The sequence below is a fragment of the Lithobates pipiens genome, unplaced genomic scaffold, assembly GCF_037356315.1.
Source record: "Lithobates pipiens isolate NorthernLeopardFrog02 unplaced genomic scaffold, aLitPip1_a1.2 Scaffold_28, whole genome shotgun sequence".
Classification (NCBI taxonomy): Eukaryota; Metazoa; Chordata; class Amphibia; order Anura; family Ranidae; genus Lithobates; species Lithobates pipiens.
This window is the reverse complement of record NW_027507789.1, coordinates 216,334,721-216,406,809: the sequence shown is the minus strand read 5'-3', so window position 1 is coordinate 216,406,809 and position 72,089 is coordinate 216,334,721. Positions and strand designations below refer to the sequence as shown.

Genomic DNA, 72,089 nt, shown 5'->3' with positions numbered 1-72,089 from the left:
CAGCACTGACTGGCATCACTGATGGCCACTGATTGCTGGTACTTGTGGGCACAGATTGGTGGCAGTGGTGGGCAATCATTGCTGCCAATGGTGGGCACTTAAATTGTAATCAGGGCACCGATGATCAGTGCCCTGATTGCATCCCTAGATTTCCCCTGTGAGGGTATGCCGCTGATCGGCTCTCCTCTCCTCACACACTCTGCCAGTGTGAGGCGAGGGGCGCTGATTACCGTCATCTCCAAATTTACACATGACCGGCTGTGATTGGACACAGCCGATCACATGGGGCGCGGCTCTTTACACAGATTGGGGTCGCGCCGTATCCTAGCAACACAGCGCAGCCTCCGCGCTGTGTACCCCCCGGAAGTGCGCGAGAGCGGTCGTTCTGGGAAGCCGTCATATGACGTCCATCCAGAACGAGAGCCACACCGCCAAGACGTCATTTGACGTTGGGGCGGATGGCAAGTGGTTAAGGCTATCAATGCAGGAATGAAATGAAAGAGGTCACACAGTCTTATTTTATTGTCTTGTTTTGTTTTTAATATGAGGACATTGTTCATACTTTTATAATACGGGGACACTTTTTTATATATATATATATATATATGTATGTATATGTGTGTATATATATATATATATATATATATATATATATATATATATAGATAGATAGATAGATAGATAGATATCATAAATGAGGACATTGTTCATACATTTATAATACGGAGACACTTTTATATATATATATATATATATATATATATATATATATATATATATATATATATATATATATATAAAATACCCAAGAGACCTCTAGTGGTGATGCAGCATATTGCATTATATCAGAACATGCATACATGCATTAGGCAGCACAGGTCTGTACAAGGTTGCTCATGTGTGGTCAGAATCGGGTGGAACAGATCCAGTCCACTAAAGAAAAAATATTATGATTGTGTCTTACGTCTCTCTTCAAAAGATTTCCAATTACTTACTGAGAAGGGGCACGACCCCCTAACCTCTCCCCACTCTACTTAAACCTAAAAGGTGTAACATACCTGGTGGTGGAGCCTGACATGCAGAGGTAGGCTTCTCTTACAGTGCCTTGAGTATTGAGTAAAATATTCATACCCCTTGAAATGTTCCACATTGTGTCAGGTTGCAACCAAAAAACCTAAATGTATTTTATTGGGATTTTATGTGATAGACCAACACAAAGGGGCACATAATTGTGAAGTGGAAGGAAAATGATAAATGGTTTTCAATTTTTTTTACAAGTATGTGAAAAGTGTGTGTGTGTTGGGGGGGGATATTTGTATTCAGCCCCCTTTACTCCGATACCACTAACTAAAATCTAACAGAACAAATTGCTTTCAGAAGTCACCTAATTAGTAAATAGAGTCCACCTGTGTGTAATTTAATCTCAGTATAAATACAGCTGTTCTGTGAAGGCCTCAGAGGTTTGTTAGAGAACCTTCATGAGCAAACAGCATCATGGAGGCCAAGGAACACACCAGACAGGTCAGGGATAAAGTTGTGGAGAAGTATAAAGCAGGGTTAGGTTATAAAAAAAAATCTCCCAAGCTTTGAACATCTCACGGAGCTCTGTTCAATCCATCATCGGAAAATGGAAAGAGTATGGGCACAACTACAAACCTACCAAGACATGCCCGTCCACATAAACTGACCGGCCGGGCAAGGAGAGCATTCATCAGAGAAGAGCCAAGAGGCCCATGGGAACTCTCAAGGAGCTGCAGAGATCCACAGCTCAGGTGGGAGAATCTGTCCACAGGGGCGGACTGACAACTCATGGGGCCCCCGGGCAATAGGAGATTATGGGGCCACACAGTAGACACAAACACACACACAGTATGCAATCATATATTATACACAGACATGTTTCTATTGGCTGAGAAGATACTGGAGAGGTGGGGCAGCTATAATCTGAGGATTTTTAGACCAAAAGGATGTTGGACATTTCAGAGACAGATGTAAAAAAAGCAAAAAAAAAAAAAAACTCTATTTTTTACATACTGTCCCTGGTTTTACTGAGGCTGGCAACCCCGATGGGGCCCCCGAGTGGCCCAATGGTCAGTCCGCCCCTGTCTGTCCACAGTGCAACTATTAGTCGTGGTCTCCACAAATCTGCCCTTTATGGAAGAGTGACAAGAAGAAAGACATTGGTGAAAGAAAGTCATAAGAAGTCCTGTTTTCAGTTTGTGAGAAGCAATGTGGGGGAGGGGGCAGCAAACATGTGGAAGAAGGTGATCTGGTCAGATGAGACCAAAATTCTACTTTTTGGCCTAAAAGTAAATCGCTATGTGTGGTAGAAAACTAACACTGCACATCACCCTGAACACACCATCCCCACCGTGAAACATGGTGGTGGCAGCCTCATGTGGTGGGGATGCTTTTCTTCAGCGGGGACAGGGAAGCTGGTCAGAGTTGATGGGAAGATGGATGGAGCCAAATACAGGGCAATTTTAGAAGAAAACCTTGAGACTGGGGCGGAGGTTCACCTTCCAACAGGACAACAACCCGAAACATACAGCCAGAGCTACAATGGAATGGTTTACATCAAAGCACATTCATGTGTTAGAATGGCCCAGTCACAGTCCAGAACTAAATCACATTGAGAATCTGCAACAAGACTTGAAAATTGCTGTGCACAGGTGCTCTCCATCCAATCTGACAGAGTTTGAGATATTTTGCCAACTCCTAATCCTAACCCTAATCTAACATTAACTCTAACCCCTTACCCTAACAAAAATAAATAAATAAATAAATAAATAAATAATAAATTAATAATAATAATAATATAAAAAAAAAAGAAATAAAATCTAATGGAAAAGATAGGAAAGCTGAAATACCTAGCCAGAAATGATTCAACAGATTATAGTTGACTCTATTGGCTAATAAAAAAATGCCAAAGCTCAAAAACACATGCAAGTCACGCATTAAAACGTGCCAAAAGTGTGCAAACGCTGGCAAACAACCACCCCCTCCGATTGTTCAGCCACCGGCAGTCCCCCCCCGCCCATTCCAGGTTGGTCAGTCAGCACTTACCACATAGGTTGCAGGCGGACAACGCTCTTCTGTCCTCTTCTCCTCTCCATTACGGCGGCATCTGCCATGCGTCTCCTCCCTCCTCTTAGGCATCCAATAGGATTGGATCTCAAGGCCTGATTCCTGATTGGCCCGGAAGGAGGATCAGTGTGGGGATAGTGATTATTCATTCGCTATTGTCACACAACTGGTTGGGCTCAGAGCGCAAGTGCTCTGCGCCCCCAAACCCACCCTTTTTTGAAGCCTATTAGAGCCTCCGGCTCTAATCACGTGCGTCAAAAAAACACCCCCCCCATGTATGGGGGGGGGGATAGCCAATTGGTCAAGTAGCCTCTTTCAGTTCCCACCATGGAATGGGGATTGTGAGCCGCAGTCCCTGTTACTGAAACACGCCGTCTTAGCTTTGCCGATTCAGATCCCGCATCTTTGTGAACTGTAGATGCCGGTCTCCATCGCCTGCTTTTGTCACGTACCGGTTGGAGACCGACGTGCTGAGAGAGTTCCCCTTGTGACTAAGTGTAACACACCCCTGGAGATGGTACAGGGAGTGTAGAGCCCAAAGAAGCACAGTTTGACAGGTGTTGCTGTAGTCCAAAGAGCTGATCATCAAGAGATGGCTGTAGCAGGCTGGAGAACTAGAAGATCAAGTATTCTGAGGTGCTTGGTTGAGAGGGAACTGAGAGCCAGGCCAAAGGGTTGTACACAGTAGATCAGTCAGGCAGCAGAACTTGAACAAGCTGGGATCAAACACAAGAGGCACGAAAGCAGAGTCAGTGAGCCAAGCCGGGGTCACACACAGGAAGTAGAAGAGCGGAGTCGGTGAGCCAAGCTGGGCTCAAACACAGGATGCAGGAGAGCGGAGTCAGTGAGCCAAGCCGGGGTTAAACACAGGAGGCTGGAGAGCGGAGTCGGTGAGCCAAGTCGGGGTCACACACAGGAAGCAGGAGAGTGGAGTTGGTGAGCCAAGACGGGGTCAAACACAGGAGGCAGGAGACCGGAGTCAGTGAGCCAAGCTGGGGTCAAACACAGGAGGCAGAAGAGAGGAGTCGGTGAGCCAAGCCGGGGTCAAACACAGGAGGCAGGAGAGCGGAGTCGGTGAGCCAAGACGGGGTCAAACACAGGAGGCAGGAGACTGGAGTCAGTGAGCCAAGATGGGGTCAAATACAGGAGGCAGAAGAGCGGAGTCGGTGAGCCAAGCCGGGGTCAAACACAGGAGGCAGGAGAGCGGAGTCGGTGAGCCAAGCTGGGGTCAAACACAGGAGGCAGGAGAGCGGAGTCGGTGAGCCAAGCTGGGGTCAAACACAGGAGGCAGGAGAGCGGAGTCGGTGAGCTAAGCCGGGGTCAAACACAGGAGGCAAGAGAACGGAGTCAGTGAGCCAAGCCGGGGTCAAACACAGGAGGCAGGAGAGCGGAGTCGGTGAGCCAAGTTGGGATCAAACACAGGAGGCAGGAGAGCGGAGTCAGTGAGCCAAGCTGGGGTCAAACACAGGAGGCAGGAGAGCGAAGTCAGTGAGCCAAGCCGGGGTCAAACACAGGAGGCAGGAGAGCGGAGTCGGTGAGCCAAGACGGGGTCAAACACAGGAGGCAGGAGAGCGGAGTCAGTGAGCCAAGCTGGGGTCAAACACAGGAGGCAGAAGAGCGGAGTCGGTGAGCCAAGCCGGGGTCAAACACAGGAGGCAGGAGAGCGGAGTCGGTGAGCCAGCTGGGGTCAAACACAGGAGGCAGGAGAGCGGAGTCGGTGAGCCAAGCTGGGGTCAAACACAGGAGGCAGGAGAGCGGAGTCGGTGAGCCAAGCTGGGGTCAAACACAGGAGGCAAGAGAACGGAGTCAGTGAGCCAAGCCGGGGTCAAACACAGGAGGCAGGAGAGCGGAGTCGGTGAGCCAAGTTGGGATCAAACACAGGAGGCAGGAGAGTGGAGTCAGTGAGCCAAGCCGGGGTCAAACACAGGAGGCAGGAGAGCGAAGTCAGTGAGCCAAGCCGGGGTCAAACACAGGAGGCAGGAGAGCGGAATCGGTGAGCCAAGCCGGGGTCAAACAAAGGAGGCAGGAGAGCTGAGTCGGTGAGCCCAGCCGGGGTCAAACACAGGAGGCAGGAGAGCGGAGTTGGTGAGCCCAGCCGGGGTCAAACACAGGAGGCAGGAGAGCAGAGTCGGTGAGCCAAGCTGGGGTCAAACACTGGGAGATAAGCAGGAACCAAGTCAGGAGCACAAGCCAGAGGTCAATAACAGCATATCAGGAAGCAGGGTCAAGGCAAGCTGGGTCAGTAACAGAAAGTCTAGGAATCAGTAGTACAGAGGCGCAGGGAACACAGGGGAGCTGACGATAATCCAGCAACATCATGCTCACAGCAGCAGGTTTAAATAGGCCAGTGGGCGCCAGTATCTGTCGCACCATTGTGCTTACGCCTTTTCACGCCGTCGCGCATCTGCATAGGTCGGTTTGCGATGCGTGCACCAGTGTGCCCGGAAGTTCTCCATATGCAGCCATGCTGGATATGGGCAACATTGCCAGGTGTTCTAAACCCATTTCCCTGACAGCGGAGAGTGACAATGGATTTGGGCCCATAGCGGGGAGGTAAAACGAACCCTGCGGTGAACAGCAGCTTTTATTTTTCAATGGTGACATTTTTTTGCAGCAACTGGAAAAAAAGAAAAAAAAAAGAAAAAAATGAAAAGATTGCGAAGTCCTGGCTCTGTTTCAGCTCCTAAAGACTTCTTGTGTTTGCAGAAGTCCCCCGAGCCTCATAAACGCTGCCGTGTTCCTCGTTCCCATTGTAGCTGCTCGCTTATGACAGTTTATCAAACTAACGAGTCATTGAGTGATGCTTTCTGAGTTAACATCCACAAGGAGGAGAATTGGGAGAATGAAGCGGAGGTTTAGTGACAGCAATTTCCCTCTCTCAGCCTTGCGATCCATAATTTATTATTGCCAGCACGCTATAATGCTCAGGCTGTGGCTTTTCGGCTTCCGACTTCAGAACATAAATATGTTACATGATCCAGACACCCAGACACTTAACGCCGCCGCTTGATGGCTTGGGTTCTGAATTTAGGGAAAGCAAACAAGAGCACTTAAAAAAAAAAGGGGGGCGGGGGGATGGGTGAGAAAAAAAATGATGACCTCAAAGTTCAAGGTGAGGCCCAACTTCTGGGCTCGTAGCCAAAATAATAGCCTGCCACCGATAAGGTCGCCTACTGTGCCCATACCCAATCCGTTGACCCAATCCGATATATCATCTGACATGTGGTGTCCTTTATCTGGAATGGGATTCTGGTGAAAAACCCATGCCATGTACCCAGTAAAGTGACTGGCCTCAGGTGATACACATGAAACAAATACCTGTTTATATGCGGTCTTCTCTCCTCTACAGCCTTCTATAACACACTGATCAAAGGCTTTTTCTCAGCTCCAGCAGGCGAGGGGCCAGGATCTGAAGTAACACACATCACAGCATAGAGCACTGAGCTGAGTGTAATCTGAGACCTGAGTGGAGGGAATGGACACATCCACTCCTCTATACTGTCTCATAGGGTAACATGCACAGCTTAGGCTGTTAATCATCTGCTGTGTGCTAGAGGCAGGGCAGGGACAAGGAGTGGGCAGGAGGGACGGCTGCCCCTGGCATATTAGTTAATTGCAGGGGTAGGGGCACCCTGACCCTAACCCTAAGGGTAAGGGGGGCGCAATTTGGCGTCTTTGCCCTGGGCACTGGATGACCTTGTCCCAGCACTGGCTGGAGGAAGGGGCAAACTGATTGTCTGGTGTCCTCATAGACCAGGGTTTTTCAACCCTTTCAACACAGAGGAACCCTTGAAATAACTTTCTATTTTTTCAGAAAACCCCTGCTAAAAATAACTATATCTATAACTCATGATACCTTAGTGTGATGGTCATTGGGGAGAATGCTTCTCATACTTGTGGTCATTGGAAAGTATTGCCCCCTTAGAGATAGCGATAAAGATCAATGGTGTCAGTGATAAGTTATCTGAGAGACAGAAATTGCTCATTGCTCAAAGAACCCCGAGCAACCTCTGGAGGAACCCTGGTTGAGAAGCCCTGCCATAGACTGTCGGACATGAATCATAAAGGTAGCAGAGGAAGGAACGAAAAGTTGGAAATCACACTAGGCGCTTTGGATAGAGACAAGTACACACTATAGAGGGATATGCTTTGTTCATATTTTATTTCTGAGGTTCACAACCATTGTATATTTGATTTCTCTTGCGGGTCAGTTCACTGAATGATAACACAACATTTACCACTGTGTGTCCTGATGGTAATTTGTTCTTCTTTTCATTATGCCATGTGGGAAGAGACCCAGAACTTAGTGCAGGGATGGTGGGATGGGAACCCCTCATAATGGGCACAGCAGGTGTACAGACCTGGGAACTCAGCACAGGGATGGTGGGAACCCCTCATAATGGGCACAGCAGGTGTACAGACCCAGGAACTCTGCACAGGGATGGTGGGAACCCCTCATAATGGGCACACCAGGTGTACAGACCTGGGAACTCAGCACAGGGATGGTGGGAACCCCTCATAATGGGCACAGCAGGTGTACAGACCTGGGAACTCAGCACAGGGATGGTGGGGACCACTCATAATTAGGGATGAGCTTCGTGTTCGAGTCGAACGTACGTTCGACTCGAACATTGGCTGTTCGTGCGTTCGGCGAATTCCGAACGTTTTGGCCGTTCGCGTCAAAATTCGAGTGACGCGCGCGCGGACCACAATGCACTGCGTTGGCGCAGTGCATTGCTGTCCGATGATTGGCCAAGCATGCACTGTGACCCCGCATGCTTGGCCAATCGCAGCGCCGGCAGCGAGGAGAGCCATGATTGGCCACAGGCATCCTGCCTGTGGCCAATCATAGCTCAGACTGTGTAGTGCACGCCCCACACTATAAAAGGCCGCCTTTAAGGCGGCCTCCTGTAGTGTGTTACTTTGCATCTGAAGCAGTGGGTGTTCTGTGTACCTTCAACACAGTACACACCAATCGTTTTTGGCTGATTTCCTATCTTGCTGCTGTGTAGTGGTTGTTGTCTGTGCCCTGACTGCAGTATACACCACTATATTCACCTCACCTATATAGCTAGTGATCTAGCTTTAACCACTTAACAACTGCCCATTGCCGATTAACGGCTTCAGGGCGGTTGTTTAACTCAGAGAGGCCGTTAATCAACGGCCTCCCAGAATTCTGCTCTCGCGTGCCCCGAGGTGTGCGCACTCGAGAGCATCCGTGACCGCCGGGTCCATAGGACCCGGCGCATCACGGTAAACGGCCGCTCATAGCGGCCGTTTACCACGTGATTGCTCCGTCAAATGACGGAGTGATCACTTGGAAACAAACCGGCGTCATGTTATGACGCCTGTTCCTCCCTCCCCTTTCTGTACCGATCGGTACAGCGGAGGGGAAAGAGATCGGTGTCAGCAGCGATGTGGGCTGCATCTGCAGTGCCCACATCGCTGCTCACCGAATTTAACCCCTCAATTCCCTGCCAATACTCTGCAATACCAGTGCATACTCTGCAGTACCCTGCCATTACTCTGCAGTACCCCGCCATTACTCTGCAGTACCCCGCCATTACTCTGCAGTGCAGTACCCTGCCATTACTCTGCAGTGCAGTACCCCGCCATTACTCTGCAGTGCAGTACCCCGCCATTACTCTGCAGTGCAGTACCCCGCCATTACTCTGCAGTGCAGTACCCTGCCATTACTCTGCAGTGCAGTACCCTGCCATTACTCTGCAGTGCAGTACCCTGCCATTACTCTGCAGTACCCTGCCATTACTCTTCAGTACCCCCCATTACTCTGCAGTAACCCCCATTACTCTGCAGTACCCCCCAATACTCTGCAGTACCCTGCCATTACTCTGCAGTACCCCGCCATTACTCTGCAGTACCCCCCATTACTCTGCAGTAACCCCCATTACTCTGCAGTACCCCCCACTACTCTGCAGTACCCGTCATTACTCTGCAGTACCCCCAATACTCTGCAGTACCCTGCTATTACTCTGTAGTACCCCGCCAATACCCCGCCAATACTCTGTAATACCCTGCCATAAATTGCCATACCCAGCCATACTCAGAGATACCCAGCCATACTCGGTGATACCCTGAAGTACCCAGCCATAGACGCCCCCCACCCCTCACCGCCCTCTGGTGCTTCTACCAACTCGCCAGTACGATCAAAGCCAGAATCTTTTTTTTAATTTTTTATTTCAGGCTTCCCAGCCTAGAGGTGAGATGTGGGGTCATATTGACCCCCCAGATTTCACTGTAAAGAGGACCTGTCATCCCATATTCCTATTACAAGGGATGTTTACATTTCTTGTAATAGGAATAAAAGTGATCAAAAATATATTTTTGGGAAAAAAAATGTCAAACTAAAATAAAGTAAAATGAACAATAAAAAAATAAAATAAAAATTAAAGCGCCCATGTCCCCATGTGCTCGCATGTGCCACACATGTGAGGTATCGCCGAGAATGTTAGAGCGAGAGCAATAATTCTAGTCCTAGACCTCCTCTGCAACTCAAAACATGTAACCAGTAAAAAAATATTTAAAGCGTCGCCTATGGGGATTTTTTAAGTAGCGACGTTTGGCGCCATTCCACGGGCATGTGCAATTTTGAAGAGTGACATGTTTGATATCTATTTACTCAGCATAACTTCATCTTTCACTTTATGCAAACATTGGGCTAACAAGTGGTTAATAATAGAGCTTGCAGCCAGTAGTGTTAGGCGTGCTGTCTGCGTGCTCTGTACCCAGTACATACCGCTATAATATAGGGCAGGCCCCTACTTTCAAACATCCAACTTACAAACATCTCCTACTTGCAAACGCAAGGAGACAGCAGCAAGTGAGATGAAAAAAGATGGACGACAAAACAAATTATACAGGGGTGATAACCCTTCACTATGTTTTCCAAAAAGCTTAAAGATAGTTTTTTTGACTGGAGCTACACTTTAAAAATGTACCGGTTGAAAATGACAAACAGATTCAACTTAACACAACAAACCTACACAGTCCCTGTCTTGTTTGCACCGCCTGTATACTGCTGTTCTGAGTATATAGGGCCTGGGGGCCACACGCATTTCCTTTTTTTAATATGGGTACGGGGTTCCCCTTAATATGCGTACAAGACCCAAATAGGCTGGTAATGGGCAGGGAGGGCTACCCATGCCATGTTTCTCAATGATTTTCAACCATATTGCAGGAACCAGATATAACATTAAAACCGCAAGCAGTTTTAAATGGTGTTATTTCCGTTTAATGTCATTTTGTGCAGGGACTGTTCTAAACACGGGAAACACGTGGCACTTCACAGGCATACTACAGACACCCCGCAGGCACCATATTTAAAGGAATATTTCACTTTTTTTTTTTCACTTTAATCGTCATTAAAATCAGTGCTCCCGCCAAAACGGTAGTTTTTAAAACTTTTTTTTGCAGTGACCCATGTCCCCTGAGGCAGGAGGCAGGTCGCCAAACCCTTTTTAGGACACTATCTTGCATATTAGCCGTTAAAATTAGCACTTTCCAATTCGAACGTTCGAGTCCCATAGACTTCAATGGGGTTCTAACGTTCGTACCGAACGCGGGGGTCGTTCGCAAGTTCTGGTGCGAACCGAACCGGGGGGTGTTCGGCTCATCCCTACTCATAATGGGCACAGCAGGTGTACAGACCTGGGAACTCAGCACATGGATGATGGGAACCCCTCATAATGGGCACAGCAGGTGTACAGACCTGGGAACTCAGCACATGGATGATGGGAACCCCTCATAATGGGCACAGCAGGTGTACAGACCTGGGAACTCAGCACAGGGATGATGGGAACCCCTCATAATGGGCACAGCAGGTGTACAGACCTGGGAACTCAGCACAGGGATGGTGGGGACCCCTCATAATGGGCACAGCATCTGTACAGACCTAGGAACTCGCACAGGGATGGTGGGAACCCCTCATATTGGGCACAGCAGGTGTACAGACCTGGTTAACTCAGCACAGGGATGGTGGGGATCCCTCATATTGGGCACAGCAGGTGTACAGACCTGGGAACTCAGCACAGGGATGATGAGAAATTGTCATTCTGCTCCTTGACAGTGAGGTGTGAGGTTGCTGGTTCCTTAGCTCCTGTGCTTCCAGAGACCAGGGACTAGAGTTGCATTTCTGCCTCAGGAGGAATGCTGGATCCTGGGAAGGACCCTGGCGGGGGCCCCTGGTTATGCCTGGGACTAGGCCTCAGCTTATGGAAGATACTGGGCCTGGCCAAAGGAGAGATGAGTCCCTGTCTGCCTTTAGACAGAGGATTGTCAGTAAGCTGAAACAAATTGAGAATTGAGAAAGAAGAGGAGAAATTAGTAGTTTTGATGGCTTAATTTGTGCCAAAGTATACAGTAAAAAAAGACCGGCTTTGAGGCCTGAGTTGAAGGACTTGGAGCAAGCTGTGAGGAAGCAGAAGGAACTGGGGAGCTCTCTGAAGGAGACTATTTAAAGAAAAATATAGAAATGAGGAACGATTCAGCCGAATGAGGAGAGGAGTCACTTCCTGTATGGAAAGTGACCCAATCAATGAGGAGATGCAGGTAACAATAGAGTCAGCAGAGAGTGAGAAAGTGGGCCCGGAGAATGAGCCCAGCTCTTCAACACCTCAGGCATCTGCTGAGCCCTCTATGGCGGAAGTCTCTGCCCCCCTCCCTCAGCCATGACATTGCAAAGGTAATAGCACAGCAAGCAGGTAAAGTGTGCGTGCAGGATGGTGATGTGGACTTTATTAGCGACAATGGGCTTGTTGAGGGTTGTATCCCTATGGGCAGTCAGCCCAGACCCATAGACAATGTACAACATGCAATGCCGTCTGAATTACCTGCTGAAAACAAAGCTTCAGATGAAATTTGTGAAACTGTCTCCAGTCTCCAGAGAGGAGCGCCATGGACAATACAGTGACTTTGCCTGAACCAGACACAGTGGCTGTTCCTGAGAATGGTGGAAGAGATGCTGGTAGCAGTAGTGCTACAACTCTCCAGGAGTCTGCAGTAGCCTAGACTCAGAGCAAGAGAAGAGGGCGGGTCTCGCCTCTGTTGATCCAAAGACTGCTATCCCAGCTGAATCAGACTCTCTGCCAGCAGGTTTTATTGTGTCTGAGGACAAGACTGCAATTGGTGTGTCTGTAAGAAAAACATATGCTGGTGTTGTTGCCACAGGATCTGGGAAGGGGGAGCAAGCAGGGAAGGAGCATGGAAATGTTTTATCTTCCTCCCTGTTTAAAAGGAGGAATGTTGTGCAGCTCCGATGGGAAGGTGGAGAACTTCCTCCGGATAGGAGGGCAGTGGTGGATACGATTTTGCAGATGGGTTTTAGGCCCACAGATATCTTCGCCCTGATCAGTCCAGCCGGTTCCTATGACTACGATTTATCCTTTATCCGTTCGGAGTCTTTGGACATATTTTGGGAGAAATATGAGCATGTGTGTAGGGGCCTGCCGGTTTGGTGAGGGCTCAGCCCCAAGCTTCTATCACCCGCCTACTAAAATGGTGACAGTTCTTGTCTGCAATGAGTCAATACCACAAGGGGATTTATCTGTATGGTTAAGAAGGTATGGTGACGTCCTGAGCCCCCTTAAAGAAGATTTTGGATGATCGGGAAATATGGATGGGGGGGTGGTCTCTGCCAAAAAACATATGAAAAACATATGCTGGTGTTGTTGCTACAGGATCTGGGAAGGGGGAGCAAGCAGGGAATGAGCATGGAAATGTTTTATCTTCCTCCCTGTTTAAAAGGAGGAATGTTGTGCAGCTCCGATGGGAAGGTGGAGAGCTTCCTCCGGATGGGAGGGCAGTGGTGGATAAGATTTTGCAGATGGGGTTTAGGCCTACAGATATCTTCGCCCTGATCAGTCCAGCCGGTTCCTATGAGTACGATTTATCCTTTATCTTTCCGGAGTCTTTGGACATATCTTGGGAGAAATATGAACATGTGTGTTGGGGCCTGCCGGATTGATGAGGGCTCAGCCCCAAGCTTGTATCACCCCACCCACTAAAATGGGGACAGTTCTTGTCTGCAATGAGTCAATACCACAAGGGGATTTATCTGTATGGTTGAGAAGGTATGGTGACACCCTAAGCCCCCTAAAGAAGATTTTGGATGATTATGAATATGGATGGGGGGGGGGTGGTCTGTGCAATTAAAAGTAATTGATAATGTTGTCCAGCATCTGCCATCCTCAGCTTTCCTGGGTAGGGACAGGCAAACCATCTTCTACCCGGGCCAGTCAAAGCTATGCAATAAGTGTGGGGATAAAGGGTATCTTGCATCCTCCTGCTGGGTGATAAAGTGCTCTCTGTGTCAGGGTGTAGGACATTTGGCAAAGAATTGTAACATTATAAGGTGCAATCTGTGCAATGCGGTGGGATGTCCTTACAGTCAGTGTACTGAGGCAATGCACAACAAGCCTGAGCTCATGAGAGAGTTCTTACGCCTGGACATGGAGGATGCTCAGAACTCAGCAGCTGGAGTGCCTGTGATTCCATCTGAGTCTCTGCAAATATCCAATATGTCCATGTCTTCCCAGTCTGTGGTTCCCCAGTCTGTGTGTTTGCCTAGTGTGCTTGTGTCTTCCCAATCTGCGGTTCCCCAGTCTGTGCACTTGCCTAGTGTGCCCGTGTCTTCCCAGTCTGTATGTAAGGTATCAGTTACCGAGAATGTGTCCAATCCTTCTGTGTCTGTGTCTTCCAAAATTGCAGAGGCAGCAAGAGGTGCTGAGGCAGGTGCATCAAGTGCAGTGCCAGTCCCCCTCCCTCAACACTGCAAGGTTTCTATTGAGGATCGTGGGGTGCAGAGGAGTGGGGAGGATGGTGAATAGGCTGGCCTGGTGGTAGATAAGGGAAGGGAGAGTGGGGAGGAGGGGGTGAAGGGGAGGATAGATGTGTGGAGGCTGTTAATTCCAGCTTGTCCAAGGATGATATGGAGTGGTTGGAGGATAAAAGGAGGAGGGGCAAAAGAAAGAAAAAAAACAGGTACAGTTACCTAAGGTTTTGCCTTTGGCAAATAAGTTTGAGGTCCTGTCAGATGATGACGATGAATGGGACTCGTTGAGTACGGCATCCTCTATGGATGATGAGTCCCAGGGTCAAATAAAGCATGCTGGTTCCCCATGTAGAGGGACTAGTCAGGCTAAGAAACGGCTGCCTCAATTACCCTAATGACAGTTCCCACTCTGTTAAAAGTGCCAACCATTAATGTTGCCAGCTTCAGATCAGTAAGTGCTCGTCATATGGCCTTATTTTTGCACATCGAGTTTGATGCTGATATTTTGTTTTTGCCAGGGATCCATCTGAGTAGTCTACCCGATATACATCTGGCAAAGAAGGAGTGGAGACGTGGTCCCTCATTTTGGTCTCTTGCGGCCGGGCCTTACAGCGGGGTTGCGGTCCTTTTTTCTGGTACGGTAACGTGCTGGCGGGTAATTGAGGTAGAGATTGGGAGATGCATGGTCTTGGACGTCTCTGTGAGGGGGCAGGACCTGCGTCTGATTAGCATCTATGGTCCCCAGACGAAATGGGACAGGAAATGCCTTTTCTTTTTACGGTTATCTTTTGGATGTGATTTCAACACCATTACTAGGTCTAAAGACAGGAGAGGTTTCAGAGATAAGCTGGGCTATGACAGCCTTTTTCTCAATGCGATAGTTAGGAAAGCAGGTCTGGTAGATGCGCACATTAAGCGATGCCCGGACAGCACGGGGTTCCAGGAACTCATCGCATGTATTGGCGGGAACCCCCATATGATGGGCACAGCAGGAGTTCTAAAATGTGTTGGCTGCATTTGTTTTCTTTTTTTCCTGCTGTTTTTTCTCTGAGCATCTGATGATCCTGTCAGTGACACTTTGTCCTAATGTGACAACACTCGTTTACAGTACTGTATTGAGGAGGAGTGTTGTCACCCAAGGACGGGAAGTGTGTTAGGACTACAAAACACCTCCCCATCCCAAATAGGAAAAATAGGAAAAACTAAGAACTGCTGCACTGCACCTCACTAGATTTCTGGCAGGATCAATATGTATTGTTTTTGTACTTATTGAGGAATAATAGGTAGCAAATAAAATAAGTTGTTGGAGTTTAATCTCTTCATGAATGAGGCCCTCCCAAATCTTTGTAGTTGCACAGTTATCAATGCAAACATAAGAAGAATAAAGAGTAGGAAAGGGTTCAAATTTCTGACAATGTTCCATTGCTGTCAGTGCCTGTCATCTTGACAAACACACACAACCCCTCGCCTCACCTTTATGGACACCGACAGCAGGACTGCAAAGGCAGTACAGCCAGCCCTACTGTACTGGGCCCGGGCCCCATCAGTTCAAAAGGGGGGTCCGGGTACCTGCCGAGCGGGAGGTCCAGCTGTACTTTCTTATTGCAAACACTGGTCCTCTTCTGCTTCCCCCTGCAGCGCTGCCAGCTTCTCCTCTTCTTTCCCCCCTCCTGCTGCACTGCAGGGTGATTGGTTCTAGCACATGCGACCCTTCCATCTGCTGTCCAGATCCCCCTGTGTGCCCCTTTCCCCCGCAGCGCTGCAAGCTTCCCTCTTCTCCTCTTCTACCGGCAGCTGCTGCGGGCACACGGGGGATGTTTCAAGATGGAGGGGCAGGGGAAGAGGTAGGTAAATATGTAATTTACTGGCCCCTTCCTTTCCCGAATGAACACAGTGAGTGATCAATACCAATCACTCCTGTGTCCATTCATCGTGGAGTATAGTAAACAGTGTTTATTATGCTATAGTCTGTGAATGAGCAGGAAGCCTTGGAGCACTTCCTGTTCATTCAATTGTGCACCTGAGGCTACAGAGAAAGGGACTGATAAATCTATGTCCTCCATGTCACTTTAGGATGGGGAAAGGGGACCCTCTCAGGTAAGCTGTATGGGGTCCCGTGATTTCTAACAGCAACCCTGACCAACAGGGAGAGGAAGTGAGGGATATCCCCTGTACAGGGTCACAAGCAGAAAAGAAATCCAACAGAATGTTACATTCTTCCACATGCAGTCCAGAAAAGGCTTGTTTTGGCTACAGCAGTGTGCTCCAAACTGCGGCCCAGGGGCCAAATGTGACCCTTTGCTTGCCTTTATCTGGCCCTTGGGGCACCATTCCCTCCCAACCAACCACCAACCGTCTTTGGGCAGACTATCTCCCCAAAGACCAAAGCGAAGAGTCTCGGGGTTATTTTAGACGCACAAATGTCAATGGATGCGCAAATAGGAGCAGTAGTCAGTCGATCTCACCATCTGCTGCGAATGCTTCGCAGACTCATCCCTTTTATCCCAAAGAATGACAAAGCAGTGGTAGTTGGAACAATCATTAATTCACAACTGGACTACGCAAACTCGCTTTACATAGGATTACCACAATATCAACTTGCGCGATTACAACTGATCCAAAACACGGCGGCAAGGCTGATAACAGGAAAAAAACCCTGGGAATCCATCTCTCCTTCGCTGAGGAGCTTACATTGGCTAACCGTAAAAAATCGGATCACGTTCAAGACCCTTTGCCTCACCCACAAATGCGTGCATAGAGAAGCTCCGCAATACCTAATGGAGAAAATAAATCCTTACACACCAAACCGCAGTCTTCGATCAGCCAACAAAAACCTCCTCCTCGTGCCCAAAGCCCGGTATAAATCCAAGGGGGATCGGAGATTCGCTGTCCAAGGGCCTCGGCTATGGAATGCTCTACCAATCAACATCCGCCTGGAAGAAAATCACCTGGCTTTTAGGAAAAAACTCAAGACCTTCCTCTTTTAGCAGATGATCAAAGCTGGCCACAGCGCCTAGAGGCGATTCAGTTCGCATTGTGCACTATATAAGTATTTCATTCATTCATTCCCACTGACATCATTGATGGGGCACCATTCTTCCCCACCTGACATCATTGATGGGGCACCTTTCCTCCCCACTGACATCATTGATGGGGCACCATTCCTACCTCCTAACATTAATGTTGGGGCACCATTCCTCCACGCTGACATCATTTATGGGACACCATTCCTCCCCCCCGACATCACTGATGGGGCACCGTTCCTCTCCACTGACATCATTGATGGGGCACCATTCCTACCTCCTAACATTAATGTTGGGGCACCATTCCTCCACGCTGACATCATTTATGGGACACCATTCCTCCCCCCCGACATCACTGATGGGGCACCGTTCCTCTCCACTGACATCATTGATGGGGCACCATTCCTCCATGCTGACACCATCGACGGAGCACCATTTGATGGGACACCTTTCCTCCCTCCTGACACCATTGATGGGGCATCTTTCCTCCCCACTGACACCATTGATGGGGCGCCATTCCTCCCCCCAACATCATTGATGGGGCACTTTTCCTCCCCACTGACATCATTGATGGGGCATCTTTCCTCCCCACTGACACCATTGAGGAGGCACCATTCCTCCCCCTCAACATCATTGATGGGGCACCATTCCTCCCCACCGACATCACTGATGGGGCACTTTTCCTCCCCACTGACATCATTGATGGGGCATCTTTCCTCCCCACTGACACCATTGAGGAGGCACCATTCCTCCCCCTCAACATCATTGATGGGGCACCATTCCTCCCCACCGACATCACTGATGGGACACCATTCCTCCACGCTGACACCATCGATGGAGCACCATTCCCCCCACTGACATCATTGATGGGTCACCTTTCCTCCCTCCTGACACCATTGATGGACACCATTCCTCCCCACTGACACCATCGATGGGGCACCATTCCCCCCAATGACATCATTGATAGGGTGCCATTCCTCCCCCTGACACCATCGATGGGGCACTATAATTGATGCCAAGCATGTGGCGCTGTTTAATCCCACTGACACACAGGGGCATTTTCCTACTCCCACTGCCCACAGTCTGGGCCAAAGGACACTGGCCCTTAGTTTAGAATGTTTGCAGACCTCGGGGCGAGAGCAAAGCATTGCCACCCTATGCCGAGGTCGATGTTGCGCCTTCAGTACCGCGTTATCACAGTGTGGGCACGCTTATTACAAGAACGCCATCGCCCTGTCACTAATCACAACCTCCGGAGGGTGGGTGACCCGATGTCCTGGTTTACAAAAATCTCCCCCCAGAGCTGGAGATGATGAAGAAACTCCGACACCAGCAAAGGCAATAATGGAGGATATAAATACAATGTATATACTATAAATACAATGTATATACTATAAATACAATGTATATACTATGAATACAATTTATATACTATGAATACAATGTATTTACTATACGTACAATGTATATATTATGAATACAATGTATATACTATACGTACAATGTATATATTATGAATACAATGTATATACTATACGTACAATGTATATATTATGAATACAATGTATATACTATAAGTAGAATGTATATACTATGAATACAATGTATATAGTATAAGTACAATGTATATACTATGAGTACAATGTATATAATATAAATACAATGTATATACTATGAATACAATTCATATACTATAAGTACAATGTATATACTATGAATACAATGTATATAATATAAATACAATGTATATACTATAAGTACAATGTATTCAATATAAATACAATGTATATACTATGAATACAATGTATATAATATAAATACAATGTATATACTATAAGTACAATGTATACAATATGAATACAATGTATATACTATACGTACAATGTATATACTATGAATACAATGTATATACTATAAGTAGAATGTATATAATATGAATACAATGTATATACTATGAATACAATGTATATACTATGAATACAATGTATATACTATGAATACAATGTATATACTATAAGTAGAATGTATATTATATAAATACAATGTATATACTATGAATACAATGTATATACTATAAGTAGAATGTATATAATATGAATACAATGTATATACTATGAATACAATGTATATAATATAAATACAATGTATATACTATGAGTACAATGTATCTTCTATGTATACAGGACTCTGATTAATATTAATGAATGATCCCAGCTCAGTTCCTGCAGACAACAACATAAAACACAATCCAGACACAGACATAGCACAGATCGTGTTTACAAACAAGAAGGCGATTGTTTACAGACAATGACAGGTCTACTATCCACTTCAGCTCCAGAAGATTTACCCCCCCCCCCTTTCATGACCAGGCCAAAGCATTTGCTATTCATCACTGCACTACTTGAACTGGCGATGGCGCGGTCATGTGACGTTGTACCCAAACTAAATTGATATCGTTTTGTCCCCACAAGTAGAGCTGATTTCTTTTGGTGGTATTTCATTCTCTGCGTTTTTTATTTTTTGCACTATAAACGAAAAAAAGAAAACATCGATTTTGAAAAAAATAAACAAAAACAGTATTTTTTACTTTCTGCTATAAAACATGTCCAATAAAAAAAAGAAGAGAGAGAAATGGAATTTCTACATAAATTTAGTCCAATATGTATTCTGCTACGTCTTTAGTAAAACAACAAAAAAACAAAAAAACAAAGAAAACAAAAATCCCAATAATCACCTATGGAATGGTTTGTGTGAGGGGTGTAACGTCTACTAACTATGGGGTATAAACTGCATTATTATTATTATATAGTAGTAATGGGGGAGAAGCTTATAGAGGGAAGGCGGACAATCTCCAGTGACACCAATACACTGATCAGCGATAATAATATGCACTGTCACTGTACTGACACTGGCCAGGAAGGAGTTAACATCTAGGGCAATCAAAGGGTAGGATGAGGGTGATGAGTATACAGAGTACATGATGGGGTGATGAGTATACAGAGTACATGATGGGGTGATGAGTATACAGAGTACATAATAGGGTGATGAGTATACCGAGTACAGGATGGGGGTGATGAGTATACAGAGTACATGATGGGGTGATGAGTATACAGAGTACATAATAGGGTGATGAGTATACCGAGTACAGGATGGGGGCGATGAGTATACAGGATGGGGTGATGAGTTTACAGAGTACAGGATGGGGGTGATGAGTATACAGGATGGGGTGATGAGTATACAGTGTACATGATGGGGCGATGAGTATACAGAGTACAGAATGGGGTGATGAGTATACAGAGTACATGATGGGGCGATGAGTATACAGAGTACATGATGGGGCGATGAGTATACAGGATGGGGTGATGAGTATACAGAGTACATGATGGGGTGATGAGTATACAGAGTACATGATGGGGTGATGAGTATACAGAGTACATAATAGGGTGATGAGTATACCGAGTACAGGATGGGGGTGATGAGTATACAGAGTACATGATGGGGTGATGAGTATACAGAGTACATAATAGGGTGATGAGTATACCGAGTACAGGATGGGGGCGATGAGTATACAGGATGGGGTGATGAGTTTACAGAGTACAGGATGGGGGTGATGAGTATACAGGATGGGGTGATGAGTATACAGTGTACATGATGGGGCGATGAGTATACAGAGTACAGAATGGGGTGATGAGTATACAGAGTACATGATGGGGCGATGAGTATACAGAGTACATGATGGGGCGATGAGTATACAGGATGGGGTGATGAGTATACAGAGTACATGATGGGGTGATGAGTATACAGAGTACAGGATGGGGGTGGTGATGAGTATACAGAGTACAGGATGGGGTGATGAGTATACATAGTACATGATGGGGCGATGAGTATACAGGATGGGGTGATGAGTATACAGAGTACATGATGGGGTGAAGAGTATACATAGTACATGATGGGGTGATGAGTATACAGGATGGGGTGATGAGTATACAGAGTACATGATGGGGTGATGAGTATACAGAGTACAGGATGGGGGTGGTGATGAGTATACAGAGTACAGGATGGGGTGATGAGTATACATAGTACATGATGGGGCGATGAGTATACAGGATGGGGTGATGAGTATACAGAGTACATGATGGGGCGATGAGTATACAGAGTACAGAATGGGGTGATGAGTATACAGAGTACATGATGGGGCGATGAGTATACAGAGTACATGATGGGGCGATGAGTATACAGGATGGGGTGATGAGTATACAGAGTACATGATGGGGTGATGAGTATACAGAGTACAGGATGGGGGTGGTGATGAGTATACAGAGTACAGGATGGGGGTGGTGATGAGTATACAGAGTACAGGATGGGGTGATGAGTATACATAGTACATGATGGGGCGATGAGTATACAGGATGGGGTGATGAGTATACAGAGTACATGATGGGGTGATGAGTATACATAGTACATGATGGTGATGAGTATACAGAGTACATGATGGGGTGATGAGTATACAGGATGGGGTGATGAGTATACAGAGTACATGATGGGGATGATGAGTATACAAAGTACATGATGGGGTGATTAGTGTACAGAGTACAGGATGGGGCGATGAGTATACATAGTACATGATGGGGGTTGTGATGAGTATACAGAGTACAGGATTAGGGGATCAGTATACGGAATACAGGATGAGGGTGAGGAGTATACAGAGTACAGGATGAGGGTGGTGATGAGTATAGATGGGGAGGAGAAAAAGGAAATTAGGATTTTATGGGCGCAGAATAAATTGTCAAGATATCAAATATAATCTATAAAAATTATTTTATTTTGAGGAGCAAAATAATAATATTTTAAAAATCTATACGGATGGATATAGTAGTCGGTTAGAATTTCATCAACACAGCAATGTCAGGTGAACTTGCCAACATGTTTCACCTGTGTATGGGGCTTCCTCAGGGGAGGGGTACAGAGCCTTCTATTACAAACAAATATACATATTACGTTCATTTGGAATTCACATGATACATAAACATTTACATTTCTATTATTATTATACATCTACACAGACCCATAAAGTCCCAACTCCCTTTTCTCCTCGCTATCAAATCCTGGGATGTGGTGCTAAAATCAAATTGGTGTGTTCCTGATCATAAAAAACTGAGTATAGATGGGGGTGGAGATGAGTATATAGAGGATGGGGGTGGTGATGAGTATAGAGGAGGTGGAGATGAGTATATATTGTACAGGGTGAGGTGGTGATGAGTATAGAGGAGGTGGTGATGAGGATACACTGTACAGGATGGGGGTGGAGATGAGTATATATTGTACAGGGTGGTGATGAGTATAGAGCAGGTAGTGATGAGGATACATTGTACAGGATAGGGGTGCAGATGAGTATACATTGTACAGTGTGAGGTGGTGATGAGTCTAGAGGAGGTGGAGACGAGCATACATTGTACAGGATGGGAATGGAGATGAGCATACATTGTACAGGATAGGGGTGGAGATGAGTATACATTGTACAGGGTGAGGTGGTGATGAGTATACATTGTACAGGATGGGAGTGGAGATGAGTATACATTGAGGGTGATGGGATCTCGTGTTATTCTCTATGCAGGTTGCGGTCTCCTCCATGGGGGAGGCCAGGCTCTCCTCTCCTCTCATATAGCGCCCTCTAGGTAGCGGAAGTTCTCCTCTCCAGACATCCGCCGAGTCGGAGGAGTGATCAGAGGAGTGTCCGGCCCCTGATCGGGGCCCCCCGGCCATGAACCCGAGCCCGGCCGCGGAGGGGTTGCCGGCTGTACAGTGTGAGTAGAGGATCGGTGCTGGTTCCGGGGTCCGGGGGGGGGAGGGGGGATGTTGGGAACCCCGAAACCTGCAGAGCCTCAGAACCACGGAACGTGCAATAGTGATACAATGTAACAGGAGGAGGAGGACTCCCGGCGTGCACCGCGAGGTGTGAGAGGAGATCTCTACATCTGTGATATGCAATGATACACTGTATACAGGAACCCCTCCCCCTGTATACTCTACACCCATACATTGTATACAGGAACCCCTCCCCCTGTATACTCTACACCCATACACTGTATACAGGAACCCCTCCCCCTGTATACTCTACACCCATACACTGTATACAGGAACCCCTCCCCCTGTATACTCTACACCCATACATTGTATACAGGAACCCCTCCCCCTGTATACTCTACACCCATACATTGTATACAGGAACCCCTCCCCCTGTATACTCTACACCCATACACTGTATACAGGAACCCCTCCCCCTGTATACTCTACACCCATACATTGTATACAGGAACCCCTCCCCCTGTATACTCTACACCCATACACTGTATACAGGAACCCCTCCCCCTGTATACTCTACACCCATACACTGTATACAGGAACCCCTCCCCCTGTATACTCTACACCCATACACTGTATACAGGAACCCCTCCCACTGTATACTATACACCCATACATTGTATACAGGAACCCCTCCCCCTGTATACTCTACACCCATACACTGTATACAGGAACCCCTCCCCCTGTATACTCTACACCCATACATTGTATACAGGAACCCCTCCCCCTGTATACTCTACACCCATACACTGTATACAGGAACCCCTCCCCCTGTATACTCTACACCCATACATTGTATACAGGAACCCCTCCCCCTGTATACTCTACACCCATACACTGTATACAGGAACCCCTCCCACTGTATACTATACACCCATACACTGTATACAGGAACCCCTCCCCCTGTATACTCTACACCCATACATTGTATACAGGAACCCCTCCCCCTGTATACTCTACACCCATACACTGTATACAGGAACCCCTCCCCCTGTATACTCTACACCCATACACTGTATACAGGAACCCCTCCCCCTGTATACTCTACACCCATACATTGTATACAGGAACCCCTCCCCCTGTATACTCTACACCCATACACTGTATACAGGAACCCTTCCCCCTGTATACTCTACACCCATACATTGTATACAGGAACCCCTCCCCCTGTATACTCTACACCCATACATTGTATACAGGAACCCCTCCCCCTGTATACTCTACACCCATACATTGTATACAGGAACCCCTCCCCCTGTATACTCTACACCCATACATTGTATACAGGAACCCCTCCCCCTGTATACTCTACACCCATACATTGTATACAGGAACCCCTCCCCCTGTATACTCTACACCCATACATTGTATACAGGAACCCCTCCCCCTGTATACTCTACACCCATACATTGTATACAGGAACCCCTCCCCCTGTATACTCTACACCCATACACTGTATACAGGAACCCCACCCCCTGTATACTCTACACCCATACACTGTATACAGGAACCCCTCCCCCTGTATACTCTACACCCATACACTGTATACAGGAACCCCTCCCCCTGTATACTCTACACCCATACACTGTATACAGGGACCCCTCCCCCTGTATACTCTACACCCATACATTGTATACAGGGGAACCCCTCCCCCTGTATACTCTACACCCATACACTGTATACAGGAACCCCTCCCCCTGTATACTCTACACCCATACACTGTATACAGGAACCCCTCCCCCTGTATACTCTACACCCATACATTGTATACAGGGGAACCCCTCCCCCTGTATACTCTACACCCATACATTGTATACAGGAACCCCTCCCCCTGTATACTCTACACCCATACATTGTATACAGGAACCCCTCCCCCTGTATACTCTACACCCATACATTGTATACAGGAACCCCACCCCCTGTATACTCTACACCCATACATTGTATACAGGAACCCCACCCCCTGTATACTCTACACCCATACATTGTATACAGGAACCCCTCCCCCTGTATACTCTACACCCATACATTGTATACAGGAACCCCTCCCCCTGTATACTCTACACCCATACATTGTATACAGGAACCCCTCCCCCTGTATACTCTACACCCATACACTGTATACAGGAACCCCTCCCCCTGTATACTCTACACCCATACATTGTATACAGGAACCCCTCCCCCTGTATACTCTACACCCATACATTGTATACAGGGGAACCCCTCCCCCTGTATACTCTACACCCATACACTGTATACAGGAACCCCTCCCCCTGTATACTCTACACCCATACATTGTATACAGGAACCCCTCCCCCTGTATACTCTACACCCATACATTGTATACAGGAACCCCTCCCCCTGTATACTCTACACCCATACATTGTATACAGGGGAACCCCTCCCCCTGTATACTCTACACCCATACATTGTATACAGGAACCCCTCCCCCTGTATACTCTACACCCATACATTGTATACAGGAACCCCTCCCCCTGTATACTCTACACCCGTACATTGTATACAGGAACCCCTCCCCCTGTATACTCTACACCCATACATTGTATACAGGAACCCCTCCCCCTGTATACTCTACACCCATACATTGTATACAGGGGAACCCCTCCCCCTGTATACTCTACACCCATACACTGTATATAGGAACCCCACCCCCTTTATACTCTACACCCATACATTGTATACAGGACCCCCCCCCCCCTGTATACTCTACACCCGTACACTGTATACAGGAACCCCTCCCCCTGTATACTCTACACCCGTACATTGTATACAGGAACCCCTCCCCCTGTATACTCTACACCCGTACATTGTATACAGGAACCCCTCCCCCTGTATACTCTACACCCATACATTGTATACAGGGGAACCCCTCCCCCTGTATACTCTACACCCATACACTGTATATAGGAACCCCACCCCCTTTATACTCTACACCCATACATTGTATACAGGAACCCCCCCCTGTATACTCTACACCCATACATTGTATACAGGAACCCCTCCCCCTGTATACTCTACACCCATACATTGTATACAGGGGAACCCCTCCCCCTGTATACTCTACACCCATACACTGTATATAGGAACCCCACCCCCTTTATACTCTACACCCATACATTGTATACAGGACCCCCCCCTGTATACTCTACACCCGTACACTGTATACAGGAACCCCTCCCCCTGTATACTCTACACCCATACACTGTATACAGGAACCCCTCCCCCTGTATACTCTACACCCATACATTGTATACAGGAACCCCTCCCCCTGTATACTCTACACCCATACATTGTATACAGGAACCCCTCCCCCTGTATACTCTACACCCGTACATTGTATACAGGAACCCCTCCCCCTGTATACTCTACACCCATACATTGTATACAGGGGAACCCCTCCCCCTGTATACTCTACACCCATACACTGTATATAGGAACCCCACCCCCTTTATACTCTACACCCATACATTGTATACAGGAACCCCCCCCTGTATACTCTACACCCGTACACTGTATACAGGAACCCTTCCCCCTGTATACTCTACACCCGTACATTGTATACAGGAACCCCTCCCCCTGTATACTCTACACCCATACACTGTATACAGGAACCTCTCCCCCTGTATACTCTACACCCGTACATTGTATACAGGAACCCCTCCCCCTGTATACTCTACACCCGTACATTGTATACAGGAACCCCTCCCCCTGTATACTCTACACCCATACATTGTATACAGGAACCCCTCCCCCTGTATACTCTACACCCGTACATTGTATACAGGAACCTCTCCCCCTGTATACTCTACACCCGTACATTGTATACAGGAACCCCTCCCCCTGTATACTCTACACCCATACACTGTATACACAACCCCCCCCCCCCCCCTGTATACTCTACAATCACACATTGTATACAGGAACCCCTCCCCCATTATACTCTACACCCATACATTGTACACCTGTCTGCTGGAGGGATCTCCTCTCCCCTCCTCTGTATTATACTATCATACATTCTGCATAGAATGATACATTGTTATCTCTTACAAGGAATGCTCCCCCCAGATGGTGATTGTAGGGATCTAGTACCCCCCCTTCTCCTTTATATTCCACTTCTATCTGTACCAATCAGGTCTGATCAGTGTGTGGTGTGATCTGATCATCTTCTCACCTTCCCATCCCAATGTCTGCACCTTCCTATCATTATTATCATCTCTAGAATCGGGTTGTATCCTCTGGAAGGTGTTATCGGGGTCACTTTATTATCATCTCTTGAATCGGGTCATATCCTCTGGAAGGTGGTATCGGGGGCACCTTATTATCATCTCTAGAATCGGGTTGTATCCTCTGGAAGGTGGTATTGGGGTCACCTTATTATCTCTAGAATCAGGTTGTATCCTCTGGAAGGTGGTATCGGGGTCACCTTATTATCATATCTAGAATCGGGTTGTATCCTCTGGAAGGTGGTATCGGGGTCACCTTATTATCATATCTAGAATCGGGTTGTATCCTCTGGAAGGTGGTATCGGGGGCACCTTATTATCATATCTAGAATCGGGTTGTATCCTCTGGAAGGTGGTATCGGGGTCACCTTATTATCATCTCTAGAATCAGGTTGTATCCTCTGGAAGGTGGTATCGGGGGCACCTTATTATCATATCTAGAATCGGGTTGTATCCTCTGGAAGGTGGTATCGGGGGCACCTTATTATCATATCTAGAATCGGGTTGTATCCTCTGGAAGGTGGCATCGGGGTCACCTTATTATCATCTCTAGAATCAGGTTGTATCCTCTGGAAGGTGGTATCGGGGGCACCTTATTATCATATCTAGAATCGGGTTGTATCCTCTGGAAGGTGGTATCGGGGGCACCTTATTATCATATCTAGAATCGGGTTGTATCCTCTGGAAGGTGGTATCGGGGTCACCTTATTATCATCTCTAGAATCGGGTTGTATCCTCTGGAAGGTGGTATCGGGGGCACCTTATTATCATATCTAGAATCGGGTTGTATCCTCTGGAAGGTGGTATCGGGGGCACCTTATTATCATATCTAGAATCGGGTTGTATCCTCTGGAAGGTGGTATCGGGGTCACCTTATTATCTCTAGAATCAGGTTGTATCCTCTGGAAGGTGGTATCGGGGTCACCTTATTATCATATCTAGAATCGGGTTGTATCTTCTGGAAGGTGGTATCGGGGTCACCTTATCTCTAGAATCGGGGTGTATCCTCTAGACGGTGGTATCTGGGTCACTTTATTATTATCTCTAGAATCGGGTTGGATCCTCTGGAAGGTGGTATTGGGGTCACCTTATCTCTAGAATCGGGTTGTATCCTCTAGAAGACCGTACTGGGGTCACCTTATTGTCATCTCTAGAATCGGGTCGTAACCTCTGGAAGGTGGTATCAGGGTCACCTTATTATCATCTCTAGAATCGGGTTGGTTCCTCTGGAAGGCGGTATTGGGGTCACCTTTTTATCATCTCTAGAATCTGAATGGATCCTCTGGAAGGCAGTATCGGGGTCACCTTATCATCTCTAGAATCGGGTCGTATCCTCTGGAAGGTGGTATCGGGGTCACCTTATTATCATCTCTAAAATCGGGTTGGATCCTCTGGAAGGTTGTATCGGGGTCACCTTATTATCATCTCTAGAATTGGGTTGGATCCTCTGGAAGGTGGTATCGGGGTCACCTTATTATCATCTCTAGAATCGGGTTGGATCCTCTGGAAGGTGGTATCGGGGTCACTTTATGATTATCTCTAGAATCGGGTCGTATCCTCTGGAAGGCAGTATTGTGGTCACTTTATGATTATCTCTAGAATCGAGTCGTATCCTCTGGAAGGTGTTATCGGGGTCACCTTATTATCATATCTAGAATCGGGTTGTATCCTCTGGAAGGCGGTATCGGGGTGTATCCTCTAGAAGGTGGTATCGGGGTCACCTTATTATCATCTCTAGAATCAGGTTGTATCCTCTGGAAGGTGTTATCGGGGTCACTTTATTATCATCTCTAGAATCGGGTCGTATCAGGGTCACTTTATTATCATCTCCAGAATCGGGTCGTATCCTCTGGAAGGTGTTATCGGGGTCACTTTATTATTATCTCTACCATCGGGTCGTATCCTCTGGAAGGTGGTATCGGGGTCACCTTATCTCTAGCATCGGGTTGTATCCTCAGGAAGGTGGTATCGGGGTCACCTTATCATCTCTAGAATCGGGTCGTATCCTCTGGAAGGTGGTATTGGGGTCACTTTATTATCATCTCTAGAATCGGGTCGTATCCTCTGGAAGGTGGTATTGGGGTCACTTTATTATCATCTCTAGAATCAGGTCGTATCCTCTGGAAGGTGTTATCGGGGTCACTTTATTATCATCTCTAGAATCGGGTCGTATCCTCTGGAAGGTGGTATCGGGGTCACCTTATCATCTCTAGAATCGGGTCGTATCCTCTGGAAGGTGGTATTGGGGTCACTTTATTATCATCTCTAGAATCGGGTCGTATCCTCTGGAAGGTGGTATTGGGGTCACTTTATTATCATCTCTAGAATCAGGTCGTATCCTCTGGAAGGTGTTATCGGGGTCACTTTATTATCATCTCTAGAATCGGGTCGTATCCTCTGGAAGGTGGTATCGGGGTCACCTTATCATCTCTAGAATCGGGTCGTATCCTCTGGAAGGTGGTATTGGGGTCACTTTATTATCATCTCTAGAATCGGGTCGTATCCTCTGGAAGGTGGTATCGGGGTCACTTTATTATCATCTCTAGAATCAGGTCGTATCCTATGGAAGGTGTTATCGGGGTCACTTTATTATCATCTCTAGAATTGAGTTGTATCCTCTGGAAGGTGTTATCGGGGTCACTTTATTATCATCTCTAGAATTGGGTCGTATCCTCTGGAAGGTGTTATCGGGGTCACTTTATTATCATCTCTAGAATTGGGTTGTATCCTCTGGAAGGTGTTATCGGGGTCACTTTATTATCATCTCTAGAATTGGGTTGTATCCTCTGGAAGGTGGTATCGGGGTCACTTTATTATCATCTCTAGAATCGGGTCGTATCCTCTGGAAGGTGGTATCGGGGTCACTTTATTATTATCTCTAGAATCGGGTTGTATCCTCTGGAAGGTGGTATTGGGGTCACTTTATTATTATCTCTAGAATTGGGTTGGACCCCCCGGGGGGGTGACTTTGTATTCAGGATCCGCTCATACTCTCGTCTCTTCCCCATTGATTCTGTTCTGTAGTAAAGTTTTATTGTTGCACTGAACAGCCAATCCGGTTCCATCCTTTCTGGAGTTCAGGTCAGAAATAAAACGTGGCTTTGTACTAATATGAGAAATCTTGTGTTGGTGGTAAGAATCACATTGCCCGTCTGTCCCCGTCACCTTCTACCCTCTACTACATACAGAAAGTATTACAGAATAATAATAAAGGGGTTCAAGTGTATTTTTATATATTTTTGGGGGGGTTTTGGATAAAGTAGACAGGTCAAGGTTAATGCCTGTTAGATAACTTTTTTGCTTGGAGGAATCCTCCCAAACTGAGGGAAGCCCCCAGGATAGGTGTCCACCACTGCAAGGTTCCTTCTTGTTTTCAGCACAACTAAAACTTTGGATTTCCCCCGGCTTTCTCGGTGACAGTGGCCATCCATTACAAACCAAGGGGTGCACTTCTCCACCGGGGACACCCCTCTAAGGCCCCTCTCACACGGACATTTCTGATTGGGTCCGCCTGTCAGTTTTTTTTTCAGGTGGACCCGATCTGGACCTCAACTCCACTGCGGAGTGCATGAGCATCATGGGAAATGTAGTTCCAAAACATCTGGGGTGCCAAGGTTCTCCATCACTGACCTAGTGGATCAGATCGGATGGCAGTCGGTATTAACGGACAGGTGATCCGCTAACATCAGACCACCCATAAAGGAGAGCAGTCTGTGTCCACTGTGCATGAGCAGACTGGACATGGACCCGTCATTCACCTGCTCAGTGGTGATCAGTGGAGAGCCCCGCGTGAAAAGGGCACCTAGACAGGTTCTGCAGAGATACACTTCTCTTTGTCTTGTATGGAGGGAGAAACTCAGAAGTCGGCTTTCATTCCCAGTACTGTGTGAGATGGCTGTGACAGGTCCTCTTAAGATGGGACACGCTCAGCCCGTGTAGCAGGAGTGATGTACAACATCTGCTCATACCTGGATCTGTTGTGTAGGCAAAGTTCTAGGAAGATGTAAAGGTACGGTGTGGAGGTGTGTGTCCTGGGTAATCCCGTGTATAGTTGTGCTGTGGATCAGGATGCAGACCTGTGGCGGGAGCACTGTGCGGTCTGTGGATCGGGACAGAGACCTGTGCCGGGAGCACTGTGCAGCCTGTGGATCAGGGTACAGACCTGTGCTGGGAGCACTGTGCAGCCTGTGGATCAGGATGCAGACCTGTGGCGGGAGCACTGTGCAGCCTGTGGATCAGGGTACAGACCTGTGCTGGGAGCACTGTGCAGCCTGTGGATCAGGGTACAGACCTGTGCTGGGAGCACTGTGCAGCCTGTGGATCAGGGTACAGACCTGTGCTGGGAGCACTGTGCAGCCTGTGGATCAGGGTACAGACCTGTGCTGGGAGCACTGTGCAGCCTGTGGATCAGGGTACAGACCTGTGGCGGGAGCACTGTGCAGCCTGTGGATCAGGGTACAGACCTGTGCTGGGAGCACTGTGCAGCCTGTGGATCAGGATGCAGACCTGTGGCGGGAGCACTGTGCAGCCTGTGGATCAGGGTACAGACCTGTGCTGGGAGCACTGTGCAGCCTGTGGATCAGGATGCAGACCTGTGGCGGGAGCACTGTGCAGCCTGTGGATCAGGGTACAGACCTGTGCTGGGAGCACTGTGCAGCCTGTGGATCAGGGTACAGACCTGTGCTGGGAGCACTGTGCAGCCTGTGGATCAGGGTACAGACCTGTGCTGGGAGCACTGTGCAGCCTGTGGATCAGGGTACAGACCTGTGCTGGGAGCACTGTGCAGCCTGTGGATCAGGGTACAGACCTGTGCCGGGAGCACTGTGCGGTCTGTGGATCGGGATACAGACCTGTGCCATGAGCACTGTGCGGTCTGTGGATCGGGATACAGATCTGTGCCATGAGCACTGTGCGGTCTGTGGATCAGGATACAGGAGTTTTCATTTCATGCTGACTCTACAGGCTGACTTTTAGGTCAGTAATGTAGCCAGAAATAGCCAGTCGGTTAGCATTTTCGGAAGGTGATCAGCAATTGCAGCCTTTAACCACTTGCCTACTGGGCACTTAAACCCCCCTCCTGCCCAGACCATTTTTCTGCTTTCGGTGCTCTCACACTTTGAATGACAACTACTCAGTCATGTAACACTGTACCCAAATACATTTTTTGTCCTTTTTTTTTTTTCCATACAAATAGAGTTTTCTTTTGGTGGTATTTGATCACCTCTGGGTTTTTTATTTTTTGCGCTATAAATGAAAAAAGACCGAAAAAAAAAAAATTTTGCAAATTATTTTTTTTTCATAAATTTTGGCCACAATTTATACTGCTACATATCTTTGGTACAAATAACCCAAATTAGTGGATATTATTTGGTCTTTGTGAAAGTTATAGAGTCTACAAGTTGTGGCGCAAATCATAAAAAATTGATCACATCTGATGTACTGGTGGCCTATCTCATTTCTTGTAACCCGAACAAGCCAGGAAAGGACAAATACCCCCCAAATGACCCCTTTTTGGAAAGTAGACATTCCAAGGTATTTAGTAAGAGGCATAGTGAGGATTTTGTTGTTTTCATTTTTCCCACAATTCTTTGCAAAATTAAGATTCCCCCCCCCACAAAACTGTCATTGTAATAGGTTATTTCTCTCACATGGCATGTGTATACCACAAATAACTCCCCAAAATACATTCTGCTACTCCTCCTGAGTATTACGATACCACATGTGTGGGACTTTTTCACAGCCTGGCCACATAGAGAGGCCCAACATGCAGGGAGCACCATCTCGTATTCTAGGAGCATAAATTACACATCTAACTTGTTGACTACTTATTACACTTTTGAAGGCCCTGGAGCACCAGGACAATGACGCGTGGCACTGATCGCAGATGGCACTGATTGCACGTTACACTGATGACAGATGGCACTAATAGGTGGCACTGATGACAGATGGCACTGATACGTGGCACTGGGGACAGGTGACACTGATAGGTGGCACGGGGGACAGATGGCACTGATAGGTGGCACTGGGGACAGGTGGGCGTGTGTGTGTTCTTACTTTTCAGTGACGCTGCAGCCGTTCCTCTCTCCCTCCTCACATGCTGTCTCTGTGTGAGGAGGGAGAGCGATGAGAGATGATCTCATATGTTTACATATGAGATCACCTCTCATTGGACACGCCAATCGAGTGCTAAATGGCCGATGTGATTGGCCATTTAGCACGATCCGTGATTGTCTGTGTCCAAGGGACACGGCCAACACAGAACTTCCCCGATGCGCACCCGCGGCGGCGTGCAGAGGGGAAGTAAACAGGAGGACGTCCAGGGACGCCCTCCCGGCAGTTAGTGTCCACGCTGTAGCTGTCTTTTGGCTATAATATATAAAATGCAGTCTTATGTCAGGTGATAGATGGGGGGGGGGGCGGGGCTTTGTCAGGCAGGTGTCTCTTCCTAGATCTCCTTTTAACTCCATTTTTCTACATGATGGTTGGGGGAGATTTACTAAGGGCCGGTTCACACAGGGGGCGATGCGAGGCGACACGACTTGCCTCGCTGCGACCTGACAAGTCGCCCCCGTTCTGTACAATGGAACCGTTCTGAGAGGAGCGACTCGAGTCGCTCCGACTCAGAAAAAAGGTTCCTGTACTACTTTTGGGCGACCTCGGGGCGACTTGCATTGACTTCTATACAGAAGTCATTTGCAAGTCGCCGCTGAGGTCGCGGCAGGTCGCGGTGAGGCAAGTCGGTGTCGCCTCGCATCGCCCCCTGTGTGAACCGGCCCTAAGGCAGGAGCAGCTCTGCACGGTAACCATTCAGCTTCTAACTTCAGCATTGTTTAACCACTTCAGCCCTGGAAGAATTTGCCCCCTTCGTGACCAGAACATTTTTTGCGATACAGCACTGTGCCGCTTTAACTAACAATTGCACGGTCGTGCGATGTTGTACCCAAACAAAACTGATGTCCTTTTTTTTTTTTTTTTTTTTTTCCCCCCACAAATAGATCTTTCTTTTGGTGGTATTTGATCACCTCTGCGATTTTATAAAAAAAAAATTTTTTATGTGCTATAAACCAAAAAAAAGCAACAATTTTGAAAAAAAAAAAAAAAAATTATATATATATTTTTTTTACTCTTTGCTATAATAAATATTCCCCCCCCCCCCCCCAAAAAAAATAAATATAATTTCGTCCTCAGTTTAGGCCGATATGTATTCTTCTACATCAGGGGTTGACAAATTTGCTTGGATTCTAGGAGCCAGCTAAAAAAGTGAGGAGCCAGGTCCGTGACGGCGATCTGGACCTGTCCCTGGCCTGACATGGAGACAAGTGAGGGGAAGATAGCCCCCAGCCCCCCACATATGAGATCACCTCTCATTGGACACACCGCTTGAGTGCTAAATGGCCGCTGTGATTGGCCATTTAGCATGATCTGTGATTTGCTGTATCCAAGGGACACGGCCAACACAGAACTTCCCCGATGCGCGCCCATGGCGGCGTTCAGAGGGGAAGTAAACAGGAGGATGTCCAGGGACGCCCTCCCGGCAATTGGTGTCCGCGCTGTAGACATCTTTTGTCTATAGCGCGGGCACGAAGTGGTTAACAAAAGAATGTGACTTTTATTTCCGCCATGTTCCCGCTTATTAACGTCATATCCCCGCTAAGGGTTAGATCAGGTCCGCCTGAAAAATTGACAGGTGAACCTGATCAGACAGCCCTTGTGAAAGGGGTCAAGCAGGGAGGATTACAAATAATATTTTTTTTTTTTTCCCTTAATTAAAATATTTTTTTTTACTTTTTACAAAAAAAAAAAATATATATAATAATATAATATAATATATATATATATATATATATATATATATATATATATATATATATATATATATATATAATATAATGAGAAGCCATTTACCAGCCACCACACTCACCGTTGGGCAAAAGGCACCAGATGACGCCCGCAATCACTTCCTTCTCTTCACTTTGGGAAGGAAATGGGCGGGCAGTGAAAAACAGGCAGGGGAGCTTTACACCATTAGGATTAGCATTATTGGAATAGGGTGTAATTTCTACATCCACCACAAGATGGCGCCAGACTACCGAAAGATTTTAGAAGGCTGCAAAGCCGCGGCCTCAATTACTGGCCGGCGCGGCCCGATGCAATTGCGCGGCGGAGTTTGGGGTCCAAATGGAGACAGGATACCCCAGCAGCGTTGCCCCAGGCGCCAGGACACGAATTCTAGTCGCAAATGCGACCGGGTGCCCGGGGTTTGTCGAGCCCTGTTCTACATATTTTTTGGTAAAAAAAATTGCAATAAGCGTTTATTAATTGGTTTGCGCTAAAGTTATAGCGTCTACAAAATAGGGGATAGATTTATGGCTTATTTTTTTTTTTTAACTAGTAATGGTGGCGATCTGTGAAAATGTTTATTATTTTTTTTATTTATCGGGACTGCGACATTGTGGCGGACATATCGGAAACTTTTGACACTTTTTTGGGGACCAGTGAAATTTATTCAGCGATCAGTGCTATAAATAGCCACTGATTTACTGTGTAAATGTCACTGACAGGGAAGAGGTTAACACTAGGGGGTGATCAAGGGTTAAATGTGTGTCGTAGGAAGTGATTCTAACTGGGGGGGAAGGGACTGATTGGAGGAGGAGACATATCGCTGTTCATACATGGTATGAACAACAGATGTGCCTCCTCACCCCTGACAGAACGGAGATCATTGACATTAACAGACCTCCGTTCTGTGTCTTGGCGAACATCGCTGCCGGACACGTGCATTGGCTCGCCACGGTCACGCGTGCCTCCTAGTGGTCTTAAAGCGCCCCGCGTATACCTACGGCGATTTGCTCAGGCGAGCCAGCCTGCCGCAGTATAACTTCGACGGCTGGTCGTCTAGTGGTTGATTAAGCTTTGACAATGAGGGCCGGTTCACACTAGTCCGACATGCGCTCCGACTTCCTCTCACAAGTCGCATGACATGTCAGAAATCAATGCTTCTCTACAAGAGCCGTCTTAAAGTGGTTGTATACCGCTCATTGTCGCTTGTACCTATAGGTAATCCTATAATAAGACACAGGCAATAATAATTGCCTATAGGTACTGTAAATATCTCCTAAACCTGCACCGTTTAGGAGATATTTACCTTGTAGTGCACCGATGATGTCATGAGCGCATGGGCTGTGAAGAAACGGCCCTCCGTGCCATTTCTTCACTAGCAAGTGCCGTGACTGACAGCTACCATGCGGGAATGACGTCACACGACTCCGGCCAGTCGCAGAGCTGGAGTCCACAGCACCGGGAGGAAGAGGGGCGGGGACGGTGCGGGCTTCCACATATCGCATACTAGGTCATTTATGCTTTTACTTTGCAGGGGAAAAAAGAGAAAGTAAAGACCATTGGGGTTTACTTCCTCTTTAACTGGCCCAGCTTGTGTTGGTCCGACTTTGAAAACGCTTCCTGCACTACTTTGGTCTGACTTGGGCACGATTTCAACCGATCCATTTCAATGTAAGTCGCATCCAAGTTGGCTTATCATCTTAACTGATCTGACTTGTGGCATGCAACTTGTGCTCTGAGGATCTTGCGGGGGGGGGGGGGAACCCAAGTAAAAACAAAAAAGAAAAAAGGCGTGGGGTCCCCCCATGATCCATAACAGACCCTTATCTGATCACGCAGCTCGGCAGATCAGAAAAGGGCGGAGGGTAGGTTCTGGGGGCCCGCTTGTTAAGGGGAGCTTCCAGATTCCAAAAAGGCCCCTGCCTGCAGACCCCCACAACCACCGCCCAGGGTTGGCTGGAAGAGGCCCTTGTCCCGCTCAAAAAGGGAATGAGTTGCTTTGGGGTGGGGGGGTGCAGAGCCCCTCCTGCCCCAAAGAACCCACCCCCCCCCATGTTGAGGGCATGTGGCCTAGTATGGTCCAGGAGGAGGGTAGGGGGGTAATGATATTACGTACTGGGCACACAAAAAGCTGTAGCTAGTGGCCATGTTGTTTGAGAACCTTAGGACAGCCACGACAGCTTGGCTAACAGTCTAACACTACAGTAAAAATCTGAACACACTCCCTCCTCCCTTATGTTCAGGAATTCATAGGCTTGTCCTTCAAAGGAGCTGTTATCTCATGTGGCCTAGTGCAGTCCAGGAGGAGGGTAGGGGGGGGGTAACGATATCACGTACTGGACACACAAAAAGCTGTAGCTAGTGGCCATGTTGTTTGAGAACCTTAGGGCAGCCATGACAGCTTGGCTAACAGTTTAACATTACAGTAAAAATCTGAACACACTCCCTCCTCCCTTTTAGGCTCGGTTCACACAGGGGCGGCACGACTTGCAGCGCGACTCACAGACGCGACCTGCTTACGACTTCAGCGGCGACTTGCAAAACGACTTCTGTATAGAAGTCAATGCAAGTCGCCTGAAGTCGCCCCAAAAGTAGTACAGGAACCTTTTTTTCTAAGTCGGAGCGACTTGAGTCGCTCCTATTAGAAAAGGTTCCATAGTACAGAACGGAGCGCGACTTGTCAGGCGGCTAAGTCGCCTGGACGAGTCGCCCCTGTGTGAACCGAGCCTTATGTTCAGGAACTCATACGCTTATCCTTCAAAGGAGCTGTTATCTCAAAAGAGAAAACAGAACCAGGCTCTAGGTCTGTAAAAACAGCTAATGTTGGCCCAGCAGGATGTCCAGGGCTATCGTAAAACTGTCACCCTTTCAATTCAGAGAACCAGCAGATGCTGGTCGTAAATACTTTAGTGCACATAAAGCTTAATCAGTGGAATAAGAATGAAATATCAGCATGTTTCATAACTTCCAAAGTAATAATAGCACAGCCATAATATGGACATATTTCCTCAGATAATTTGTAACATTTCAAGTCCAGACACCCCTATGTCAGGTCATATGGGAAACCACTGGTACCCCTTATTCCTCCTAGGTAAACTAGACATTGGAGACCTGGCATGTTTAGATCTGCTTTGAAGGAAATCTCATGCTGAACAATAATATTGCAGTCTGTAAACACTATAGACGCAGAGGTATGAATATGTATCACAAAGTGTACCTGGGATAGGGTCATGAGACACCTACCAGCAACCAACCCCTAAACAAGCTGATTGGTCACTGGTCGCTGTCAACACCCCTTTGATCTGACAGAAAAGAGGAGCTGCCAAGGCAATGGTCAGTTCTCCTTTTACCATGCAAGCAGGAACATCTGTCAAGTTTGAGAACCGATTACCCAGCTCCTCTATCGAACTCTGATCAACCCTCGGCCATTAATTGCAAGTATTCTTCCTCCCCAATTCTACCTTATTTCTTGGTCGCTGTATATTGTCGTTATCTCTTTGAACCATATTTTTTCTGTAAATTTTTTATTTGCACCAACTTTGGCCTTTTTCGCAGTAAACTCTTATTTTGAAAAGTGTTAACCTTGTCTCTAAAGCTCTTAATGTAAGCTATAAATGAACCTGCCCCTTGAAGAGCGCTACTGTTGTAGAGTAAGGCTGCATTCACACCTGAGCGTAGCGTGTTTGAACGTTTTTACCAGCGTTTTGTCGCGCGACAACGAGCGTTTTTTAACTTCGGCGTTTTTTTTCAGCCAATAGGAAAAATATTTTTCATCTGCTTATTTTTTCTTGAGCAGATACAGCGTCAAAACGCTCGTTGTCGCGCTAAACGCTCGAATCGAGCGTTTCCATTAGTTTTCTATGGGAATGAAAACGCCCAAATCAGCCCAATTCGCGCGACAAAAAAGGGTCCGGAACTTGTTTGAGCTTCAGGCGTAGGGCTTCAGGCGACATGGAGTGGAGATGTGAACCATCTCCATTGAGAATAATGGATTTTTTCCCCTCCAGCGTTTTGTAGCTTCAGGCGTAGGGCTACAAAACGTTCAGGTGTGAAGCCTCTGAGCAGACCTGTCTGTGGTGGCAGTGTGTGTGTGTTGCAGACGCTTATATTAAACTCATAATTGGTATTGCTAAAATTACGAGTCTCCCCCGGCTTGGTCTTTTAAAACGGGGGAGGTGGCAGTTAAAGAGTTAATCGCGTAATTAGCCCAGTGACAATCGCTCTAAGGTTGCTGGCACCTAGATTGTGGTCCCGCAAGCTGGAAAATCTTTGTGCCGGGCGCAGCTGAGAGTGACATTGTTACGTAAGTGACAGCGTGGCGTGAGGTTGGTCGTCCATCATCGCAAGTTCGTCCCAGGAGGGTCTTGCCCCCCTCCCCCTTTCCTGACCTGCCGGGCTGCGTCTGGTATGGATTTTGGCATGGGGTTCCCTATTGAACCTATGGGCTTTCCCTAGACATGGGACGATAGTACAGTTGGTTTTACAGCACACTGGTTTTATACTTTGTATACAAACAGTGATCTCTAGATATGCGATCATTATACTTCTCAGTGAGAAAAGAAAACTCAGGCGTGTGGATTTTCAGTCTGCCTTTCCCAAATGACACCTTAAAAAAAAATGCCCCCCCCCCCTCACCCCAACCTCCCTTAAAGTTACATGAGCCCAATTTCAATCCAGCAATGTGCACAAGAGCAGAGGCTGTCTCAGCACTCTCCCTCCTTATTGGCTCAGGCAGAGCAGCAGGAGTCATTGGCTCCTGCTGCTGTCAATCATAGCCAGTGAGAAATCAGTGGGGGGGGGAGGGGGGCACCGGACCGAGCATGTACAAGTACCCCATAGCAAATTGCTTACTATGGGGGCACTCAGTGGGGGGGGGCATCGGCAGGGGACCTGAGAAGAGGAGGATCGGGGCTGCACTGTGCAAAACCATTACAGAATAGGTAAGTATAACATGTTTGTTATTTAAAAGAAAAAAATCAGAAATTGACCCCCAAAAGAGGTCAGTTCTGTTTAAACCCCCCCCCCCCCCCTTTTTTTTTTTTTGCATTTCTTTTTTGTTCAATATCCTCCCCCCAAGGACAGAATGATGTGTCCCTGGTCATGCAGCTTTTGGAGATACTTCCATCACATCTCCCAAGAGGTCGCAGGGTTGGGCACACAGAGCTTCTACAGGGAGGGCCATTGCTTGCAGCTGGAAGGGGCAGCCAGCCAAAGAGAACCAAGATGGTGGCATGGGATCCTAGATATGTGATATGTGATATGTCACCTGAACAGTGGATTGTAACAGGGCAAAGCTGGATTCGCTGTGCAGGTGAGTATCTATTTTGAGGAGAGAACACAGTAATACATTCCTTTTGCTACCACGTGCTTCATGTAAAGTCCCACAACCTTCCCTCTTTTTGAACTCAATAGGGACGGAACACATGACCTCTCCAGGCCATGGTTTCATTTAAAGTCCCCTAGGATGGAAATACATGACCTTACCAGGCTATGGTTTCATTTAAAGTCCCCCTAGGATGGAAATACATGACCTCACCAGGCCATGGTTTCATTTAAAGTCCCCCTAGGATGGAAAATGGAAATACATGACCTTACCAGGCCATGGTTTCATTTAAAGTCCCCCTAGGATGGAAATACATGACCTTACCAGGCCATGGTTTCATTTAAAGTCCCCTAGGATGGAAATACATGACCTCACCAGGCCATGGTTTCATTTAAAGTCCCCTAGGAAGGAAATACATGACCTTACCGGGCCAATCTCCATCACTTTATCACAGTAATACAGGTATGAGGTATAAAAAGAAAACCCACGGGAGGGGGAGTTAAGTACCACTTTAAAGAGGAAATAAACCTGTTTTGGAAAACATTTACATTGGTGGCTTTATTTCCACTTTAACGGATCACTCCAAAAATCAAATGTACCATCTACATGCATATGTGAGATGTATTATCTGGTACAGAGCACAGGTCTATAGGCAGGCAATATTTCCATCTGGCTCGTCCAATGCTTCTCAGTGTACTTGTGTAGGGTCCAAACATACAGAGTAATGGCCGACCAGAGTGTCACGCTAGGTATGGAGCTTCCATAACTCTCTAAGGTACATGGCATGAAGCCTGAATAGAATCTTCTGGTTGTTTATATAGACCTCTATGACCGCTCTTTCCTGCTCTTTCAGTTTCAGGTACTGCTACAGTCCTGGTGGAGATCACAGCGGACATTCACATCTGTGGGCTCTGCAAGACTCAGTTCAATAACTTGGATGCTTTCGTGGCCCACAAGCAGACTGGCTGCCAGCTCACCAATGCCTCCACCGGAGCCACCAGTACCGTCCAGTTTGTGTCGGGAGAAGCGGTGGCACCATCCCAGTCCGTGGCTCGCACCATCACTTCTGAGACTCAGACCATCACCGGTATGCACAGCTACCCTTTCTCTGCCATGAATGGCAATGCCGGGCCTGTTGTCTGGTCATTATTATACAATGCAGTCCAAAAGCTGAGGTTCTCCACGTGGATATCCTACCCAACAGAGACTGGTAACAAATGTTCTAAAAAGGGGCCTCCATCCTCCAGTGTTACAGAAAATAGGGGGATCCTATACTGATTTGGTCTACAAAGTGTATCAACATGGAGGGTTCCCCACCTTTCTTTGTCTTCTATCAATCAGCTAGGGGGAATCTTGCCCAGTGGTTGTTTGAGGTGTTGGTGGATTGAAGGTAGACCATAAACATTAAGTAGTTCTCATACAAATGTATGGTACAGTCTCTGAATGGAGAGGTGGGGGTGATGACATCATAATCTCCACCTCATCCAATCAAAGAATACCTTGTATTCATTGAAAACAAAAAATGGTATTCTGTGGACTACCTCTGTGGTTACTATGCAGATGGGAAGCTGCTCACAGGACCTGGAAGATCACTGTAGTAGCACCAACTACTGCACTAATTTGTGGTTTCGACAGCCATCACTCAGGTATGCAATATGCATACTTACATTAGTCCAAGCTGGACCAATGTAACTATAGAGCTGTGGCCAAAAATATTTGAGAATGACACAAATCTTAATTCTCACAAAGTCTGGTGCTTCACCCTGGGTTCACATATGTGCGATGCGGGAACCAGCGCGATTTCCCCTCATTGCATCCCTCCATTCTGCGAACCGCTGTGGGTGTTAATAACAAAGTTAATGACACCCCCCCAGTTTAGTTCACAGATCGCAGTACGAACTCGCACAGGAATCGGATCGCCTAGGTGAGAACACTCATGGGATCCAATTCTAGTGCGGGGAAAAACGAGTCCCTGCACTATGTTCTGTGTGAATCTAATGCAAGTTCAGCCATATAACTGTATGGCTGAACCCTCATTGCTCAGAGATTGCATGTGATCCACACCTGCAGTGCGGGTGCGAATCACATGCGATCTCTGAGATCCAGGCTTAGTGTTTTTAGATCTTTTTGTCAGATGTTACTATGTTATACTGAAGTATAATTACAAGCATTTCATGTGGGTCAAAGGCTTTTATTGACAGTGACGTGGAGTTTATGCAACGAGTCAATATTTGCAGTATTGATCCTTCTTTTTCAAGAACCTCTGTAATTCTCCCTGGCATGCTGCCATCAACTTCTGGGCCACATCCTGACTAATGGCCGCCCATTCTTGCATAATGAATGCTTGGCGTTTTGTCAGAATTTGGGGGGGGCGGGGTTTGTTCACCGGCCTCTTGAGGATTGACCACAAATTCTCAATGGGATTGAGGTCTGGGGTGTTTTCTGGCCATGGACCCAAAATGTCCATGTTTTGTTCCTCAAGCCATTTGGTGATCACTTTTTGCTTTATGGCAAGGTGCTCCATCATGCTGGAAAATGCATTGTTCCTCATCAAACTGTTCTTGGATGGTTGGTCTTGGATGGTTGGGAGAAGTTGATCTTGGAGAATGTTTTTGTACCATTCTTTATTCATGGCGGTGTTCTTAGGCCAAATTGTGAGTGAGCCCACTGCCTTGGCTGAGAAGCAACCCCACACATGAATGGTCTCAGGATCCTTTACTGTTGGCATGACACAGGACAGATGGCAGCGCTCACCTTTTCTTCTCCAGACAAGGTTTTTTCTGAAAGCCCCAAACAATCGGAAGGGGGATTCATCTGAGAAAATGACTTTGCCCTGGCCCTCAGCATTTCAATCTCTGTACCTTTTGCAGAATATTAGTCTGTCCCTGATTTTTTTATTTTATTTTTCCTGGAGAGAAGTGGCTTCTTTGCTGCTCTTCTTGACATCAGGCCATCCTCCAAAAGTCTTCTCCTCGCTGTGCGTCCCGATGTCCTCACACCCGCCTGCTGCCATTCCTGAGAAAGCTCTGCACTGGTGGTGCCACCGATCCCGCAGCTGAATCAACTGTAGGAGACGGTCCTGGCACTTGCAGGACTTTCTTGGGCACCCTGAAGCCTTCTTCACAAATGCAGTGGAAATGTTTTTTTTGGGGGGATTAAGTTCATTTTCATGGCAAAGAGGGACTTTGCAATTAATTGCAATTCACCTGATCACTCTTCATAACATTCTGGAGTATACGCAAATATCAGAACAACTGAAGCAGCAGACTTTGTGAGAATTAATATTTTTGTGTCATTCTCCAAACGTTTGGCCTCGGCTGTACAATTAGAAATGGTACATGGATTTTAGTAATGACAAAATGATTGGCGAATCTATAGGCACATCATGTAAAAATGAGTCTGGCCCAAAGGGGGTTGTACAGCTGTGAGAGCTGAACTGGTTAGAGACTGAAGTGAATTTACTTTTGGTTTGAAACTTCTTTTTTGAATTCCTCTTCTACTGTATCACACCAATTGGCCTGGTCTAAAATCTGCCTCTTTTTTTTTTTTTTTTTGAGGTGGTGACATGACCTTGCCAGTGCTGCCTCCTATCCCCCTCATTGGTAAATAGGGCAGTCCCTGACGTTTATAGTTCATCTCCAGAGAAAGTATATATTTTTGGGGGTTTTAGAGTAGGGAAGGATTAGACTCTCTGATAAGTTTTTATTGCTATCAAGGTGCCCATTGGAGTGATTGACCCCTCTATTTGTCCTGGTGACCGTTTGTTACTTCAGCTCTCTATAGCTCCGGATCTTATGGTCTATTGCCGATGTGGTATTCACAGAAGATTGCCTTTGCTCATGAAAGCATAAACCCAAAAACCAAATAATATCTTGCTGCTTACTAGTCCTTAGATGTGATGGCTGCATTGGCTTCCCTTTTTTTTTTTTTTTTTATTAGGCATTTTCCCTTCATTTTCACCTGGCGATCTGGCCCGTAACACACAATCTATCCTACAATAGCTTCACTCTGGATGGAGGAGCAATAGATGCATCCTTATGGTGGCAGTTGGTGCTCCAATATTTTGGTAGGGGGGGGGCAGACAAACCTCCCCCCTTACTTGCACTACCGCCCGCTCCACCACCCCACCCCCCCAGCGCCACCGTGGGAGACAGGTGGGTAGGCGGCGATAAGTGGCCTTACCTTAGGCTGCTCCTCGCTCCATTCACTGCTGGTTGATGTGTTTCGAAGGATGACCATCTTCCTCAGAGCCCTGCAGTGTTGCATCCTTCAGCTTCTCACAAAAAAAAAAAAAATATATATAAATATATATATAATTATTTCAATTCTATAATATTATTGCAGGATTTATATAGTGCCAACAGTTTACGCAGTGCTTTACAATATAAAAAGGGAGAAAATACAGCTAAAATACAAAAGAATTAAGAGGGCCTTGCTCAGAAGAGCTTAATAATAATAAAAAAAAAATAACAATTAAAAAAAAATATATAATATATATATATATATATATATATATATATATATATATATATATTATATATTTTTTTTTAATTGTTATTTTTTTTTTATTATTATTAAGCTCTTCTGAGCAAGGCCCTCTTAATTCTTTTGTATTTTAGCTGTATTTTCTCCCTTTTTATATTGTAAAGCACTGCGTAAACTGTTGGCACTATATAAATCCTGTAATAATATATATATATAATATACAGGATTTATATAGCGCCAACAGTTTACGCAGTGCTTTACAATATAAAAAGGGAGAAAATACAGCTAAAATACAAAAGGATTAAAAGGGCCCTGCTCAGAAGAGCTTAATAAAAAAAATTAAAAATGCATAATAAATTATATATATATATATATATATATATATATATTTATATATATATATATATATATATATATATATATATATATATTTTTTTTTTCATTAAGCTCTTCACTGTTGGCGCTATATAAATCCTGTAATATAATATATATATATATATATATATATATATATATATATATATATATATATATATATATATATATATATATATATATATATATATATATATATATATATATATATATATATATATATATATATAGGTGGGTGGCTCACAAACGAAGGGGGATGATCACCGATAAATAGTAATAAAAACCTCTTTATATGTACAATTAGTTAATTGAAAAATAGAACATTGAAAAAAACTTATTAAAAATTAATTCATTAATAAAAAATTGATAGATTGTATAAGCAGAGTATCTATGGATTAGTCCTTGTTGATACTGCACTAAGCAGTATGTGGAACAGGGATCTGTCTGTTTGCATTGACAGATCCCCGTTCTGGCTCTCTGAGGAGCGATGGGCGGGCTGCCGGGGGACATTGCGCCCGCCGGCCACGCGCATCCGCTCCGGCGTCGTTGCACGCGCCTCCTATCGCTCTTAAAGCGGCAGACGTACCCCTATGGCGATTCGCACAGGTGAGCCAACCTGCCGCCGGATAATGACGGCGGCTGGTCGGCAAGCGGTGCAATCGGTGACTCCATAAAAATAAAATTCACAAAACATTTACAAAAAAAAAAAAGAAAATCTATTGTGATAAACAAGGGCAAAGTTTTAATTGAAAGAATTGATTGGTGTATGGATCAATCGCATCCTCTAGTAATCGAGTTTAGTGACAGCGCACTGCTATTCCACTTCAATTCACTCCAGTGTGCGCTGAGCCCCAACCCCATTGGGGTCCAGACTCACCAAATGTAGTTGACCTCTTATGACTTATGCCATACTTTACTTGTTTGTAGAAAACAATCCTCACATCTAAGGACCGGTAACTGCAATATCTATCATATTTTTTTTTTTTTTTTCTTGGGTTTAGATATCCTTTCATTCGTGTCATCGTAAAGGTACATTTTAAATTGCTGATTGTACTGTGCATTACCTATGGCACCTTCTTCTTCTGTCCAGTCTCTGCTCCGGAATTTGTTTTTGAACATGGCTATCAAACCTTTCTGCCTAGTGACAGCTCGGTGACGCCGGCTACTGGTGGGGCCACCATCGCTACAAAAAGCCGATCCAAAAAATTATCTGCTGCCTCCCCTCAGAAGAAGCAGAGCTGCACCTATACAGGTGAGAGGAAGTAGAACTACCTTGAGCTGGTAATAAATAGCTATGTTTAGTGAGTGTGTAGTAAGATCATTGTTTGTTTGTTTTTTTGCCTATAGGATGTCAGTTCAAGACTGCTTATGGCATGAAAGACATGGAACGCCACATGAGGACCCACACAGGTAACTCTGGTTTCTGCTCATCAGTACTCAACCAATGACCAAACTGCTAATAGTCTTAGACCCCTTTCACACTGCGGCACTTTTTAGATGCTTTCACTTTAAAAAAAAAAAGTGCACGAAAAGCTCCTGAAAAACTGCTTCCCATTAAAATCAATGGATGTTTTCACACTGGGGGGGGGGGGGGGGGAGGATGGGCGGTTCGCGCTGGCGGGAGCAGTGAAAAAAGTCCCGCAAGCAGCCTCTTTGGAGCACTTAAAAAAAAAAAAAAAAAAAAAAAAAAAAAAAAAGCGCCTCAAAAACACCCCTTTCCATTGAAATGAATGGGAAGCGCTTCAAAAGTGCCTGAAAGGCGCACAAAAAGCGGCGCAAAATGGTTCTTTTGAGTCACGTGACCTTAAAAAAAAAAGCACGCTGCTAGCACCTCCAAAAGCGATTGAAAAATGCCGCAATAGCTCCCAAAGTTTTTATGGGAAGGTGTACACAGAAGGTGGAGGGGGAGCTCATAAATAGTCTGAGGGCTGGGCAGCAAGTGCAGTGTTCCTGGGTCCAATCCTGCAGGAGGAGACCCGTTCTGGTGCAGGGTCCTAGGGGAAGACGTTGAGGTCCCAACTAGGCTTAGCTAGGGTGGACTATTTTCAGATCTCTGTCCGGGGATTAAGTTGGATCTAGAGAAGCTCACTGGAGAAAGCCAGGAGGAAGTTGTTGGGTGGGGGAGAGGAGTAGTGCAGCTGTCTACATCTCCCTCACTAGGAAGATCCTGGTGCAGATCGGGAGGAGGCAACCTATGGTCATGTGGCTATGTGAGAAGATGACCCCAGTGCTGAAGAGTTTTTTTTTGGGCGTTTTTTTTCAGGCGTTTGTATGGTTGTTTGAGTGTTTTTGTACAGCATTTGTAAAGCATTTGCATTTTTTTTATTAGCCAAAGAGAATAATATAATCTGTTTCATCTTTTGTTACTATGTTTCTCAGCTTTTCATCCACTTTTATTTATTACTTTTTCAACTTTTTTTTTTTGTTAAGGTTGGGGTTTCATTAAATTTTTTTTATTTTATTTGTTTTGTTAGGTTAGGGATTATGTTAGGGTTAGAGGTTATTAGGGATTGGGATTATTTTTATTTTTTTATTTTTATTATTATTATTATTATTATTATTAATTATTATTGAGTTTGAGCAGAAAAAACGCTCAGGAACGCGTGACAAAACGCGCTAAAAAACTCCAAAAGATGCAAATCAAGCATTTCCGTGCATTTCTGTGGAACGAAAAATGCTTCAGAAACACACAAATCTGCCTGATTCAAGCTACAAAAAAAGTTCCAGAAAACCATTTATCATTTTCCTTCCACTTCACAATTATGCGTCACTTTGTGTTGGTCTATCACATAAAATCCCAATAAAATACATTTACGTTTTTGGTTGAAAAAATTTGGAAAATGTCAAGGGGTATGAATACTTGTGCAAGGCACTGTAGGATGGAAAGCGCCATCTCATTGGCTCATTTACAGTGTGTATGAAGGAAGAACTGTCTGTGTTGCCCAGTAATGGTCACCCCTCCATAGATGGGCATAGATGGGATGGAAGGAAGGATATCCTTCTTTTCTGTGACGGTGCGGATCTTCTCTCCTCTCTTAGGTGACAAGCCGCACAGGTGTGACACGTGTGGAAAGTGTTTCAGCCGGAAGGACAAGCTGAAGACGCACATCCGCTCGCATACGGGAGAAAAGCCGTACAAGTGCAAAGAATGCGACTACAGTGCGGCGGACAGCAGCAGCCTCTGCAAACACATGCGCATTCACACAGACGAGCGCCCCTTCAAATGCCAGATCTGCCCATATGCCAGCCGCAACTCCAGTCAGCTGACCGTTCATCTCCGTTCACACACAGGTGAGCTCGCCCCTTGACCCCTGAGAGTGACCCCTCTGGGAGCGGACCCCCCGTGGCCCAACCCCACCGCCCCCCCCCCCCCCAAACACCTAAAGAAAACTATAAGAAATGCTCTCCTTGCACTGAATTTCCGAATTTTTCGAAATTCCGAATTTGGAAATTTTGGATTTTTCAATTTTTCAAATTTTCGGAAATTTTGGAATTAACAAATTTTGTCAAAATTTGTTCAAAAACAAATTCGGAACTAAACGAATTGCACATGGGCCTCACCATGGAATACTGCCAGAAATGAGGATGTTTTAATCCCACATGAATGAGCTCCTTCACAGTGCTAGAGCCTCTTCTTGAGAAACTTGAGGTCCTCGACTTTCCCAGGATCCCACGGCGGGACCCTTTGACATCACTGGCACCTATAGGAAGCCATTGTTTTTAATTAACATATTATTATTTTTTTATTTGGGGGGGGGGAGGTGGTTGCAAAATTAGCAGACCTAATTTTTTCATGCAAGGCCCATTTTAAAGAGGAGGAGGAGGGAGAAGCAGGGAGTGCCTTGCCATCCAGGGCTGTGTATTTCTGTTGAAGCGCACAGTGTAGGGACGCACAACTCTAGTCCCTGCATGCAAGGGTGGCTCCATAGGACGCTGCAAGAGAAAGGAGCCACCCGGCTCAGACCTAAAGCAGTGTCGGGGGGGGGCAAAATTACTGATGGCTGCCCTGGGAGTGGGGGGCGTGAAGGTAAAAAACAAAAAAAACCTTCAGCCTTTACAACTACTGTTAAATCCCAACATGGCTTTATGCGGCAATTGAATATTCTATATTATTTATTATTATTATTATTATTATTATAATTTTTTTTAATATTTTTTTTTTTTTTTTTCCATAAAAGTGGAATTGTCCTCTAAGACACATTAGCTACTTGGCCTGTAGGATTGGTCCATACATGTTGCAGGGCCTGTAAACACGACATTTCTAAATTTTAAGACATACAGAGAAGCTCTGATTATTTTTTTTTTTTTTTTTTTTTTTTTTCCCTAGCGGAGGGGAGGGAATCGCATTTTATTTTTTCTGGTTCATATATTTCTTTCCTTTTTTAGGCAGAAAAGAGTTAAACAACTTCAAGGAAACAATTTTAAGATTGCAGAAATTAATAAATCGACTCGCTTTTCTTGTTTAGGGAAAGAAAAAAAAAAAAGAAAAAGGATACAAAGTGTAAAAACATATATATGGATATCAGGCTGGTGATCTGAGCGGGATAATCATCTAAATGCATAGTAATGTGCTTTCTGATCTGCATAATAATAAAGCTTTTAGTGCGATTAAGTGTGAAATTTCAGCTGAACGTTCCCAAATATTGCGCGCTTGTTTACAAAGCTGAAAAAAATAAAAAATAAAAAAAAAAGATTCTTTATGATGAGAATAAATTTGAAGTAAAAACCGCTTTTGCTACAAATTGGTCTCATGCTGATATTTTAATTAAAATCCACTTTTAATGTACAGAGAACAAAGTGCGGTTTGAAAGCTCACATCAGTTCCGTGGCGGCGGAATGTTCCGGGAGGTTAAAAGTTTATTCGGCAGGCGATGAGGAATTGCTAGGGATGGTAGGTTTGCTGTTACCCCCCCCCCTTCTCCCCCCCATTATGATGTAAAGCTGACCGCCCCCCCCCCCCCCCCCCCCGCCAGCAGAAAAGACACTAGATATTGCAACTCTGTATCAAAATCTTCATTTTTATATCGCTGAATTTTTTTTATTTTTTAATACTAGCAGTGTACCTGAATGTGACCCCAGTATCCGCCTCTTGCAGTTCCTGTACAGCAGAACACAGACTGGGAGAAGGAATATCTGCATAGGGAGCCCCCAGACAGTCCAGGAAAAGCTGATAGGAGGAGAGAGCAGAGTGACCCGAGCTCACCAGCCTACTGCTTCTCCTTTTCACTGTCCAGTCGCAAAGGCTGGGCAAGGTACAAGACCTGGGGAAAAATTAGGCCTCCTGTCCCACCGGACAGCGCTGTATTAAAATTCTGGACTGGGCCGCGCTCTCCCATTGACTTCTTTGATGTGCTGCGGTTTTGGTTGCAGTTTTCGGAAAGCGCACCAAAGACGCAGCAGCATGCAGGAGTTTTTGTTTTGCCCTGAAGCGGCACCAAAACTGCCAGGCCTGGGGGGGGGGGGGGGGGAGTCTATGGGAAAGCGGACTTTAGCAAAATAAGAAAAATAAACTACCGGCGCACAAGGAATTTCCAATCTCAATTTTCTTTGTTTGTTTGCTGCAACCTGATATAGAAGTGTCACTTTATGGACCCATCTAATTAAAATATATATGAAGCAAGGGTTGCGCTAACTTTAGCAAAAGCTGACGTTCGCGCTCGTAATTTTATTTTGTGTGGGGGGGCGTCTTTCACGCGTGTCGCCCCCTAGGGCTGCCCGATGTGTATTTATCGTCCAAAAAGGAGCCCCTGCTCCCTTAAGGCTGGGTTCACACCATCTTCGCATGCGGCTCACAGTAGGGGGTCCGGTGCGTTCCCCCCTGTCACCGTTTTTCGGGTGCGATTTCAGAATTCGGACCTGAAACGGACCAAAAGACGGGATAGGTCCCCTGTGCAAATCACACCGGAGCCACTGCGGAGATATTTGAAAATATTGGATGGAGTTTAGTTCCTCAAAAATATGGTATCAACATCCCAATTTTTTGAAAAAGCATGAAAGAAACTTGGAGATACGGGACTTTATTGTGATTTTATTTTGGTATTATGTGATTTCTCTATCTCGGTATCTTTAAAGTATTTATTGACACAAATTTAAACAAAGAACATATATGATGCCTGCAATCATATCTGTTATCATAGGCCTATACATATAACCCATTACAGAAAAAACAGAGATTACAGCATTCAAATAACTAGGTCATTCTGCTCCCATTTTTCGACATGTTTCGTCCCGTAGGGCTTCCTCAGGAAAAGTATAGAGAATGCTTTATCTGAGTATATAGAAGAGTAAATCCTCAAGATTTATATAACTCCAAAATAGGGGGGGGCATGAGGATCAGATCCAGTGAAAAAATGGTTCCCAAAAGTCCTGTTATGCACGTAAACCAGAGAAATGGTCCATAGAGTGCCAGATGACCCGTAGAGATGGGTAAATTTGCTACAACCTTGCTTCTATATCATACAAATGCATTGCCTCCCGCTAATGAGTCTAATTGTCTGGTAGATGGTTATTAACACTGACAAAATCTTTTATGGCTCCCACACCGCTAGTATAGGGTATCTCTCGATGGATCCCCTCTCCCCCATGGGAGGGGCAATTACAAACAAGTACCCACAACCTCAACCAAGGGTAAGACACCTCCCCAGAAAACGGATCGCTCCCAAAGGATGACCTTCACATCGCGATAAGTAACTGTCCCGAGCTCCTCTATACTCCTCACTCCGGAGATATGTGAACCGGCTCCATAGAAGGCTGGGCTAGCTATCGAGAACTAGGCTTCTTCTTGATCAAGCAGGCAGGGGGAAAAGGGGGAAAAGCGGCAATGCGCATGCGCGATTCCGCTAAGCATGTCGGGAGTTGTAGTTCACAAAGAGCTATGACGTAGAGGCCGGGAGCGCGCTCTGAGGAACGGAAGATGAGGGAGAGTAAACTAGGAAGAACATAAAATCTCTATGTAAAAACATTGAAAAAAATTTTTTGGGGGAAACAACAAATATAGATTACAGATGCAGCATGGGAAAGACACATAGGGGGTTATTTACTAAGGGAAAATCCACTTTGCACTTCGAGTGCACTTGGAAGTTCAGTCGCTGTAGATCCGAGGGGGACATGTGAGGAAAATAAAAAACAGCATTCTAGCTTGCACATGATTGGATGATAAAATCAGCAGAGCTTCCCCTCATTTCAGATCTTCCCCTTAGCTTTCGAGCGACTGCACCTCCAAGTGCACTTTCAGTGCAAAGTGTATTTGCCTTTTGTAAATAACCCCCATAGTGTGAGGGATATTGGTGCTGCACACCCCAAATAAATGCAATATGGGAAAGGTTCCCCAAGGTTTTTTTTTTTGTTTTTTTTTGCAGCAAAGTTAATAATATCGAACATTTAATAAATTAAAAGAAAATAGTTTAATAAAAGTTGACATGGCATAGACACATAGAAGTTAAAATAATAAGCTCTGGTAGGGAGATATGATAACATTCCGAATACAGCAAATGCAAACACAAGATTATATACGGCATCACATAATATAAATCCTGTCGTACAAAATTTCTGACGCGTTTCGACCTACATGGTCACGGCCTTCCTCAGGGGATGGGTTTGCAATAATCTCTTAGCCAGAATTCCTTTAAAATCAATCAGATGATCCCATGTGTTCCTTGGCCACTCCCACTACAAAGATTGACACCTTTTCGCCCAGTGTGGCTTGCAAAGAGTCACAGCTGGGGGGGTGGCGACACCCTCTGGGGGCGCGTATGGGTGGGAGGACCACACTATAGATTACAGATGTTTGGACTTCATATACCAGAAATCAGAATTTTTAATTTTTTTTTTTTTTTTTTACCTTTTTTGTGCCGGTTCACACAGGGGGCGGCTTCAAGTTCGTCCAACTCTGAAGCCGCCCCGTACAGCGCACCTTCAGCTCGGCTTGCAAAAGACTTTTGTATAGACGTTAATGGAAGCCGCTCCGAAGTCGCCCCCAAATTAGTACAGGAACCTTTTTCTTACTTGAGTCGCTTCTATTAGAACGGTTCCATTGCAATGCATGGAGCGTGATTTGTCAGGTGGCCTGACGGGTCCCTCTGTGTGCACCGGCACATGCAACCCCTTTTTAAAGAGGTTGTAAACAACTTGTAAGACCATGGTATAATGCGCTAGTATGCATAGCATACTAGCTCATTATGAAATACTTACCTTAAGAACGAAGCCCTCCCTGCACGCCGCTGAGATAGCCGACATATTCCCCAGAGTTTCTTCCGGGTTTGTGGGCTGCGGTGCTGTGATTGGCTAGAGCCGCGATGACGTCACTCCCGTGCATGCACGCGGGTGCTGTCATTCATGGCATGGGGGCTCGGAAGGAACGGCACGCGTTTTAGGAGATATTTTCACTACCTATAGGTAAGCCTTATTATAGGCTTACCCATAGGTAAATGTCTGCAGAGGAAGTTTACTTCCTCTTTTAAGGTGGAAATATTTTAAGGTGGAAATACTTATTCCTCGCTCCTGCAGGCCCCTTGCAGCATTGTGGCCTGTTCTCCGCTGCTGCTCTGTAAGCTTTGACCGGCTCCGGTTGCACTCCCGCCTCCTCCGTCTACTATACAGGGATAATGTACCCCTATGATACGTGATGATGCCGAGGCTCCCCCCACAGACGGGAGCTCGGGGCAGAGGAGGAGAGCGTAGGAGCAAGGAATCGGGTATATGAAAGAGTCCGATCTACAATCCCATAGATATAATGACTAATTAGCCCTTACAGGGGTAGATTTATTTTTCTGGAGTTGGCCTTTAACTACATGGGTGGAATTCAGATTTAATAAACACTGCAGTAGTGGGGCTGAAATTCTGACACCTTTCAGATAATGGCATACATTGGAGGGGGGGGGGGGGGGGAAGTATTTGATCCCCTGCTGTTTTTGTACGTTTGCCCACTGCCCAATAAATGATCAGTCTATAATTTTATTGGTCGGTTTATTTGACTAGTGAGAGACAGAATAACAACAAAAATATCCAGAAAAACACATTTCAAAAAAGTTCAAAATTGATTTGCATTTTAATGAGTGAAATAAGTATTTGACCCCGACTTGGTACTTGGTGCCAAAACGATTGTTGGCCATCACGGAGGTCAGAGGTTTCTTGTAGTTGGCCACCAGGTTTGCACACATCTCAGGAGGGATTTTGTCCCACTCCTCTTTGCAGATCCTCTCCTACAGTGGCGGCCCGAGCGCGGTGGGCACACAGTACGCCCCCCCCCCCCCATCCATGTGCCCGAGCCCCTTTCAGGGTGCATGGATTCCTATGGCAGGGGTGGGAGGAGGTGGTACTTTTTGAAGCACCTGATTAGAGCCAGAGGCTCGAATAGGCTTCAAAATAGGGTGGGCTCGTGGCGCAGAGAGTGCGCCCCGATCCCACCCAATTGTCTGACCATAGCAAATTAATTTTCGCTATTTTTCACGCTAACCTTCCTCCCCGCCAATCAGGAGGCAGGGCGGCAGACCTGTTTTCCTGATTGGCCAAACCACCAGGCCACCCTATTGGATGGCTGGCCTCCGCCGCTCTGGTACATTGGAGAGGAGCTGCTGCAGTAAGTCCCCTCGGCTCTGTCAGAGCCGTGCATGCGGGGGGGGGGGGGAGGTTGGGTGTGCTGTCAGAGCCCTGAGCCTCGCAAGTAGGGGGAGTCGGCGGGCACGAGTGGCTGCGTTTGACGGGCACACATGGCTGCATATGACGGGCACACATGGCTGCATATGACGGGCACACATGGCTGCATATGATGGGCACACAGGATGCATTTGATGGGCACAGTGAGGCTGCAATTGATGGGAGGGGTTCAGTATTCTTCAATTTATTTGCGCTCCACCCCAAAACTTTTGAGCACCAGCCGCCACTGCTCTCCAAGTCATTAAGGGTTTCAGGCTGACGTTTGGTACCTTGAACCTTCAGCTCCCTCCACATATTTTCTATGAGATTAAGGTCGAGAGACTGACTAGGCCACTCCAGGACCTTAATGTGCTTCTTGAGCCCTCTTTTGTTGCCATGGCCGTGTGTTTTGGGGTCATTGTCATGCTGGAATACCCATCCACCACCCATTTCCAATGCCCTGGCTGAGGGAAGGAGGTTCTCACCCAAGATTTGATGGCACATGGTCCCCTCCATTGTCTCTTTGATGTGGGGAAGTTGTCCTGTCCACTTAGCAGAACCCCCCCCCCCCCCAGCATAATGTTTCCACCTCCATGTTAGACGGTGGGGGTGGAGTTCTTGGGGTCATAGGCGGCATTCCTCCTCCTCCTATGTAAACAAGGCAGAGCATTGTTCAGACAGGGGGGGGGGGAGTGATGGATTTTGTTTCCCTGCGGGGAATAAAAGCCATCACTTCCCTGAGTAAAAGCACCGAACGCATTACACAGAAACACTGGTTAGGCACACAGTTAACCCCTTGATCACCCTAGATGTTTAACCCCTTCCCAGCCAAGTGTCATTAGTACAGTGACAGTGCATGTTTTTAGCCCTATTTAAAAAGCAATGTGAGACCGACAGCTCCCGCAACCATTTGCATATAATCGCTCAAGCAGCGTAGTTGCAAGAGCTGTCAAACTCCCCTTGTTTCGGTGGGACCCACCCTTTGTCTCCCACATCTAATCCAATTGTCCACAACAATGTCACAGTCCCACTGTAAGTTGCTGATAGCCGTATGAAAAAAAAACTTCAGTATATACCCCATAGTCTGTAGACGCTGTAGCTTTTGTGCAAACCAATTAAAATACGCTTATTTGGGATTTCTTTTACAAAAATATGTAGCAGAATAGCCTACATTTATAAAGAAATTTGATTTGTTTCAATATTATTATTGGATATGTTTTATTTTATTATTGGATATGTTTTATTTTATTACTGGATATGTTTTAGGCTGGATTCACACCTATGGCATTTTTAGTGCTTTTTGCATTTTGCAGATTTGCACTACAGAACGTGTTCCATAGGAAACCTTGTTAAATGGACTGCAGTGCAAATCTGCAAAATGCAAAAAGCACTAAAACTGCCATAGGTGTGAATCCAGACTATAGCAGAAAGTTAAAAAAAAAATACTGTTGTGTGTTTTTTTTTTTTTTTTTTTTTATAGCGCAAAAAATAAAAAATGCAGAGGTGATTAAATACCACCAAAAAAGAAAAAAAATGACAAATTTTATTTGGGTACAATGTTGGATTTACAATTGTCAGTTTTTAAGTAAGGCAGTAGACGAAAAACAAGCTCTGGACTGCCGCACTCTTCAGAAGACCGCTTTCTTTTATTGGAAAATCACATCACAGCTCAACAAACACAGCGAACAAGGAAAAATTGCTGACGTTTCGCACTAGCTGTAGTGCTTATTCATATGAATAAGCACTACAGCTAGTGCGAAACGTCAGCAATTTTTCCTTTTTCGCTGTGTTTGTTGAGCTGTGATGTGATTTTCCAATAAAAGAAAGTGGTCTTCTGAAGAGTGCGGCAGTCCAGAGCTTGTTTTTTCGTCTGTTGCTAGTGGTAATAGCCAGCCCCTGTGGCTTCCCATCCAAAGAGATAGTTTATAGCCTGCTTGTGTGCTTCTGGAGCCGTGAGATCCCTTCTCCTTAAAGTAAGGCAGTGACGTATCGCAAAAAAAAAAAAAAAAAAAAGGCATGGTCAAGAAGGTGGGGGGATAATAAGAAACCCTTAACCTTCCCCAGCTTGTCCAAAAACGAAAATCTATTTTGATCTGTATGCAAGTCCATTCTCATGAGGTTTAGGATCCTCATCCTTCCCAGAATCAGGTTGTTAGAATGTTACTTAATTTTTTTCATTTTTTTATTTAGTTTTTTTTGCAGAGGTGAGTATAGAGTAGCTCATGGTTTTATAGCAGAAAGTAAAAAGAAATATTTTTTTTTTCATTACGCAAAAAAAAAGTTGATCAAATACCACCACCAAAAAAAAAAAAAAAATTCTATTTGTGTGAAAAAATGACAGTTGGGCACAATGTTGCATGAACGCACAATTGTCAGTTAAAGTAAGGCAGTGCCATATCGGAAAAAAAATGCCTGGTCATGAAGCTGGGGCGGGGGCGGGGGGTGGTAGGGGGTAATAATAAAAACCCTTAACCTTCCCCAACTTGTCCAAAACTAAAAAAAATGTTTGAACTGTATGCAAGTCCATTCTCATGAGGTTTAAGATCCTCATCCTTCCCAGAATCAGGTTGTTACAATGTTACTTAATTTTTTTAATTTTTTTATTTTGTTTTTTGCAGAGGTGAGTATGGAGTAGCTCATGTTTTATAGCAGAAAGTAAAAAAAAAACTTTTTTTTTTCATTGCGCAAGTTGATCAAATACCACCACCAAAAAAAAAAAATATATATATATTTTTTTTGTAAAAAATGACATCAATTTTATTTGGGCACAATGCTGCATGAACGCACAATTGCCAGTTACAATAAGGCAGTGCCATATCGGAAAAAAAAATGCCTGGTCATAAAGTGGGAGCGGAATAATAAAAACCCTTAACCTTCCCCAACTTGTCCAAAACGAAAAAAGTGTTTGAACTGTATACAAGTCCATTCTCATGAGGTTTAGGATCCTCATCCTTCCCAGAATCAGGTTGTTAGAATGTTACTTAATTTTTTTTATTTAGTTTTTTGCAGAGGTGAGTATGGAGTAGCTCATGTTTTATAGCAGAAAGTAAAAAAAGAAAAAAACTTTTTTTTTCATTGCGCAAGTTGATCAAATACCACCACCACCAAAAGAAATAAAATTTTTTTTTTTGTAAAAAAATGACATCAATTTTATTTGGGCTCATCCTTCCCAGAATCAGGTTGTTAAAATGTTACTTAATTTTTTTTATTTTTTTTATTTCGTTTTTTGCAGAGGTGAGTATGGAGTAGCTCATGGTTTTATAGCAGAAAGTAAAAAAAAATATTTTTTTTTTCATTACGCAAAAAAAAGTTGATCAAATACCACCACCAAAAAAAATAAAAATTCTATTTGTGTGAAAAAATTACAGTTGGGCACAATGTTTTTTTCATTGTGCAAGTTGATCAAATACCACCACCACCAAAAAAAAAATATATATATATATTTTTGTAAAAAATGACATCAATTTTATTTGGGCACAATGCTGCATGAACGCACAATTGTCAGTTAAAGTAAGGCAGTGCCGTATCGGAAAAAAAAATGCCTGGTCATAAAGCGGGAGGGGAATAATAAAAACCCTTAACCTTCCCCAACTTGTCCAAAACTAAAAAAATGTTTGAACTGTATACAAGTCCATTCTCATGAGGTTCAGGATCCTCATCCTTCCCAGAATCAGGTTGTTAGAATGTTACTTAATTTTTTTTATTTAGTTTTTTGCAGAGGTGAGTATGGAGTAGCTCATGTTTTATAACAGAAAGTAAAAAAAGAAAAAACTATTTTTTTCATTGCGCAAGTTGATCAAATACCACCACCACCAAAAGAAATAAAAAAAAATTTTTTGTAAAAAAATGACATCAATTTTATTTGGGCACAATGTTGCATGAACGCAAAATTGTCAGTTACAATAAGGCAGTGCCGTATCGGGGGAAAAAAATGGGGCCTGGTCATAAAGCGGGGGGGGGGGGGGGGGCTATAATAAAAACCCTTAACCTTCCCTAACTTGTCCAAAACTAAAAACAATTTTCCCTTAACCTTCCCTAACTTGTCCAAAGCTAAAAACAATTTTGAACAGTATGCAAGTCTATTCCCATGAGGTTTGGGATCCTCAGAATCGGGTTTGTTAGAATGTTACTTATTTACTTATTACTTTTTTTTTTAATTTAGTTTTTTTGCAGAGGTGAGTATGGGGCAATGGGGCAGCTCACCAGACTATTGCACCATTGCCTTTCTGCTTGTGCGTATTTTTCCCGATCCCTCTGACAATCGTTCTTGTATTCCAGGTGACGCCCCCTTCCAATGCATGCTCTGTAGCTCCAAGTTCAAAATCAACTCGGACTTGAGAAGGCACATGCGCGTTCACACGGGGGAGAAACCCTACCGCTGCGAGTTCTGCGACTTCTTCTGTGCCATGAAGGGAAATCTGAAGTCCCACATACGGATGAAGCACAATTCCGAATGCACGTTCAAGTGTACGCAGTGTGACTTTCAGTGCAGCAGCAAGGGGGACCTGCGGCAGCACTTGCGCACCCATCTGCCGGAGCTGCCGGTCAAGTGCTTGGAATGCAGCTACTCCTGCGCCAACAGGGCGGCCCTCAAAGTCCACGAGCGGATCCATTCCCAGGACCGGCCCTTCAAATGCCACCTTTGCCAGTTTGACACTAAACAGCGCAGCAACCTGACCACGCACATTAAAAAAGTCCACAGCGACGAGGTGAACTGCAAGTTTGACGTTCAGAAAGCAGACGGCAACTTCCCCAGGCAGTACGGCTCTCGGAAAAGTAACAAGGTGGACGCAAAGAAAACTTTCAGGTGCGACCTCTGTGAGGCCTCATTTGTTAGGGAGGACTCCTTACGGAGTCACAAGAGACAGCACAACGAGATCATGCTTCACAAAGCTCAAGAACTGACCATGTTGCAGCTTTCGGTCGACGAGTCTGGGCAAAGTGACGTTGACAAATCCGGCAAAGACGATGCCGTCACGGCATTTATTGTGGGAAAGATGGCAGTAGATGACGGTGAAGAACGTTCTGGGGCTTCCTTGACCAATGCAGACCACTCGAGCGAAGAGAGAAACGGACAAGAGTCAATGACCACCGACCAGCTCCATATGTTAAGTCACGTCAACTTAATGGCCTCGCCCCAGTCTCTAGGGTCACAGGTCATTGTGTGCGAGACGGTCGTCCCAAGTTCCCCGGCACAGGAGAGCGAGGACTCCATACAGGAGGTGCTTATAGAAAATGGTGAAGAAAGCGACCCAGAATCCCCGGAGAACCCAACCTTCATCTCTGAGTCGGGTATGAGCTCTTCTGACCTTGATGGCCTCAACGCCTTAATCCAAGAGGAGACCACTGTAGTGATTGTGGACGGTGAAGGAGGAGAGAACGCAGGGGCCTCCTCCCCTGTTTACACCACGTCGCCCCAAGCCGATTCTCCGAAGCAAAGCTACACCCTTGAAGAAGGCGATGCTGGCTCCGAGCCGCTGTGCCCGGCCGACTCCATACCCGACTGACTTGTGTTTATGCTGCTAAGCTGCGCCACCTTTTTTTTTTTTTTTTTTTTCTATTTGCAACAGTGTTGTCCAACAAAACTGGTCTTTGTATGTGAACAATGAGATACCTGACCCTCTCTACTGTTTTTTTTTTTTTTTTTTTTTTTTAGTTTTTCTGCCCCAAAACACTTTATGAAATAGAAAGGTACAGTACACACAGATGGTACGATACTCATGTAAGAGGTACCCACATTTTACACTTGGCAAGGGACGACTGTTACTCTTCCACCCAACTGGAAAAAAAAACAAAAAAGAATAAGAAGCTGAAGGGATTACTACGTCAAAAGACATTTAATAATAATAAAAAAAAAACACGGAAGACAGAGTTTGTTTTGTAAAGTTTGCACAAATTTTTATTTTATCGTAGAATGATTCTTGAGGAAAAAAATAAAAATAAAATACAGGTGAACACTATCCTTTAGGCTTTGGCTCCAATAATAAGCAAACTAAAAGCATCAGAGGAAGAATGTTTTTTTTTTTTTTCCGTTTTTGGATACAGTAAGGGACCCCTGTCAGTTTTTTTTTTTTTTTTTACATTTGTGTCCCATTGGGGAGATTTCCCTTCACTTCCTGTCCCATAGCCAAACAGGAAGTGAGAGAAAATCCCTCCAAATTGAGGAAATCACAGTGTGTCACCATTGTAAGATTTCCCCTCTATTACTGTTCTGGTGTCAACCCAACATTTGGGATTTTTTATTTTTTTTTACTTTTCACTCTCTGTGATAATGGTAATCTGGACAAATAGAGAGGGTGAATCTCCCCAACATGGGGGCGCAGACAGCTATAATAACTGGTAGGTGTTCTAATCCATCTCCCAACTATCCAAAAGTAAATAAAAAATAAAATAAGCGTTTGCCTTTTAGTTATACTTTAAATTGGAAGACTTAAGCTGGCCATAGATGGATTGAAATTTGGCTGGTCCCTGCTGAACCAGCCCAATTTTTAACCATCTATGACCGTTTCCATTCGAGAGAAGTCAAGCTAGTGGACTTCTCCCTCAAGGGACTGTTGGAATACAGAGCATCCGGAAAGTATTCACAGTGCTTCTCTTTTTCCACGTTTTGTTATGTTACAGCCTTATTCCAAAATTGATTCAATTCTTTATTTTCCTCAGAATTCCTCAAACAATCCCCCATAATGACAACGTGAAAGAAGTTTGAAATCTTTGCAAATTTACTAAAAATAAAAAACGAAAAAATCCCACGTGCATAAGTATCACAGGCTCCTCCCATGTACATATGTATCACAGGCTCCTCCCATGTACACAAGTATTCACAGGCTCCTCCCATGTACACAAGTATTCACAGGCTCCTCCCATGTACATATGTATCACAGGCTCCTCCCATGTACATAAGTATCACAGCCGTTGCTCAATACTTTGGGGAAGCTCCTTTGGCACCAATTACATCCTCCAGTCTTGGTGAGTATGATGCTACAAGCTCGGCACACCTATTTTTGGGCAGTTTCTTCCATTCTTCTTTGTAGGACCTCTCAAGCTCCATCAGGTTGGATGGGGAGTGTCGGTGCACAGCCATTTTCAGATCTCTCCAGAGATGTTCAATCGGGTTCAAGTCCGGGCTCTGGTTGGGCCGCTCAAGGACATTCACAGAGTTGTCCCGTAGCCACTCCTTTGTTATCTTGGCTGTGTGCTTAGGGTCGTTGTCCCGTTGGAAGATGAACCTTCTCCCTAGTCTGAGGTCCAGATTGCTCTGGAGCAGGTTTTCATCAAGGATGTCTCTGTACATTGCTGCTTCATCTTTCCCTCGATCTTGACTAGTCTCCCAGTTCCTGTCAATAAAAAGCATCCACACAGCATGATGCTGCCACCACCATGCTTCACTGTAGGGATGGTATTGGCCAGGTGATGAGCGGTGCTTGGTTTCCTCCAGACATGACACTTGCCATTCAGGCTAAAGAGTTCAATCTTTGTTTCATCAGATCAGAGAATTTTGTTTCTCATGGTCTGAGAGTCCTTCAGGTGCCTTTTGGCAAACTCCAGGCAGGCGGCCATGTGCCTTTTTCTGAGGAGTGGCTTCCATCTGGCCACTCTACCATAGAGATCTGATTGGTGGAGTGCTGCTGAGATGGTTGTTCTTCTGGAAGGTTCTCCTCTCTCCACAGAGACGTTCTGGAGCTCTGTCAGAGTGACCATCAGGTTCTTGGTCACCTCCCTAACTAAGGCCCTTCTCTACCGATCGCTCAGTTTGGCCCGCTCTAGGAAGAGTCCTGGTGGTTCCAAACTTCTCCCATTTACAGATGATGGAGCCCACTGTGCTCATTGGGACCTTCAATGCTACAGAAATGTTTCTGTACCCTTCCCCCGATCTGTGCCTCCATACAATCCTGTCTCCGAGGTCTACAGACAATTCCTTGGACTTCATGGCTTGGTTTGTGCTCTGACATGCACTGATAACTGTGGGGCCTTCTATAGACAGGTGTGTGCCTTTCCAAATCATGTCCAATCAACTGAATCTACCACAGGTGACCTCCAATCAAGTTGTAGAAACATCTCAAGGATGATCAGTGGAAACAGGAGGGACCTGAGATCAATTCTGAGTGTCATGGCAAAGGCTGTGATACTTATGTAGATGGGAGGAGCCTGTGATACTTATGTAGATGGGAGGAGCCTGTGATACTTCTGTACGTGGGATTTCTTTGTTTTTTAATAAATTTGCAAAGATTTCAAACAAATTTCTATCACGTCGTCATTATGGGGTATTGTTTGTAGAATTTTGAGGAATATAATGAATTGAATCAATTTTCGAATAAGGCTGTAACATAACAAAATGTGGACAAAGTGAAGCGCTGTGAATACTTTCCAGATGTGCTCCAACTACAAATAACTCATGAGCCATGAGGCTTGCAGCATAAAACATGGCGGAGACCTCAGTCACTCATATATGGAGTTGTATGGGCTATGGGGGTACCTCATCCTTTGCAATATTATAAAAGATAGGACTGATATAACGGACATTGAAACAGAATACTAAATATTTTTATTACAAATGAGTTAAATATTTTACAGGTAAAATCAATTCAAAATTATATGGCTCCAATCAGTTTGATCGGTCATTATTATATAATGGCTCTCTTTTAGTACAGTGTCTAGGTCGACGCGTTTCACATCTATGCTTCCTCAGGACCTTACATTCTTGACTAAAAAGAGATTTTGTTCAGAGAGAAAAAAAAGTGCAGCATATTGATTGTAGCATCCAATCCAATTGGGTTCATCGAGGGCTACTCGCATCTAGAAAAAGAGCCCTCAAGAAATGATGTGCCAAGTGTCATGAATTTTAGTCAAGAATGTAAGGTCCTGAGGAAGCACAGATGTGAAATGCGTTGACTGCTTGACACTGTACTAACAGATCTATCATATAATAATGACCAATCACATTGATTAGAGGTCAAATTGATTGGAGCCATATAATTTTGAATTGATTTTTACCTGTAAAATATTTTTTAACTAATTTGTAATAAAAAAAAAAAAAATCTTTTTTTTTTCAATGCCCTTCACTGGTACAGTTAAAGTCTGTTACATCAGTCCTATCTTTTAAAATCTCAGTCACTCAATAAACTGAATAAAGGACCTGGATGATCTATGGAAGACCCCAAAACTGCAGTGATACTTTAACCACACGCCGACCAGCAGTTGAACTGCGGCAGAATGGCACGGCTGGGCGAAACAACGTTATGTTACGTCGACCAACATAACGGACTTTAACCAGTTCCCGACCGGTGCACGCCGATGTACGTCAGCAGAATGACACGGGCAGGCATATTGGCGTACAGGTTACGTCCATTTTTAAATGCCGCCCTGCCATCGCGTGCGCCATGTGATTGGAGCAGAGATCAGTTTTCACTAACACAAAGCCCACAGGAATCCCTGCATTTGTATAGCACTGATTGCTGTATAAATGACAATGGTCTCAAAAATGTCCGATGTGTCCGCCAGAATGTCGCAGTCACAATAAAAATCGCTGATCGCTGCCATTACTAGTAAAAAAATTTTTTTATAAAAATGCCATAACTATCCCCTATTTTGTAAACGCTATAACTTTTGCGCAAACCAATCAATTGCGATTTTTTTTTTTTTTTTTTTTTTTTTTTTTTTTTACCAAAAATATGTAGAAGAATACGTATTGGCCTAAACTGAGGGAAAAAAATGTTTTTTTATATATTTTTGGGGGATATTTATTATAACAAAAAGTAAAAAATGTGGCGTTTTTTTTTTTTTTTTTCAAAATTGTCACTTTTTTTTATAGCGCAAAAAAATAAAAACCGCAGAGGTTATCAAATGCCACCAAAAGAAAGCTCTATTTGTGGGAAAAAAAGGATGTCAATTTTGTTTGGGAGCCACGTCGTACAACCGCGCAATTGTCAGTTAAAGCGACGCAGTGCTGAATCGCAAAAAGTGGTCTGGTCTTAAGCCAGCAAAATGGTCCAGGTTTGAAAGTGGATAACGGTACCTATGAGGAATATGCACAAATATTATATTCTCGTAATTGATTGAACAAAATAAATCATATATACAATTTTATTTTTATTTTTTAAACAAGACAGATGTTCTTCACAGTTTTAACAATCGTAATTATACTTCATGTCACAGAAAATGGTTGACGCGTTTCGCAGATAGCTTCTTCAGAACCATAGAACTACTAACCTGTGACCAGATGAAGCTTAAAATTTTAAAACATAGGAAAAAGATGTCATTAGGCGTATGCTTCACACGTCAACCATTTTCTAAGGTTCTTCTGGTCACAGGTTAGTAGTTCTATGGTTCTGAAGAAGCTATCTGTGAAACACGTCAACCATTTTCTGCGACAGGAAGTATAATTACGATTGTTAAAACTGTAAAGAACATCTGTCTTGTTTTAAAAAAAAAAAAAAAACATTTTGTATATATGATTTATTTTGTTCAATCAATTACAAGAATATATTTTTTGTGCATATTCCTCATACTTACCGTTATAGTCCGTTACATTGGTTTTTTTTGTGTAAATGTTATTTAGGATGAGGTTCCCCCATAGCCTTCTTTCATATATTTTATAAAGTTATGTTGCGTCGCTTTGCCCTGTGGCCACTAAGGTCGTGTGCGCCTGCTGCTCGCCCCCCCCCCCCCCCGGGTTCCCCCAGTGGGCGTGATCGCTCGTGATGCACTGAGAACCAGGAGCTGCGTGTGTAAACACGGAGATCCCGGTTCTCTGAGGGCAGAAGAGACTGATCGTGTGTTCAGGAAACACTGTAGCTGCTGACTTTTAATAAGGACACTTACCTGACCAGGGTGCCCGTAATTTTGGCCACCCCGAGGCCTGATCCGTCCATCAGATCGGCGGCCGGCGCCCCCATCCTAACTAAGGGAAACAGGCAGTGGAGCCTTGGGGCTTCGCCGACCGTTTCCTACTGTGCATGCGCGAGCCACGCAGCGCTTTGTGAATGGCCTCGTTGTTTTCTGACGTGTCCGCCATAATGTCACAGCCACGATAAAAATCACTGATCGCCGCCATTACTAGTAAAAAAAAAAAATATTAATAAAAATGTCATAAATCTATCCCCTATTTTGTAGACGCTATAACTTTTGCGCAAACCAATCAATATACGCTTATTGCGTTTTTTTTTAAACAAAAATATGTAGAAGAATATGTGTTGGCCTAAACTGAGGAAAAATGTTTTTTTATATATTTTTGGGGATATTTATTAAAGCAAATTTTTTTGGTTTATAGCACAAAAAATAAAAACCACAGAGGTAGGAAAAAAAGGACGTCAATTTTGTTTGGGTACAACGTCACACCCAAACAAAAAAGTTTTATTTTATATATTTTTGGGGGATATTTGTTATAGTAAAAAGTAAAAAATATTTGCTTTTTTTTTCAAAATTGTCGTTCTTTTTTTTTTTTTTTTGTTTATAGCACAAAAAATAAAAACTGCAGAGGTGAAAAGAAAAAGACGTCAATTTTGTATGGGTACAACGGAGCACCCAAACAAAAAAACTGAAAATGTATATCAAATACTTACCGTAATTTTCCTTTCCTGATGGACTCCATGGTAGCCTACGTATGGGTTAATCCCGCCTCTCATACCTCATAGGACCCCACTCCCATAAATCTTTGCTTCTGAACAGAGACTGTGTTCCGTAACTTAGCCTACTCCAGCAAATGGGAGGGAACTCCTGCTGCCATGCAGTCCATCAGGAAAGGAAAATTACGGTAAGTATTTGATATAAATTTTCAGTTTTCCTGACAGACTCCATGGCAGCCTACGTATGGGAAATAACTAGCCATATACACCCAGGTGGGAAATTGCTGGTTAACAGAAAAAAGGTTTAATTGGCACCGTCAACAGATAAGACAAGTAAACCAAAATTAACCGAAGATAAAAAAGCCGGCTCAACACAATAATGTGTCATAAAGGTATTAATTGATGACCATGAGGCCGCTTTACAGATCACTTCTGGAGAAACATGACGAGCAGCCGCCCATGATGTTGAAACACTCCTGGTGGAATAAGCTGTCACCGCCTCTGGAGGAGCCAAACCCTTAGCTTTATAAGCCCCTTGAATAGCCTGAACAATCCAAGCTGCAATGGTTCTTGAAGAAGCACGCAATCCCTTATTCTTTCCATGGAAGTAGACAAAGAGATGGTCAGAAGTCCAAAAGGGAGCTGTGGTTTCTAAAGCCCCGTACACACGAGCGGACTTTTCAACATCCAAAGTCTGACGGAATGATTCCGGCAGACTATTCGATCGTGTGTGGGCTGCAACGGATTTATGATTCGCAAAAGTCTGACAGACTTTAGAAATGGAACATGCTTCAAATTTTTCCGCCAGAACTCTGCCGGACCCAGTTCCTACCGAAAAATTCGCTCGTGTGTATGCTATTCCGACGGACTAAAACCGATGCTAGGGCAGCTATTGGCTACTGGCTATGAACTTCCTTATTCGAGTCCAGTCGTACGTCATCACGTTCGAATCCGTTGGAGTTTGGTGTGATTGTGTGTGGCCAAGTCCGCTCATTCAGAAAGTCCGTCAGAACTCTGTCAGAACTCCGGCAGAACTCCTTCGAAAGTCTGTCGGACATAAGTCTGGTCGTGTGTACGCGGCATAAGTACTGTTTTAGAACTTCTCCAACATCTAAAGGATGAATGTTAGAATCTCCGGAAGTCCGAAAAGTAGGAAGAACAATCTCCTGGTTCTCATGAAATACAGATGGGACCTTAGGATTTGACCCTAACATGGGAACCAAGACCACACGATCCGGAAAGAACGTCAGAACGGGTTCTTTGCAACCCAGAGAGCTGATCTCGGAGACCCTCTTGGCCACCAGGAAGGCAGTTTTGAGAGAAAGAGCCTTGATAGATGATTGAACCATATGCTCAGGCCTTTCCTCTGAAAAGAAATCCAGGACAAAAGGAAGATCCCACTTGGAGAATCTTGTTTTTTTCTGGGGTCTGTGTCTTATTGCTCCCCTGAAAAACTGTCTGATAAGACAGTGTTTGGCCCAGGAAACGCCAGTAAATGCAGAAATTGACGAAATTTGAACTCGTAAGGAACTCACTGATAGTGTTAGGTCTAGTCCTGTCTGTAGGAAACCCAAAATGTCTTGAATCTTCGGATCACTACAGGAACTGCCAATGGAAGAAATATAGTCAGCAAACTTAGCCCAGATTCTTTGATAGACCTTATTAGTACCTGGCCTTCTAGCGTTCAGTAGAGTAGCGATAGCAGTACTTGGACATCCTAATGCTTCCAACCTTCCCCTTTCAAGAACCAGACCATCAGATGAAGATGGGCCGGGCATGGGTGAAGAGATGTTCCCTGTAGCAGGAGATCTGCCCTGGAAGGGAGAGGAACTGGATCCCGAAAACTCAGCTGCATTAGGAGCGGAAACCACGGCCTGTTGGGCCAAAATGGAGCAACTGTCACCACCTTGACTTTCTCCCACCTGAGTCTTGAAAGGAATCGCAGGATGACTGGAACTGGGGGAAAGGCATAAGCTGTGCGAAACCTCCATTGATCCGTCAGTGCATCCATACCGAAGGCCTGGGGACAACGACACCTCGTATAATATTTCTCCAGCTTGAAATTGCACGGGGAGGCAAACAGGTCCACTTCTGGCAGGATCCCCAGAGACAGAATCCATGTGAATATCTCGGGATGGAGAGACCACTCATTGTTTTCCAGAGAGAATGTTGAGAGGAAGTCCGCCTGGACATTCTGAATTCCGGGGAGATAAACCGCCGTCAGATTTCACAAGTTCATCTGAGCCCAAGACATGATCGGGCTTACTTCCTTCAGCAGAGAGAGACTGTGGGTGCCTCCTTGTCTCTTGATATAAGATACTGCTGTCGTGTTGTCCAGCCTTAGGAGAACCGAGGTCCCCGAGATCAGGTGAGAAAAGGCTTGAAGAGCACGGAGAGCAGCACGAAGCTCTAGAACATTCAAAACTACGTCTTGGGCTGGAAATTCCCATACGCCCTGGGCTATTTCTGACAGACACAGGGCGCCCCAGCCCCTGTTGCAGGCGTCCGTCGTTACCGTGATCCAAGAGACGGGAGCTATGGAATGGCAATTGAGGAGATTCTTTCGTTGGAGCCACCAGAAGAGACTCTCCCGCATGGAGGGGGTTATCCTGACCAGATGGTCTCGAGACCCCTGGTCCCATTGTAGAAGAAAACCCTTCTGAAAAGGACGCATCCTCCATTGTGCCCACTTTATCATGGGGGCTGTGGATACCATAGTGCCAATTATCTTGAGGCACTGTGAGGCTCTGAGAAGAGGAGAATGCAATGCAAGCTGAATCCTGTCTCGGATCACTGGAATTTTCTCCACCGGCAGGGAAATGGTACTTTCTACCGTGTTGAACTGGACTCCGAGAAAAATCAAAGACTGAGTTGGGTCCAGATTACTTTTTTCCCGGTTCAACAGCCAACCGAATTCCGTGAGTGTCGAGATGACTTGAGTTCGATGTAACAGCAGCTGTTCTCTGTCTTGGGAAAGCAACAGTAGATCGTCTAGGTAATGGTGTAATCGTATACCTTTGATCCTGATTAGTGCTACTACAGCCAGTAAGAGCTTCGAAAACACTCGAGGCGATGTTGTAAGCCCGAACGGGAGACATACAAATTGAAGGTGTAATTGGCCCACTGCGAACCGAAGGTACCTCTGAAACTCTTTTGCGATCGGAACATGGAAATAAGCATCCTTCAAGTCTATGGAAATCAACCAGTCGCCTGGTTGTATTGACTGACGTATTGTTAGTAATGTCTCCATCTTGAATTTTTCCTTCTTGATGAAGGAGTTCAGATGCGTTAAGTCGATGACTGGTCTCCAGGAGCTAGTCTTTTTGAGGACCATAAAAAGGGGGGAGTAGACCCCTTGAAATCTCTCATTGGTTGGGACTGGAATGGCAGCGCCTTGGGCCAACAGGGAATCTGTGTAAGACAGGAGTACCTTTCTTTTTTTCTTCCACGAGTGGTAGGATTGTAGGAACAAACTGATAAATGGGCGGACTGTTGAACACCCAAGAATGACCTGAGGAGACCGTCTTGACAGTCCAATAGTCTTGAATCGAGGCTGCCCAGACGTTCCGGAAATGGAGTAGCCGACCCCCTACTTGCTCCGTCTGGACAGGCCCCACATCAAAAGGACTTAGAAGCCTGTCCACCCCCTGATGTAGTTGACTTAGAGGATTTTTGGCCTGAAGACTGAGTTCTTCTCCAGTTCTTCCTAAATTCCCGACCAGGCCTGTAACGGCGAGCATCTCTAGCACGCTCTTGTTCTTGTCTGGGCTGAACTTTCCTCTGACTCAAGAGGCGACGATCCTGGGGTAAGAACCCTGATTTACCTCCAGTAGCACGGGTAATGGCAGAATCAAGCTTATTCGCGAAGAGGGAGGGCCCCTCAAAGGGAATCTTACACCATGCCTGTTTAGAGGCAGGATCTGCAACCCACGGACGAAGCCACAAAGCGCGCTTCGCAGTAACTGAGGAGAGCATGACACGTGCCACTAGGCGGATAATATCAAGGGATGCTTCTCCCAAAAAGACTGATGCCAACTTCAGTTCATGTACTGGTGAACTCCGGATAAGTTCTTCCGAAACGCTTCCCAAAGCCGCACCAACATCATCCGTCCAAGACTCCATGGCTTTAGATAATGCTGCAAGAGCCAGAGCTGGCTTACAGGCCATGCCTGCAGTGATATAAATACGCTTTAGGTCGGTGTTAATCTTCCTCTCTAAACCATCCTTGAACGAAACTGTATCTTCAAGAGGGAGTGTAACATGCCTGACCAGACGCATTAGTGCCGCATCAATAAGAGGGGCTGAATCCAGATATTTAACGTCTTCACTTTTAAACGGGTACATTTTGGCAATCTTGGAAATCAAGGAGTTCTTCCTCTCCACTTTTCCCCATTCGTCTGAAATAATCTCACCGAGCTCACCCAAGAAGGGGAAATTCGGGCGATCCTTCTTAAGGTGTTTAAAGTACTTCCTCTGTTTAGAGGGTGCTTCAACTGGCTCTTCTCATTTTAGAGCATCCTTGACTGCTCTGACCAGCTGCGGAACAAGAGAAAAATCAAAACCTGCAGTCGATTCATCAATCTCACTGTCCGAAGACTCACTTGGAGAGACACTGTGTCTGGAGGGACCCGGAATTACAGGGTCTGCGTCTACATCGACTAGAGCTGTAACGGAAGGAGGATTAAACATCCGATCAGACTCTGCTTTGTTCAGAGATTCTTGAACCACCTTCCTGACCAATGCTTCCACTTGCTGGTCTCCGGCTCCTCCTTCCTTCATAGCTCTGGAATAACAAGACTCACAGAGAGATTTACCCTCTGGAACGTGAGATTTACAACCCCAGCAGGCTTTCTCTGAGCGGCTGGAACGGTGGGTTGAATGACGACCAGATCCAGATCTTGATCTATCTTTATGGTGTCTAGAGGGTGATCCAGAGCGTCTAGAACTTGACGTAGAATGACGATGTTGTAACCTAGACTGGTCAGTATCTTTGCGTGCCGACAAATGACGTTTAGACCTAGAAGGGCTAAATAGAGAAGTAAAAGACTACAGCAAGAAAAAATAAAAGTAATTACCCAAAATAAAACCAGCAGAAGGAAATAATATTCCTACCTGCAGCGTAAGGGTTGGCCACTGGGGGGCGATGATACGTCCATAATGAAAAAGTCTGTATGCTGGAGAGATTCGAAAACACCATAAACATCCAACAGGAATCAACTAGTAGAGCTTACTGGCGAACAGAACATACCTCCAAGCAAGACACACAGCACACCGGGAAGCCGCCGTTCTCCCGCAGAGAAATCCCAACCATAGCTGTATCTGACAGCTATTTAAATGTTGGCGCCGATGGTGACGTCACCACGCCCCCCAGCGTCGGTCAGCGGAGTTCGCGCGCATGCACGATCACCCCCGTCTTCCGAAAACTGCGCACGTTCGGACCAAGCCTGGATCCGAATGAGGCACGCGCCTGCGCAGAACGAACGGAAGAGGCGGCGGACTGGAACGCAGATGCGCTCCAGCCGCCATACGTACCAGGAAATGGAAAAAAAGGAGATGACAAACAACACACAAAAACAGGCTGCCATAATGATAAATGATTAAATCAATATGATACCGCCACGGCACAATCCCGATCCATCCTGACTGGGGGTACTCCACCCACTGCACGAACGGGACATCAAAAACAGAGGCCTCCTGCTAATAACAAAGGATGTATGGCCAAATTGCCGCTTGGCTGCCAATGGCAGGTTAGTAAGCTCTTCATGGCATCGCATATATCGCCTGTCTCCACCCGGCTAATAGCTGGGACTGCTGGAATCCATAACCACCATCAGGATCTTCGCGCAAACAGGACTGGACCGGAACTCT

The 72,089-nt window shown here is 45.4% G+C and overlaps 1 protein-coding gene across 1 annotated transcript; it reads left to right on the top strand.

The window, feature by feature from the left end:
• The first annotated feature begins 22,560 nt into the window (after positions 1 to 22,560).
• On the top strand, positions 22,561 to 60,620 carry ZFP64 (ZFP64 zinc finger protein). The gene is made up of 6 exons (XM_077460537.1): positions 22,561 to 22,703; positions 41,021 to 41,254; positions 46,118 to 46,279; positions 46,375 to 46,437; positions 48,067 to 48,318; positions 58,939 to 60,620. Exons 1-6 carry the CDS (start codon positions 22,661 to 22,663, stop codon positions 60,165 to 60,167), a joined length of 1,983 nt encoding a protein of 660 aa, XP_077316663.1. The 5' UTR covers positions 22,561 to 22,660; the 3' UTR covers positions 60,168 to 60,620.
• The last annotated feature ends 11,469 nt before the right edge of the window (positions 60,621 to 72,089 follow it).

Coding starts and splice junctions, on each gene's coding strand:
- ZFP64 (XM_077460537.1), top strand. CDS start 22,661: ATGAACCCGAGCCCGGCCGCGGAGGGGTTGCCGGCTGTACAGT. Junction 46,280..46,374: donor GCAGAGCTGCACCTATACAG/GTGAGAGGAAGT, acceptor TTTTGCCTATAG/GATGTCAGTTCAAGACTGCT. Junction 48,319..58,938: donor TCATCTCCGTTCACACACAG/GTGAGCTCGCCC, acceptor CTTGTATTCCAG/GTGACGCCCCCTTCCAATGC.